Genomic DNA, 70,584 nt, shown 5'->3' with positions numbered 1-70,584 from the left:
TGTAGTTCCTGAGCCCGCTCATGTCTTGCCTGGCTTACCTCAGCGGGACCCTGGGTGATTACTCTGCTTGCTTCCCATCCACCACAGTTTACTGTCTGCAGAGAAGCCAGGCTGATCTTTGAGCACAGAGTCAAAGTTCTTTAACTGTTTCAGACCTTATCTGTACCATCTGTGACTTGAGTTATTGTTCATCCCCACTCCCCAGTTCTCTCCACTCCAGCCACATTGTATCACCGTAGGGTTCTCACCCTGGCGGATCCCTTGGCTCTTTCAGATTGCCCAATACAAGTTCTCATCTTGTTCAACTCTGTCTGAACAGTGTCCTTTTCAGTGTGGTCCTTCATGGTCACCTTGTTAAAGACTGCATCTTCCGCCTATGCTTGCCCTCCTTCCTCTTCACCCCTTTCTTTAATTTGCTCACCATAGGCAGTCTTTGGGGGCATGCTGTCTCACATCCCATCTCATTCACTCGTGATTGCTGGCAATTGATTCACCCTGCGTTGTTTCCCTCCCAGCTCTACAAGGAGGAAGTACAAGAGAGGGATTTTTACCTGCTTTATTCACTAATGTACTTAAACTCTGAAAACAGCCATGGACGGGCTTGGCCAGTAAAGGTGCTTGCTGCACAAGCCGGACGATCTCAGTTCAATCCCCAGAACCCACATCAAGAAGAGAACCAACTCCATGAAACTGTCCCCTAACCTCTACATGTGTGCTGTGGCACATGCACACCCCCACCAAGCACACAGACACCAATACATAATAAATAATACTTATAAAGTAAATAAATAAATGCCAGGCATATAGAGAATACTCAATAAATATTGTTTCTAGGAAAGGAAAGCGATGAGGGTACAGACTGCTTGAGGCAAGAGGAGTTAACCTTTGGTGTCAGCCCCGGAGAGGTGACAAGTTAGGGGGTAAACAGCCTTGTCCAGGATGCAGGGCTTCGTGAAGGCTCTAGAAGGCTCTCTGGGTCCAGACTATTGACTGTGCTGCTTGGAAGGGGAGACAGAGTAGTAGAACATCCCCGCCTAAGACCCTTGGCTCATGCAGTGGAGAGACTTTGTGGCAATGGTTGTGTCTTGTCTACCTGTCTGCCCCTAGTTCCCCACATTAACCTCTTAATTAGCAGGCGTGCTTTGGGGGATGTGCTTAATGTGTGCGACAGGACGGGGATATGAGACCTGATCCTTCCAGGAGCAGCCAGCCTCCTGAGGGAGATGATTAAGTTCATTTGGAAAATTTATAGAACGATGCCTTCAGCTGTTGATTCAGCGAATGGTGAGCTGGGAGACCGGGTGCTGTGAGATCATTTGAGGAAAGGCTTCTGCAAGTAGGAGTGCCCAGGGCTGGGCCTTGAATCACTTGCTCGGAAAGCAAGGTGGATGAAGGATTGCATGTCAGGTTGAGAGGGAGGGAGGAGTGCCGGGATTAAGGGATAGAGCGGTGAATGTGTCAGAATTCTCAGATAGATAAGAGCCTTGCTTGTCTGGAATGGAGGGTGTGAGTGGGTTCCGCTCACGATCGTCACCTTCATTTTAAGGCCCCTGGGTCTGGGGCTGGGGAAGGTTTGTCTGTGCTAGCTGCTGTGCACCTCAGCAGGGGATCCATCCTCTAACCTGGGCCCTTTTATTTCTTTTGCTGCCAACAGTCCTCTGAAGCTGCATTCCACCAGGGTCAAGGGATTCTGCCTTCTTCTGCCTTTTCTCTAAATATCCCCAACCCAGACAGTATAAGGAGACCCTGCTTTAGTGTTTAGAACCCAGCTGACTCAGCCTCCAGGAATGAGACCTAGCTCTGAAAACAGCACCGAGGCCTGGCTGGTGCCAGGGGACAACTCGGAGGCCAGGGGACAACTCGGTAACGGGATGTTTGTGTGGTGAGGGGGTAAGATGTCTGCTGGGATAGTGATGGCTGAGTGGCTGTAGGGTCAAGGCATAGGATGCAATAGATCACAGCCTCCTCCTCCGTCCAGACTTGGGGTAGTCTTGAATCCCTCTCTGTCTTCCCCTTCCCCAGACAACTTATTAGCCCTCAGAAGTGACTTGGGCATCTCTAGACCAGAGTGACTGAGCATCTAGTGACCCTTAACCTTGCTGTGTGCAGCCAGCTGCCAGCCATCAGCAGACAGGCACTGGGCACTAATCAGCAGAGTGCTCCCAACTGCCTTTCAAGAGCGTTTTGCACCCTCTGTTTCCCAGTTTCCGGACAGGCAGCAGTTCTTGATGTCCTCCTCATGAAAGGATACTGCAGTGCCTCTGACCTGGCCTGTGTGACACCTTTGAGGGACAGTCATAGCATGGGGCAACACAGATGCTTTGTAGTAAGTGACGCACCAGCCTTCTGTATCTGACTTAACCTGGCCGTGTCACTACCGTTGCTCGGGAAGGCTTTTCGCAGGGACTCCATCCAGACAGTCTCTGTGTGACCCCAACACTGCAGGAGTCTCTGTGGGTAGGTTGGGGTCACAGGACGTTTCCGCGTAGCTTGCGGGGCAGTTCTAGCACTCTTTATCCTTATGATTTCAGGTCCTGAGTGCTCTTGGCTTTTCTGAAAATTTCAAGGCTGGATCCAGGCCAGGAGAGAGGACACTGTGGGTCTGGATGAGTTTGGGCTGAAGGCTCTTTGGGATCTGCTTTTATCTTAAAAATACCTCATAAACCTCACTTCTCAAGTTCATGTCTGAGGAACCTGGTAGATGTGCAATGTAAAAAGTGTCCGATTATAGTACATCCCTATGATCCTGGGTGGGCGTAGAACCAGAGCGAAGCAGGGATTTTTCTTCCTTAGGCTGACTTATATTGAAATTACTAGGTTGAATTCTGTGAAATCATCTGTATTGCTTGTATCTCTGACAATTTTCATATGATCCAAACCAATATATTTCTCATCCTTTTCATATTTTTTTGTTAGCTCCTGTCCCCTGATAATTAAGGATGAGGGAATTGTTCACTCTGTCCTACGGTGTGCTCAGCTCTTGGTTTTGATGAACGACACCCCCATCTACCCATCATGTCTCCTCAGACCAGGTACCCCTGTGGTGACCTTGGCCTTCCTTCAGTCAAGGACGCAGAGCCATGTCTATTCTAGGTGCGGGGCGCTTATTAGATATATCTGCTCCCCCCACACTGCTCTGTTTCCGTTCGAGGCTGCATCTCTTTCTGCTAGGATCACTGCAGTGGCTTTGTCTTCGGGCTTTTATTTCCCCCTTAGCTCCATTCTTCACACAGGGCCAGTCGGGCCTTTTAAAAATGCGAGTCAGATCATGTCATTTCCTCCCTTAGAGCTCTCCAGTGGCCTCCTTTTACCTTCATAATTAAAATTTAAGTCTGACCGTGTCTTACCAGGCCCTGCCTGACCTGACCTCTGCATAGGCTCTTTTCGAGGCCCCTCTTGCTCATTACCTATTGGCCACAGGGACCTTCCTTTAGAGTCGAAAGTTTAGACATTCACACACATCAAAACCTTTCCAGAAGGCTCGCCATCCTTGCCGGTGTCTGAGCTTGCAGGCCTTCTCTACTCTGCTCTCCCAATTCCCACTCTCTCTGCTGGTTGTGGCTTGAACATCCCTTCCTCAGAGGCATTTTGCGAGCTGCCTTCCTGCCAGCTATATTTTGCTCCCTCAGTTCTTTTTCTTTCTTGGGGTTCTCAGTTATTTCCTTCTGAAGAAACTTGGTGCAATTCTCGTTACCCATTTGTGCCTATTCGTCCCGTGCCTGTCTCCACCTGGCGGACTGCTGCTTCCTGAGCGCAGTGAGAGGCAGAGGCAGGTTTGTCTCCTTGGCAGCTGGTTTCTCAGTGTTGCTTGCTTGTCGTAGGCACCCTTTAAAGGCACGCTGAGAGAATGAATCCTGAAGACAGACAGCTCAGCTGACTGGGACATCAGAGTCTGTTGTGTCAAGTTCAAATCCACAGCCTTCTATTGTGTATCTTTAGGAGTTGTAGGCAAAGACGGAATTTTGCCTATGGTTATGGAGATTGGCTAGGAATTATGACAGGGAAAAAAGCCCAAGGGGAAGGGTCCTCCTGTGTAAACCTACTCTTAACATTTGTAACTATAAATCATCGGAGAAGAGGGAGCAGGAGGATTGTAAGGGTCAGAGGTAGGGGGCATCTGCAGTGAAATAGCGCTTCCTGACAAGGTGGCACCATTGCACATGTGAACTCACATGTGAATTCACACGTGAACTCACAGTGGCTGTACCTGCATGCACGCTCCTTGCACATGACCAAGCAAGCCAAAAATCCCAGCATAGATCAAGGAAGGGCTTGTGAAGTCCTGTCCCTTGCTGAGGAACTATTGGTGGCTTCTTGGGAAGGGTGAGTCATTTTCCTACGAGGATGCGGCCTGTGAGAGAGCACGTATGTTCTAATAGATGGTCTCATACCCACCTGCGCGGCGCTAAGTGGACTCAATGGGCTTTAAAAAAAGGAGTACATGAAATTGGGAGGAAAAGTGGTAGGGAGGATGTGGAAGGATTTGAAGGGAGGGGAATGTGGGCGATTTTAATAAAAACGTATTACACACATATACAAAATTCTTAATCAAAATGTTGTTCCTCAAAATTGTTATTTTTTTCTTTCAAAATGATTGGGGAGTTTGAGAAACTTTGGGGTTTCATATCAAAGCATAGTTATAGTCATCTCTTTTCATTGGGATCGCCAGGCCGCAAATATCTACACAGAGACTCATTATTAATTACGAAAGTTTGACTTTTAGCTTAGGCTTGTTCCCCCTAGCTCTTATAATTTAAATTAATCTGCATCTATTAATCTACATTCTACCACGTGGCTTGGTTACCTCTACTCTGTACTGTATGTCTGACCTCTTCAGTGCCTCCTTGGCATCTTCCTGCTGCTCTTCTTCCCAGAGTCCTCCCTCTCCCCAGAAATCTTGCCTATTCCCTCCTGCGTAGCTATTGGCCCACATCTTCATACAGTGCAAACAAATACTCTACAACTGACAGTGGTAAGGGAAAAGCTAGCTCATTGTCCTGGGCCTGAGGGGGTGGACCCTTTATTTTCTTACCTGTAACTGCATTCTTCACTGTGGAGGATCTTACACACACACACACACACACACACACTCATACACACACACACTCATAAACTGTGAATACTTACATTGCCCTCCCCCACAAAAACTAACGTCAGACATAGGGCTACATATATGGGTGGTTTTACCTGTCTTTGGCAGGGTGAGTCCAGAAAAGAAGTCTCAGAATTCTTGTGTGGGCAGGGACTTCCTGGATCCTGAATTTAGAGAGTATGGTGCAGAGGGAGAGTGAACTCCAGGTAACACCCCTTATCTCCTTGCTGGTGGTGGTGAGCCGGGGAAGGCCCCCAGTAGCCTAGATTAGAGCAACTGCCATCTAGATAAAGGGCAGGGTGATATTATTTCTGAGCACGGCCTCCTAGGAGTAGCTGATAGGGAATGGGTTGGAAGGCATTCCACTTCATTGTCCCTTTAGGACACAGCCTCCAGGGAACAAAACTTGGAGTTAGCCACTCCCTGAACTTGGCTGACACTCTGGGTGTTAACTCTGGCCTTTGATATAGAATTCTCTGGCTGATGAGTACACTGGTCTGTCTTCTCTTGACTGCCCAGGGTTCAGGCATCCAGATAATCTGTGAGCCTCCTTCTGTCCTCTGTACCCCCTTTTCTTTTTCCCTGTAGTTGTCTCGTCTATGGTCAGGTCACATCCTCTTTTGCCTTCTCATGGTGAGGTATTACTGCCTGTGGGATGTGTGCTCAAGGCTTAAGAAGAAGCCAAGGCTGTGGTGTGTGTGTGTGTGTGTGTGTGTGTGTGTGTGTGTGTGTGTATGTGTTTTGTGTGTGTTATGTACATATTTTGCATGTGCATGTGAGTGTGTGTGTGGTGCTGTGTTGTGCCTCTGTGTGTCCGGTGTGCGTGTGAGTGTTGGAGGATGGGACTGTTAGGAATTTTCTGGGTGTTAGGCTATAAGGTTACTATAATCAATAAGAGCCAGGAGGACTCCCCAATATTTGAGGGCTGGATCCCAGGTAGATGGTGGGCTGTAGGACTGGGGATGATGTGTTCCTGGCTCTGATGGGCAGGACTATGGCTCAGTGCCCAGTGTTCTGAGCTCCCGCAGCTATGCTGGCAGCCGGTGGTCAGGTGCTGAGTAGGCTAGCCAATGGTCAGGCAGAGAGCAACAGTTGGGGTGCTGCCCCCCTCACTTTCCGCTTCAGCCTGAGTTTCACTGACTTTACCTGACCATGGAGATCCCAGAGGAGCCCCCGTAAGAGGGTGCAATAGGAAGGCTGTGTGATGGGCTTGAAGGCAAGACAGTGAGACCGTGTCCCAGTCCAACAGTCCCAGGTCCCAGGTCCCCCTACGCTGGAAGTGAGACTCCGGCCCCAGCGCCACTTTCTCTTCTCTGCCCCGCCTGGAGAGGAAGCTGAAGGTCACCGTCAGCCTGTGATTTCTCCGTAATCTGAGAACGCAGCTGAACAGCATCCTTGCTTTGGGAAGACCTGTCCAGGAAGACTTCCATGCCTGTCAGCTGCTCCAGGCAAAGTTGTCATTTGCCATTTCTCTTGGGGACTGGACTGACCCCTTACTGGGGACAGAGGTCAGACAGATAAGGAGACGGCTCTGAACGCACTGCAGGGCTGTATGGCTGTCCTGGCACTGCTGCTGACAAGGAGATCATGAGCCTTTGAGGGCAGGGTGTGAAGTGTTTTACTGATGATGGGTCTCTGCTGCAGTGCAGTGCAGCAGATGTGCAGCAGATGTGCAGCAAGCCTTATCGAATGAACAGATGGGTGCGTTTCCTGTTACACAGGTTCCTGTTCATGTTTCTTCTTAAAACTTTCTTTTGTTAAACCAACTATTGCTTCTGACAAGATGTCACATACCACTCTTCTGTTGTCCCAGAAGGAAAGTCATTGGCTTCAGCTAAGTTGATCTAACTCTACTGATTTTGACTCTTTAGTGAGCAACTGGGAGGCAGAAAGTATAATAAAATAAATAATTCGGCGCTGGAGAGATGGCTCAGTGGTTAAGAGCACTGGCTATTCTTCCAGAGGATCCAGTTCAACTCCCAGCACTCACATGGTAGTCCACAACTGTCTGTAACTCCTGTTCTGGGGACCTGACACCTTCACACCAATGCACATAAAATCAATTTTTTTTTTTAAAAAAAGGATAAATCGTTTCATGGAGACCCCATAGAATTATTTCCACACTGGTTAGTATTTTCTTGGAATCTCTGAGTGAACCACAATTTTAGGACGAATTCCTTATTTGCTTTAGTTAAGGCCAGAGGAGTTGGTTTTTGCTGTTGTTTTTGCTTTTGCATAGACCCAGAGAATCCTGAGTAATGCCAGTGTTTCGCGTTTATTCTTAGACATTCTAAAAACATGACGGTTTCAATGGCTGTGTGTATTATTCACTTGTTTGTATGATTGCTGGTTTGTGTTTCTTGGTAATAGTGTAACTATTTCCCATTACTTTCCCCTTACAGTGCTGATATTTCCCCCAAGCAACATGCTGAGAAAAATGGCAGCAAAAGAGAAGCTAGATAAATCTTCCTTCACAAAGCACGGCTGCTTTCCAGTTCCTTAGCAGAACCCTTTCACTGGCCTCTTTCATCTCATTGCTTATTCATTCATTCTTTCCTTAGATTGTAATGAATTCTCACTATTGGAAGGCCGCTGCAGATTGTTCAGGGCAGGAATAGCATACAGTTTTCATCCCAGCAATCAACTTTGATTGGTAGGGGTAATGTCAACATTGCATCTAGACTCAGTGGGAAAAGTGTGTTAGCATCTATGAGCTGGGACTGACATGGCCCTGGATGACAGAAATTTGTCTGTACACCGATGCATTTCTGACTCCTAGTACAACTTCCTAATATGAACAATCTCTGGCCTATGATCTCGCTCTGAGACAGTTTCTGCTTACTCACATTTGCTGAAGCAGCTCATTTCATAACTGTATTTCATCATAGGTGAGACAGTCCTTTCCTGGTGATGTAGTGCAGTCTGAGGGGCAGAACTGATTTAGAAAACTAATTTTAGAACTAATTCTGATTTCGCATTGACTAATTACATCCTTTTGACTTCAGCTTTCCACCTAAGAAGTTGAACTGAGTAACCACAGACCTGCCTCCTCGCTGTGATGTCCTATTTTTCACATGAGTCAATATCTGCAACTTGGTAACATGCTCCATTGGCTCTGGTTACACAGTCTGGGCTTATGTTAAAGTCCTTCAAATATTTGTATGTCTGCATCCATCTGAGTTTTTGTTGTTGTCGTTTTGTTTCAAACTAAACATAACCAGCTTCTTCAATCATTTCTCATAGGAGAAGGGCTTCTAGACTTCTCACCATTCTGGCCATTCTCTTCTAGGTACTTGAAGTTTATTGTGTCTCCCTAAAAGCACAACTCCTGGGATGGGAGCCAGGCTAGTGTGCAATAGCATATCCCTACCACCCACCCACATGCTCAGTCTGCCACTCCTGGCAATTGGTCATCACCAAAGCATAGCCAAAGGAGAGACAGCCAGCGAACCTTTCACAAACCCAGGGAACTGTATTCTGGAGGTCTACAGATTTCCTTTCAGGCTACATGCAGAATGGATACAGGGAGCCAATGGGTCAAGTCGGGAAGGGACTGTTGAGAGATCAATAAGAGCCGGTCAACATGGCAAGGTACTATGTCATAAACATGGAAGAAAGGCGTGCGGGGGATGCCACTGATGATTGCTGCAGCTTCTTTCACCCCATTTCCCCCCTCTTTAAAACACTGAGTATTTATATCTCCATAAAGAGAATGAAGCTCTCTTCAAACTGACTTCTGCGCTGTACTCTCTCCCATTCTCTCATATTAGTTTTGAGATACAGGGACTCGCTCTGTAGCCCAGGCTGGCTTTGTACTCACTACATATCTTAGGCTAGCCTTTAAAAGTCACAGCAGTTCTGCTTCAGCCTTCAGTGCTAGGATTTCAGTGTAAGCTACCATACTCAGGTATATTCTAGTATTCTGTCATTTGACCTCTTGGTTTCAGCAGATCTTGTGTTTATCTTTTATATAAAAAAAGAATAAGTTCAAATGCTATCACTAAAAATAAAGAAAATGAGAACAAAGAAGAGAAAAGGCAGTCGGGAGACGGTTCTGGTCTGACCGTGTGCATGCTAGAAACATCTGCCAAAGAGACAGACACCTCGATTCACTGTCCCCTCTGCCTCCCAAACTTCATGGCTCTTACTCTTTGATCATGAGGTCCTACATGAGATGGTCCCAGGCCACATCTCTGGGTCTTTCTCTTTTCTCCAAGCTTGTACCACAAAGCCAGCCTGCTTTATCTTTAAAATAGAACCTGCCAGCACCTATCACATACTTTATTTATATGCCATCGAACATGAGACTGAACTCTACTTAGCTTCATCTGAAATTGATTTCCTCAGTGCTTCAAAGAGTTCTCAACATACACTGAGCATCCAGTTCAGACTTGGGATGGTGTAACTTTTGAAGCATCTTTCCCAATGTCTCTTAGAATAAGATTGGTCTCCCACGAGCACTTTGTGTTTTCCAGAGAAAGGATAATAAGTCTTCGAGTTGACAAGTGAGTCACTGGAGATGGGAGCAGTAGCTTGTTTGAGTAGCATGGACCTGTTCCAAGAGTCTCCTCCTGAAGAGAACTATGCTTGGATTTGAGGTGAGGCTGTGGGAATAAAGAGAGGGAAGATGGGGGACAGCATGTATTTTTCTCACCCCAGAATCACCATGTCTCATCACTATATCCTGGACTTTCCTTTTCACATTGTTTTTAGGGACAGGCTGCTTTTCCATGACTTGGTGAGAAAATGCCTACAGGTGGCAGGGGAGGGCATCCCAAGCTGCCAGGTTGAGTGGGCATGTGCCATGTGTGCTCTGCAGGAGGAAGTTGGAGGAAAGGGGATAGAAGAAAAGTGAGTGTGGGAGAGAGAAAGCCAGGGGCCCTGAGAAAAGCCAGCAAGACGGAATCCAGGATAAGTGGAGGGGAGGTGTGTAGTGTGAACACACAGCCAATGGACTGTGCCCATCATTTATCCCAGGCAAAGTGACTCTCTTGGCACTGGGAAGAAGAGGAAAGGTGCCAGGGCAGGAGTAACTTCCTGGGTGGAGAGACTGAAGCCACCTCGGAAACATATTCTAAACTACTTCTGCTTCTTCAGTGCCTCCCTCCCCTCTATTATCAAGGCCTGGATGGGGCCCCAGGATAAAACCCATTCCGTTTGGATGAGAGTAAGCATGAACCTTGGTAGCTCCTACTTCCCGAGGATAAGTTTAACTCATCAAGTGCTTTGTTTTCCCAAGCAGCAATAAAGAGCCAAGACGTTTTCCAGACAGAATCATTCAATGGCAGGATACATTTTCCAAAGATGGCCAGAACAATATCCTCTATGGCGTACGTCAAAGCAACCTTGACAATCTACAATTGAGTGGTAGGGACTTTTTCTCTCCCCTTGTACTTAGGTGGATCTTCAACACTTGCATCTGAAAATGAACGTGGCAGATTCTAAAATGTCCCGGTACCCTTCCCTCCAGTTTTCTTCCCATGTAGCTTTTCATGGTTCTTCATTCTCCCAGTTTCAGAAAGACAGATTTACCCTGAACTTAGCTGCTTCTCTTGCTGTTGCTTTACTGTTGGCTGGGTCAAATTCTCTCTCTCTTTTTTCCTTTCTGGCAACTGTGTGGAATGTATAGACCCTCAAACACCACTCCAGATCATGCAGGAGGCATGAGAGTTAATGGTGATGAAGATGTCTATTAATAGGGTGCTACCAGAAAAATGACTTTTGGCTGGGTGTTGGTGGCTCACACCTTTAATCCCTGCATACAGGAGGCAGAGGTAGATGGATCTCTGTGAGTCTGAAGCCAGCCTAGTCTACAGAGTGAGTTCCTGGACAGCTAGGACTGTTACACAGAGAAATCCTGTCGGGGGAGGGGAGAGGGAAGAAAGAAAGAAAAATGACTTCCATATCAAGATGGCATGTCAGCTATTCTTTGTCATTTTAATAACCTCAAATTACCATTGAGGGGGTCTTGAACTCATATGATATGAAAGCCCTTCAGGCCAGAAAGAAAAAGCCCTGCCTTCCACCTTTCCTTAGTCTGTAACTTTTCTTATGATAACATCTTGAACACAAGGATCTCAGACTCTAGGGGCTGGGGTTAGAGTTGACAGTGGTTAGCTCAATTTCCCTGTTAGTTCAAACATCTGTTATCTTTTAGGGCCCAGTACCTGGCCTAGAGGCAGTCTCTTGGTAGATAATTCCTTCTATATAGTGCTAGAAGCATGAGTGCTTTGGATAGACAATGTCTCTGTGGGTTCTAGAGAACGTCCAGGGCTCTTAAGGAAGAAACTTCTCAGTCCACTTTGCCCAGAGAAGATCCAGCGTGTGCAAAGAGGAGGGAGGGTGGAGGAGGTTGGAACCAGGGTGATGGCTTCCTTGGCGGTTCTCCAGCAGCAGACGGGAGACTTGCGGAAGTGACGAGGATCCTGGAAGTTTCCAGGTGTGGAGCATCATGTGACTAGGCAGAGCCTCACATCAAGATCCAAGCGTCAGTTTATGCTGTCCCTCATGGCGTACCTTGCACGAGGGGATTCTCCGTCTCTGGAACCACTCTGTCAGTGCTAGCATCCTTCTTCTTCCCTGGTGAGAAGATCAGAAGGTTACCCCTCCTGTGTTTGGCCTCTCGGCATACTCATCCTCCATACTCGTCCTCAGGCCCTGAACACTAGATCTCCTGAGCCCAGTCACCCCTCACGGGAAAGGGGATGTTTGTTAAGAACAGGACGTTCTTCTTAATGTCTACATATCGTCTGCACCCATACCATGAGTCAGGGCTGTGCCGCGCTTGGTTACATGACAAGACGTCACGTGGCTGAGCTAGGACCAGTCCCTGGACATATTGTGTGGAGCTTTTACATTACCCAGGTGGCCACAGTTGTTCTTTTATGAACCTTTATGATGTTAGGTTAAGCGAGAGGAGCCTATGACAGAGAACCGCATAGTGGGGTTCGATTCATGTGAACTGCCCAGAATAGATAAAGAAAGTAGACTTGTGGTTGCCTAGGGCTGGGGAAAACACAGGGGAGTTGGCAAGTGTTGACTAAGTGGTTATAATCTTCTTTTGGTGGGGGAGGTGAGAGAAATGTTCTAAAATTGGTTGTGGGTTGGAGGTAAAGCTCTGGATTAACTTAAAGCCATTAAATTGTGCACTTTAACTAGGTGAATTGTACAATGTATGGTTTATAGCTCAATAAAACAGTCTTTAAAAACGGATCTTTTCTTGGCTTCTACCTTCTTACCACAAATCTTGGGGAGCAAAGGGTGTGGGATAGACCCTCTTCCTCACAGACAGGACCCTCAAATGGAGTGCCGTCTAAGCTGTGCACCTCCACCTCAACTTCCCTGCCTCTTGAGAAAAATGTGCAAGTCCCTGTCACTCCTGGACCCAAGCCCTGGTCCCAGAAGACCCTGGTCTTCTAGGGCACTGCTAACATAGTAAGACCACCAAGCTCAGCCTGAAAACAGCCATGAAGCCTGTTCCATCTGAGATGCTCCTTCAGGGTCAAGGCAGAGGGCATCTAGGAGGATGCAGGGATGATTATCTGTGTAGAGAGCCTAAAACCTGAGCTGACCAGGTTTTCCTTACCACTCCTCTGTAGAAGTTGGTGTTATCAGCCACTGGCCGGGGGTGGGTGGTAGGTGGTGGGTGGTGGGTGGGGGTGGGGCTTCTCTTGAGCGTTCCTTTCCTAAGAATGGTTGACAGGGAGCTGGGCAGAGGTGGCTCATGCCTTTAATCCCAGCACTTGGGAGGCAGAGGCAGGTGGATCTCGGTGAGTTTGAGGCCAGCCTCAAAAGCGAGTTCCAGGACAGCCAGGACTGTTACACAGAGAAACCCTGTCCCACAAAACAAAACAACAACAACAACACAAAAAAAACAAAACAACAACAAAAACAAAAGGTTGGCAAGAAGAGAGTAGGATTCATCGATTTCATCAATACTTCCCCTCAATAACCATTCACCACTGCTGTTCCTGTCTCAGGAACCCTGTTGCTCAAGGAACTCCCCACTCCCCAAATGTCTCAGTATGTCTCCTCATGACCCAGCCTTTGCTTTGGTGAGGCTCAAAAGTCAGCAGGAGCAGACAAGTAATTAGTCCTTGGGATGGAGTTAGTAAAGGCGATTAAAGGAAGGATATTAATCAGACTGAAGGTAGGCAGATGGGGGGAGTTAGGGAAGGCTTTCTGGGACACGCTCACCTTGAAGACTCAGCAAGAGAGGGCCAGATGGAAAGGGAAAATCACAGAAAGTGCCTTCTAGGCAGAGAGACTATAGTGTGCACAGGCCTGTGGGGAAGGCGAGAGAGTGGCTCCTTTGAGGAACCACAGAAAGAAAATCAAGTTGTTCTGGTTGGAGACCAAAGTCTGAGGGGAGGGCCAAGACATGAGACCGGAGAAGCAAAGAGGCAGGCCTCTGAATCTAAGTGGGAGGAGGTCCAGCCCCGGCTTTCCCTTCCCCCATGTTTTGCACATATAAGACTCCTACCTGAGCAGAGGCCATGGTGCCATGCCCCAAGGAGACCAGCTAGAATCAGGAAGAGTGAGATGGGCACAATCACCAGCAGCACATCCTTGTAGGAGGCCTTCCCGGAGGCTGCGTCATGGAAGGCAGAGTCAGAAATGAGTCTGATGCACCACAATCCCCAAACTATTGCCTACTGGTCCTTAGCGTACCTGCCTCATGATGGCAGCTCTCCCAGGGAGTGACTGTGGCCGTATCCCAGCTGACGGGGTTGGAGGCAATGCAGGTATAGGCCACATCCTGGTCTCCCAGCCCCAGTGAGACACTTAGCAACTGTCCATTTGAGAAAAAGCTGTGCAGTTCGGCATCACCGTCCGTTGTCCTCTCCTGCCGCCAACTATAGGTTATATCACTGGTGTTGGAGACCCAGCAGGACAAGAAGACTTGGCAGGTATTGGGGGCTTGCGCCTCTTCCGCTGCAGCAGTGAACACTTGCACCATGGGCTTGGGTACTGTGTCTGTGTAAGAATGACAGTGGGTTAGAGGGCTGCTGGGCGGAGTCCACAGCTCCGTGTCTGGGTTCTATGCCTGGTTAGATGCTTCTTTTGTTCTTCAATCTCATTGACCGTCCAGTTACTGATTCTTTAGCTCGGTATCTAAAGCTTTTATGGAATGATTCATGTCAACCTCTTCAGCTACACTCTCTGCTGGTCTTCCTTGCCTATTCCATTGGTTTGCAGTTCTCCCAACCATGAGGTGCTGTTTCGTACATGTCATGCTTTTGTGTGGCTCTTCTGTGCACATAAATGCCCCCGCCTCCTCTAAAGGCAGGCTTAGTCTGTATTCGGGCTTGTCCTCACACTCACAATCCTCCCGCTTCTGCTTTCAGAATGCTGCAGTTGCAGGACTGTGCCACCAAGCCTGGTCCTATTCTTCCCCTTCCGGCCCACCTAGGGACCTCTTAGGCATCCTTTAAGAGCCCTCCCACCCCCGTCAGACACACTGCTTTATGCCTTGACTGGGACACCTTCCCTGATAGCTCAGGTGTGACTCGGAACTCTCTGGGCGTTCTGCTCATGTCTCCTTTCACAGTGTGCCAGTCAGTCAACAAGGGATGACAAGCGTTTATTAGTTCAGGTAAGAACCCACATTCCTGCACTTTAGGTGAAGGAGACAGGCACTGACACGTGCTGATGAACAAGAAAATAATTGGTAGGGCATAAAACGCAGTGAATGAGGAGCCTGGAGGGAGGGGCTCTGTCATCGCTGTAACCTTCGCTCTCTAGTGCTGGCAAATTGGTGTTTGATACCTGGGCTGCTAACTAATAGTGTCCTGGCATCCTAAGCAGCGGCTCCTCATTCCTTTAGAGATTGATGAGTAAACCCCGAGTCTCCAGCAACGGGGCCTGTGGGAGAGCATTACAGTGACAACAGGAGGGCCGAGTCGCTGACAGCATTCCAAAGTCAAGCAGAGTAAAACCTCGTTAATGCCAGCTCAATCTGGTGGGATTTGTGATATGAAAAAAGAAATGATTTGCTGGGCATACTAATAGTATAAACAGAGATTACAGGGGGGATATTTACACCACTTAAGAGGACAAGCTGCCTCCAAACACGATCAGGCACAGTAGAAACACCCATCGACATTTCTGGTAACCGATCCGCTAATTCAAATCATTCTTATCTATTGTCAAAACCGAGCTCCTAAGGACGGCTGCTTGGCAGCTTCCTGCAATTAGTTCTAATCACGCTATGTATTTGGAAGCAATAAAACAGCAATTTCCTTAAAATCTGTAATTCAGATACCGAGAACAAGGCATTTTAGGGCTTAGTGGTGTGGGTGCTGCATGCATTACCACGCTCAATGTCCCTGTTTCACATGTGCGGCAACTGAGACATGGAGGAGGAGAGAGGCTCCAGGGCCTGCGTGGCTGTGGCGGTTATTCCCTGTACAAGGGCACTGGGGTAGGGGGCTGCATAGTGCTGAGATCCAGCCAGCATTTTGCCTGCTGAGTTGCACAATTTGCTTCAGGCCTTTGTGTTTCTGGACATGCAACCTCTAACTGTAAATCAGCATCCTGAATAGCTCAGTCAAGAGCAGGTAAGACAGCTGTCTCCGGGGCTTTGAGCATCTTCCCCAGTTTGCATACAGCATCTCTCTCTCCTACCTCCTCTTTCCAGCTCCTATCCTATCCCCACTTTCCATTCTTGAATTTGGATTCTCAGCAACCTTCCACATTTTTGAGTATTTACTGAACCAGCGGTGTGGGGCCACTCACATTTTTGTCTCAAGTCGTTAGATAGAGGAGATGAATGGGAATTAAAAAAAGGCCTGGAGCAGTGGAAATGAATGGAGATAGTGGAGGAGAGACAGAGGGAGGGAAGAAGATAGGGAGAGAAAGAAAGAGAGAGGGAGAGAGGGAGGGAGGAAGGAAAGAAGAGGGGGGAAGAGAGGGAGGGAGGAAGGAAAGGAGAGAGGGAGAGAGAAAGAGAGGGATGGAGAGAGGGAGGGAGGAAGGAAAGGAGAGAGGGAGAGAGGAAGGGAGGGAGGGAGGGAGAGAGGCTGAGAAAGAGAACTCATTCTATCCTCAGCTAATTCATCCACTCCAGCTGCAGGGACAATTGCAGCTGCACACGATGCGATGTTGGCATTGTGCAGTAAAGCCCAGCCCATGGACCCTAAGAAATAAAAATAGTGACTATTTTTAGCTCTTAAGTAAAGCAGCTCAGGTTGGCTTTGAATCCATAGCAATCCTCCTGCCTCAGACTTCCAAGTGTTAGGATTACGGGCATGTGTTACCTACCACAGCCAATTAAAAGATCTTTTAGGAAAAGTAAAGCTGGGGGTGGGGATGGTCTAGATCCCTGTTAGAATTGGTTTAGTATGTACAAAGCCCTGGGTTGAATCCTTAGTGCTAACTTTAGAACAACAGAAATAAAAAAAGAAAAAGAAAGAAAGAAAGAAAACAACAAAACCTCTACAAAACAACAAAAGCTCTGTAATGGGAGTGTGATGGGGTGGGGTGGGAGAAGGGAGGGTGGAAGGGGAGAGGGAGGGGAGAAGGGAGGGAATGGGATGGTTAAGATGGGGGAAGGACAGAGAGGGAGAGCAAAGAAAGATATTTTGATTGAGGGAGCCATCATGGGGCTAACAAGAAACCTGGCACTAGGGAAATTCCCAGGAATCCACAAGGATGACCCCAGCTAAGACCCTAAGCAACTGTGGAGAGGATGTCTGAACTGGCCTTCCCCTGAAATCAGATTGATGACTACCTTAATTGTCATCATAGAACCTTCATGCAGCAACTGATGGAAGCAGATGCAGAGATCCACAGTTAAGCACTGGGCCGAGCTTCCAGAGACCAGGTCAAGAGAGAGAGAAGCAATAATATAAGCAAAGGGGTCATGACCTCATGACCATAATGGGGATACCCACAGAAAGAGCTGACCTGAGCTAGTGAGAATTCACTGACTCTGGACTGATAGTGGGGGAACCTGCATAGGACCCAAACTAGGCCCACTGAATGTGGGTACAGTTGTGTAGTTTGGTCAGTCTGTGGGGCCACTAGCAGTGAGACCAGGATTTATCCCTGGTGATTGAACTGGTGTTTTGGAACTCATTCGTTTTGGAGGGATGCCTTGCTCAGTCTAGATAAAAGGGGCAGGTCCTTGGTCCTGCCTCAAAGTAATGTGTCAGATTTTGTCAACTCCACTTAGGAAGCCTTACTCTTCTCTCTGAGGAGTGGATTGGGGGCTGGGGTGGGTGGAAGGTAGAGGGAGTGGGAACTTGGATAGGTATGTAAAATGAGAAAAGATTGTTTTTAAAAAATAAATCTAATTGAAAAAACAAAAATATAGAACAAAAATTCTATAATTAATTACAGTTCAAGTTTAATTTAACTTGTAAGTAAAAAACTATTTATGTCCTATGTCACATTTTTCTCTTCCTTTTTAGTGGTAAATAAAATAATATAGTACCACCTGTAGTCTACGATGATACCTTAGAGAGGATCGACAGGCCGCTTTGCCCACACACCACTGTGCTTCATCTTTATGGGCTCAGTGTATAGTACGTGCTATAAGGCTCGCTGTACAAATGAGGGAAAAGGTGACGGTCTGGTGGGTAAACATCATTCCAAGCCTGCTGAGCCAAGGAAAGAACGAACAGTGTCCAGATGAGGTTGGTGGCCTGTGGAGCCGGCTGCTTCGTGAGGTGCTCCCCTGGGAAGTGTAGATGTGACTTCTGGGGAGTAGCTCTTCTCTGACTTAGCATCATGGCCAAAGGCCATGCCTTTCTGGAACCTAGCCCTCCCCAGCTGCCAAGGCTCCAGGTGCTCGGCTGACAGTTTGCAGGAGGAGAGTCGGAACCAGTGTTGGGTACACTTACCGTACACCTTGAGATGCAGGGTCTGGGTCCAGGTTTGACCCCCCGTGTCCACCATCAGCACAGAGAAGTTGCCACTGTCTTCAGTTTTCAGGGGCCCAAGCTCCAGGCTGAGGTTGCCATGCAGCTGGACTCGGCCCAGGAAGTGGGAGCGATACAGAGTCTCCAAGGAACCCCGAAAAAATGTGGCCAGGAGCTCCTCTGATGGCCAGAGAGATCGCCAGATGGCCTCCCGCACTTGGAAGCCGGGAGGGCACTCTGCGTCCAGCAGCACAGAGTCTCCTACCTTGCTTAGCACTTGGACACTGATAACCACAATGGGAAGGAGTGCTGTAAGGACAGAAACCATGGTGAATCAGACTGTGTAGGTGTCTTGTCCTACTCCTGGCAAACAGCAGAGTTTCTTGGAATTGAATTAGCCCCCACCCCCACCCAGCAGCTGTGCTGAGTTGAGGGTGTAGTAGTGTGTGTCATGGATGGGGGAACAAAACAGGAAGAGAATCTAAGTCTCTGTTCATGGAGAAACCAGACCTCAAAACAGCCATTAAAATAAATTAAGGATCATGATGAGAAAAAATGGCTGCATACAAGTAGCTTAATAGGGGTCCTCACCCAGCTTGGAGCAGCCTCGGAGAAGAAACAACCTGAAGGAGGAATAGAACCAGCCAGTCAAGCAGTGGCTACAGGAATAGGGATGGAGAAGGTCTACAGGCTGAGGGAGCAGCACCAGGAGCAATGTAAGGGAGAGAGCATGGGGAAATGAAATTGGTTCTGTGGAGGGGGAGGAAGTAGGCAGTGTCACCAAGAGTTGGTGGGATCACACTATGCCATGAGGCAGTATTGGTTTCTGGGCTAAAAAGCCCAGAACAATTGTGTGTGTGTGTGTGTGTGTGTGTGTGTGTGTGTGTGTGTGTGTGTTTGTGTGTGTTTGTGTGTGTGTCTCACATATCTTTGAAATGAGAAAGTGACCTGATGAAATGCCTAAGACAGTCATGACAGGAGGCATGGAGAATGCATTGGTGGTGGGGGAAGTTCAAGGCTGTTTATATTAATGCAAGAGAGAGGTGATGGCAACTTGAACAAAGGAAGGGAACTGTGGGGAAGGGGAGGATTGAGACAGAGAGATGAATAGTGTAATTAGCAAACGCTGGGATTAGATTAGGTCCGGAGAGTGAAGGAGAGAACTGAAAACCCAGAGCAGCTACCCAGGTCTTTGGGATCCATTGCCCATCATTGCATCTGAAACAAGGACAGAGACAGACAGGAGATGAGATGGCAAGATGCTGGCTTTTCTGAGGAGTGGTTTGAGTGTGGAGTATGAGGAAGACAACCCTTCTTGAGCTGCCCTCTTGACCCTTTTCCTGCCTTGTTTACGCTTACTCTGGAAGATCACCATCACCTCTAACCTCTCCCGTCTCTCACTGCAGGTATACATTCTTTCTGTTTTCCCACAGTGATCAGGGATCAGCACCCCTGTCTTATTATTGTCTGTTTCTGAATCAGCATCTCCCACCAGGCCATGAACTCTTTCAGGTCAAGAGCAAATGTCTTCATCCATGTACTTGTAGTGCCCTGGTTTAATACCAGACCACAGGAGTTCAGTAAATTGCACTGAGTTTGCAGAGAACTGACCTCAAGCCTGGCATAGAAGAAGGCCTTGGGATGCATGGAAAGGTTAGGATGATATGTAATATAACCAAGGCTGGGAGTTGGGCTAAGGACACCTGTTCAGCCTGGCCACTCTGCTGGCCGCAAGTCTAGTCCTTATCCACATCCTTGCCGTTGCTGGGCCCGGCCATCTCCATCCTGATAGGATAAGTGTTAATGGGAGATGTCAGTTGAAACTGAGGTTCTCTCGTGTCCTGGCTCTGCCACAAATCAGCTGTGTGACCTTCAGCTCGTCACCTTCCTACTCTAAATAGGACAGGGAGGCTGTGTGCTGTCCTCTGTTGCCAGAAAGATCCTCTCTAAAGACAATCGAAGGTCTGAAAATGCAGTGAGTTCTTGTCTAGTCCTTATGAGTCTCTGAAGGAAGCAACAGTGTCTTGGGGTCTGTGAACTCCATCCTGGCCCTGCAGGGGCTGGCCTTGTCATGTTGACTACTTGTTGATCAAAGAGGGGGACTCAGGCACAGATGGATGAAGGGGCCACCGAGGGTTTGGAGACTATCCTCAAGCCCACAGGGACCATGTTTAACCTGTTGTCATCTTTCCTCTCTACCCAATGTCTGTCTTCCCTTGTACAGGCTGATAAACATTCCTCAGACCATAGGGAGCCCCGCTCTGCTTCCCCCCTCTTCTCCCTGGGCTGTAGAGTCCCCACGTGCCAGTACTGACAGATCCCCATCATCTCTGCCCCCAACTTTCTCTCAAAACTGCCATCATGTTAAGCTTCTCTGGGTCCTAGAACAGACGGTGTCTCCTGGCTACAGATGCCACTAATGCTGCCACCCCATTTCATCCAAAACCCTGCGTTAGGCTGCTCCAGACTTTGCTTCGTTCTCCATTTCTCCTTAGTTTCTGGGTTCTTACTTGGTTTTGAGAGGCTGCTGCCTAGAGGTCTGATGAGGGCAGCCGGGTAGGGGCTTTCAGCTCCCCAGAGGACAGGCTCCACTTACCTTCGCAGAGAAGAAGACCCCAGAGGCACCACATGGCCGACGTGCTCCTTCGGAAGACTTCCTCAGCAAATCAGGATATCCTCAGCCAAATGAGTGCAGGGCAGGCGCTGTGGTCCCGCCGGAAAGTCCCATGTTCAGAAGGAGGAATCTTGACTCAAAACAAGATGTCTTGAAAGTGAAAGCATCCTGAATAAAGTGGAAGTTGGCTTCGGTCCTGGCTGGGCCTAACTGGGCTTTCAGGAGCGGATTCTTGTAAGTCAGCCCTTTTTCTGGGCATGTGTCTTGCCAAAGCATGGTGACAAGCACACCCACACAGCCCGTGTGCTCCTTGCAGATTGTCACCAGGCCTCTCTGCATCCAACCCTGCCCGTGGTTGTGTCTAATCACCATCATTGCCACAGACAGCCCTCTGAGCTGCAGTTCTGAGCGCCGCTTCCCCTCTGCTTAAAAATCTTTGAACGCCTTCTGCTGCCCACTGGATAAAGACTAAACCCCGAGCTTAGCCTGCGAGGCTCTCCTGCTTCTCCAGGCGGACTGCCCACATCCCCAGTCCTCTCTGGCCATCCTAGCCAGATTGCCTCTACTTAGAAGCACCCATTTGAGATGTGTGCACATTGTATTGACTTCCCCAGCAGGCATGCTCTTCCATCTATCCCAGCAGACCCAGGCTGGTTCTGCACCCCGCCAGGCAACCTTCAAGGCTTCCTGACTACAGCAGAGTGACAAGCCTCTGTACCCGTGTGCACTTACTCTCTCCTTACGCCCCCGACACGTTGCTGTTGTAGCTTCATCGTTTCCGTAGGCTGCTAAGCAGCACCACTTGCATTTGCTTCTGTGCTGGACATGCTCACTATTTAACAAATAGCTGTTAAATGAGTGAATGACTGCTAGACACGGGCACCCCTTTTGCTTTTATGTAAGGCTGAGGACCATTCTCAGAGCTGAGCTTCTTGTAGCCCTGGTGGAAGTATTAGTGGAGAAAGGAATTTAAAGCCAGTGTGAGGTTAGGCAGCTTTCTGGATTTGCAACGGGGCTGAGCACAGGTCTACTCTGTCACAGTTGCCCCTCCTCAATCTTATTCTCTGCCATTAGCTATTTAGCTGATCCTCCTCTTCCTCCTCTCCTCCTCCTCCTCTCTTCTTCTTCTTCTTCTTCTTCTTCTTCTTCTTCTTCTTCTTCTTCTTCTTCTTCTTCTTCTTCTTCCTCCTCCTCCTCCTCCTCCTCCTCCCCTTCCTTCTTCTTCCTCCTCCTCCTTCCTCCTCTTCCTCCTCCTCCTCCTCCTCCTCTTCCTCCTCCTCCTCCTCCTCCTCCTCCTCTTCTTCTTCTTCGTCTTCTTTTTCCGTACTAGGGATGGAATGGAAGGCCTCTGGAATGTTCTATTACTGAACACCTCTATCCCTAGCAGGGAAGTTTTCTTAAGATGTTGCCCTTGAGAAAGATTCCAAAATGTCCTGGGTGTGGATCATTATGTGTTGTCCTGCATAGCCTCTAGCTTCTCAGTCAAATGGGTATCAAGCTTTGGTATCGTTGAATCAGGAGTTAGACATATAGGATGGGAGCTGATGAGCAGGAGGGCTTGGGGCAAGAGTCCCTGCCTGTAGAAAGAGACACGCCAGGAAGAGTGAAGGCCGCTGGCATACAGGCAGTCAGCATTGTGTGAGGGGTCGGGGGAAGGTGTCTGAGGACCTGGCCAGGGATTGTGTCCTGAGCAGGAGACTTTGAGCATGATTTAGATGGGAAGAGGAAAAGGAGGCCAGAGGTTCTGGTGGGCCTTGAACACAAGGAGAGGGTAGAGTGTGTGAAGAGTCTGTAGTGGGAAAGTACCAAGTAGGCTCCAGGAACCGCGAGGGGCAGTCCGGGAGCAGTCTCTGGAAGGTGATGGGGGAAGAGCGGAAGGGGGCTTTGGAGTCTGATTATGCAGGTTGAACCCTGGGTTCGGATATTCTGGACAGCAATGGCTCTCCTTGTTAAATACTCAAGTTCGCAGGATTGCTGGCTTAGTGGGTGGAGGAGGTGAGCCCAGGAATCTTAGTTCTAATAAGCATTGCACCAGGTGAGCGTGCCACTGATGGACTGAAGGAATGCTGTAAGAAACCCTGGTTGGAGGCAGGGGACTGTTTTTGTGCAGAGCAGCTTGGAAGAAGAAGAGGAAGGGAGTCTGAGATACAGGAGGGCCTGAACTAGAAAGGAAATGTCCAGAGAACAGAAGATCTACTGGACAGAAGTCCCAGCAGGGTTTGGGAGTTTCTGGCTGTGGGACAGAGAAGCCAAGGGAGGGGACCCATTTATGGCTCTCTTGTCAATTCTGTCATCTATTCATCAAGCATTTATTGAGCATCTATTTAGCTGCCAGGTGCTGGGGACACAGAGATGAAAGGCTCAGCCCCTGCCCTTAAGGAGTTCGAAGTTTAGAGGAGGAGATGGAGTGTGTAACCCAATAATTACAATCAATGCAATGTGAACAATGCTAGAGGTGTGCACAGGATGCCATGGGCAAAGAAAGGCCTGGCCTGGGTGGCTGGAGGGATGGGGAGGCATTAGTTGAAGGAGGGGTATTTGAGTGAGCCTTAGAGTACAAGCCAGAAGGGGGTAGTGGTTTTGAATGCAATCTCTAGAGTTAGTCTTGGTTCCAAGTTTGACCATGAAGCCATCAGAAAAGTAACTTCTTTTCTTCCGCGTGCTCACCTGAGGGATGGGGGCGGTGTCAATATCTAGATCTCTCTCTTAGTGCTGGTGATGAACACCAGTCAGGGTTTACCAGGGATCTGGTTCACATTGAAGCTCAGGTTTTAACCCTGTCTGCAAGTGGCCAGAGAGAGGAAAGATGGCTGCAGAGGGAGATAGTCTGAAGCTGAGCAGGAGTCCCGATCTCATGAGAGCAGGTCTCTTTCACTTTTCATCTCCTGTGCTGCCAAACACGGGCGTTGTGTAAGGTATGACCTGAAAGCGACAGTCAGATTGTGCAGGATGATTCTATAGTGTATGAGACCAGCATGGTTTGTGGGGTGCAAGAGTGGAGCAAATCGGGCCAGATCCTTAATTTCTTTGGAGGACACGGTCAGCCCTAGTGGTCTTCTAACACTTCCCCCAGCTAGCTGACAGAAAATAGCCCATGTCCCCTTTGGGGACAATCTTTCCTTCTGCTATGTGGCAGTGGAGAAAGGCAGACTCAGAAAGGAGGCTTCGCTGCCTCCCAGGTGCCGGGGAAGGGTTAAGTCCTCAGGCAGGCAGGTTCTCCCAGGAACTGCTGCTAATCACTGGTTCACACCACATTAATTACCCAGCCACAGGGGGGAGTGTGCTAGAGTAAATTAGCAGGTGAGTTCAAAGGGGCCACTCCCCGCATTCCTTAATTAAGAGAGCAGCTGGCAGCCAGGGCTGCGACTCCTGTCTCCCTAGGGCCTTTCTGGGAAGCTGGAGTCAGGAGGAGGATGCGCATACTGAGGATGGAAGGAAGTAACTGCATCTGCTGTGGGGTGCCGTCTCAGCCTCACCATTAGCCCATTTTTACCACTGACCACAGGAAGGGTGAGCAGGTGGCCAAGCAACCTGCCTGAACAGAAGCAATAAACCACGACTGCTTGGTTGCAAAGATTCAGGCTGGGAGGGATGGGATGAGGGTGAGCCACCTTGTGTTTGAAATACCCTGTCTGCACAGGCAACGTGGGGCCATGCTTCTTCTAGAGGGAGAAGTGAGAAGGTTGAGAGAAGACAGGTTGGGGGGGGTGGGGGGCTATGCAATCAGGAGAGAGGAGAGCCAGGCAGGGAAAGGGGCTAAGGCAGTGTGGCTGTGGGGGTGGAGGCATTCAGCAAACTCCCAGGGGACCAAAAGTAAAGGAAAAGGACCCGGGTGTTACTGCGGGATGGGCAGCCTCTAGATGTAGCTCTGAGGGGACATGTACAGTTGACAATAAAGATGGCAGACAGAACTCTACTGCTCCTCCAAACTTTAAGGAGGGCGATGTGGACTGTGATCCTGACCAGACCAAGCCAGATTGGAGGGAGCTCTTCCTAGTAGGCACGTTTCTCAAAACCAAGACATCATTTAATCAGTTAGTAGGAAGGAGTCTAGTTTCTGTAGTCTCCCGTGTTACAGGCTGGCCTCAAACTCACTGATAATAAAGGATGACCTTGAACTTCTGACCCTTCTGTCTCTACCCCCTGAATGCTGAGATGACAGACAATGCCCATTATTTCCAGTTTATGGAGTACTAGGGGATTGAACCATAGGTTTTGTGTAGGCTAAGCAAGCACTCTGCCTAGCTATGGCTCCAGCACAGTTTCAATCCCATGGGGACTATAACTTTTGAAAATGTCTGATTGCCCATTTCTTCCTCATTATCTGTGTTCTCTGGCCCTTCCTGCCTTGGGAGCCCAGCTCTCTCTGTGTTCAGCTCATCAGGCACCTTTACTAATCTTCTGGGTTGGTGGGCTGCTGCTCTATGAATTGTTAATAGATCACCTATCTAGGCATGAAGTTTTCTTTTTCAATACCTTGGAAGCCACACCTGCGAGTTCTGTCAGCAGATGCCAAGCTTCTGGGCCCCAGCGGCCCCTCCCTAGTCAGCCTTCTTGGGCAGCTGTGGTATGGCAGGAAAACTGAGCCTGAGGCAAAACATGCTGGGGAAGCACTACTTCAGCCACTTCCTAGAAACAGCCACCGTCACTGTTCCTGTGTGTGTGTATCGGATATACCCCACTGGTTGCCCCCAAGATGGTGCCAGCATGGTCTCCTTCAAGTCTATCACATACTGCCTCTTCTGCGTCATCCTAGCTTCTTCCGCCTCATCCTGGCTCTAGCTCATTGTAAAGAGGCGGAAGGGACGGTGTCTTTAGTGAGCCAGGGGCATAGTACCCAGGTGGGAGAGAAGGAACCAGTAGGAGAGGACACCTGCAGGAGAGTGGGTGGGTGGGGCATCCATCTTAGGGCCCTTTTACCTTTGAGGTCTTGAGATTCCTTTCTAGAGATGAGAAGGAAGGCTGCATGAAAGGAAACAAAGCCACCATGGAGTTTTATTGAGGTAGAGAGGGAACTGGAAGCTCATTTATACCTTCACCCTTTACCAACCGCTTGTCGGGTTCTCAGCTTGTGCAGACCAATGCATCAAGCAAACACTCACAGAGCATCCAGGATGCATACTCCCTGTGAGGTCAAGGCTTGTACTGGCAAGCAGTCTTGCACTGATGAGGAAAGTGGCCATCACTTTCGATGTGCTTCACGTGAGAAAAGGTTGAAGAAAGAAGTAGACATGGATTGCGTTCTGAGCTGATTGAGGAACTCCACCTGGTCTCTGCTGAGGCCCCGTCAGCAGTGTGTGACGCAGAGGCAGACTTGCTGAGGACTCTAGGTCCTGCAAGCTGCTGTTGCTTCCCGCAGTGCAGAAGGAACTGAGACCACAAAGGACATAGAACTGCACATTAAAAAAAAATGTAGACCTTATTTCATAGCCAAAGCCAAACCAAGCCGGAATTGAAAAGGATCTCAAGGCATGCAACCCTCTTGGCTCTATTTTGTCTTGTAACTAAACTGTATAGCCATGTACAAAACAATGACCAGGTATTGTATTATTCAACTCTCCCCCCCCCCCCTCTCCACACACACACACACACTTTTGAGATGGGGTCCTATACAGCCAGGATTGTTCTGGAACTCTCAGTGTCACTGAAGATGACACTAAGCTTCTGATCCTCCTGGGCTCACCTCACTAGTGCTGAGACCCCAGGCAGTCACCACCACATTGGCTTCTGAGGTGCTGTCTTGACTTTCTGCACACCCCGCAGTACCGACTGAGCTGCACCCCAAGTCTCTGTATTTTAAGATGTCGTTTTCCCATGAATGGGTTGGACTGAGTGTTCATGAGGTGACACATAAACTCTTGAGTGTTGGAGAGGGCCAGCAGAGGGCAGTCACGCGGCTCCCAGCTGTGGGCTTCCTTCTCTCTCCTTTAAGGAACAATTTCAGGCTGCTGCACTTAACCTCCACCCAGACACTGAAGTCTTCCCTGTACCCTTCCCTCTGCCCTTATCCTGTAATGTGAATCTATAGAGCCCACGTTACTAGAAAAAGCACAGGCAACACGTTCATCTAGATACAAAAATGTTTGCATTGAACTCCGGCTTGGAGAGAAGAAGATGTTTCATAGCCCAGAAGGTGCGGAGGCTGCAGGTGAGCACTCCTGTGACGGGTGACATCAGATGTCCCTGGCAGGCGGCAGCCTCCAAGACTCTCCAGTGCCCTTCCTCAGTGCCAGCAGGGCCTGTCCCTTGAGAACTGATGGCATCCCTCCCTTTCCTCCTGTGAGCTACACCCCTGCCCCCAGGATTGGATGTGGGGCTTTGGCCTTGATGCTGACATCCCACAAACCAGGACAGCACAGGCTGAAAACGATGGGCATCCTCAGATAGACCTATTCTCTGCACTTTTGGGTGGAATTTTCATTCTTTCTTCTTAGTAATGGTTCATTTTTTTTTTAAAAATTGCAGCTTATACTTCTCTAAACTAGGGAAAAGGATGTTTTCCGTTTTTCAGTTATGTCTATAAAGACAGGTACCAGGGAATGAGCAAAGTTTCTGAGTAGCCAGAAGTGTGTGTGTGTTTGTAGATTGGCCTCTCATTTGTCTGAGCCAAACAACCTGCTTTTAGTTTTTTTCTTAAATTTTCAATCCATTATGGACTTGTACTTTTGTAGACTATAATAAAAGTAAATTACTAGAAAAACGAAATAAAAAGGGCATACCTACCAAATACAAACTCTAATTTTTTTATGATTGTATTAAACAAACATAAAATTACTGTCAGATTGCTATAAAAGTTTCTAAATATTTGTTGTAATTTTTGCATTTGTCACAGTTTTCTTACAGCGATTCAAAGACTGGACCCAGACTGGGTCACTGGTGTAGGGGAGGTGGGACAGCTCAGGAAGGAGGTGGCCTAGGGTCCCTGAGAACAACTGGAAGGACAGGAGGTTTCCAGGACCTTGGCAACAGTGTTTTCCTTCCTGAGCTGACACGTCTGTGTTTTGCTCTTTTATGAAGGGGACAGCTTTTCTATCAAGGGAGTAGTAATGGTTTGGGGTCCGCAGGCACACTCTGGTGACCCATAGGGGTCCTCTGCCCCTAGAACATCTAACTTGAACTGCTCAGCAGGTTTTCTGGGGAGTAGCAAAGAGAGAGGGGCGTGGTGTTTCCTGGATTGGTGATAGGGAGGAAAGGGGCTGGGGTGGGAGAAGGGAAGGAGGAAAAAGGAATAGAAGTGAAAAAGTAAATGATAGCGTGGGTGGTGTTTCTGGCTTCCCCATCTTCAGGGCAGAACCTATGGAGACAATTACGGGGGATGGATGCGTTTCCATAATGCGTCTTGTAAACAGATCAGCCCGTTTGAAAGCACTTGCAAATTGCCTGGGGATCATATTGAAATTCAGATTCTCATCCAGCAGGTCTGGGGTTGGGTCTGAACAGCTGCCTGTCTATAAGCACCAGGTAGCTGCAATAGCGTTCATGTTGGGGAGCCCAGGGAGCCAATATATATGATGTTAGCGGGTCTGTGATGCCTGGAAGATAACATTGGTATCTCCTTCACAGGCAAGACAGGTGGGGGTCTGATGTAGTCCCTTTCTGTAAGTCAGATTCTGCTGATTGTGATTCTAACACAGGAGCCAGTATATCTGGGCCAGGGCCTAAAAGAGCATGTGTCAGCATCCTTTACTGAGTTTGGATGCCTCAAACCAACTATAAACTGTTAGGTGCTTCAAATGGCCCATAAAAACCACACTCAGCAAATGTATGTATTTCTTTTAACAAAATAGATTTTACAACTTTTTTTTTTTTATCAAGAATGTAATGACAGACTTTTCTGGTGCACTCTTCAATCTGGAGCTCAGGGCAAGCTGAGTTCTGTCTCTGAGCTGAACATGCTCAGAGCTGCAGGTGAAGGCAGAGTCCTTGCTGGCTTCAGGGCTCTGGCCCCATTGTCAAGATTCTGTGAAATTATCTGGGCAACCCATTTTCTGGCTGACCTTGATCTTGCTACTTTTAGACCTTTTAGTCCTACAGTCACAGCTTCATTCCTTCCTTTCAGGATAAAGGTAAACATATTCTCTTTCTGTATAAAATCTATTCATCTGTCTGAATTTATCTACAGACACACGTATCTGACGGTAGTTAGTTATCTAATATCTTATTTATCATCATTATTATTATTTTTGTCAGTTATGTTACTATCACCATATATGTATCATTTATCACCTATCATCTATTTATCTCTATCTATCATCTGTCCATCATCTATCTGTCTGTCTGTCTATCTGGAAGAAAACCCATTTTCCATTTGCATTGAAAGAAGATATCTGTAGCTCTGTGTCCAGTGTTACTTCTGGAACTCTCTCTCTCTCTCTCTCTTTCTCTCTCTCTCTCTCTCTCTCTCTCTCTCTCTCTCTCTGTATGTGAAGGTGGAAATTGTTCGTTCCCACACTATTACCTGATTTCCCACTCAGAAGAGACCCCACAGTTCAGGAGCCCCTGACCAGGAATAGGGCATAGAGGCTCTCTCACTGTGGGCCCAGGAACTGAATGAGTCACAGAAAGATCTGGGAGCAACTGGGGAGCACCATGGAGCTCTTGGGAGCAACTGGGGAGGCTGGAAACTGGGAGCCGAGGCTGGAAATGGACACGTCGGAGGGAGACATTGCACTAATAGGGATAGCACCGTTAGACACTAAGATGGTCTTGATAGGTCATGCTGTTTGGATCCAGATCGCTGGTGGTAATTTCACCAAGCTGTGTTTTTTTTTTCTCCTTTGCATTGATGATATATGATTGTCCTTCAAGAAAATTAGGTCAGTCCAGGGAAGCAGGCACAAGACAAAGGGTGAGGAAGGGCAGGGTTCTTGCTTACTTATTCTTCTGTGGTGAGCTCCTCAGTTCTGACTGTGGAAGGAGAAACACTCAGGTCAGGGCGTCTGCACTCATCTCCCCCCACCTCCTGGCTAGTGCCCTTCCCCAAGAGAGTACAGACCCCTTTACTTCTAAATAGAATCTGGAAACAGGAAGAATTAGGGGTTGGGATCTGACCTGGGAATCTGACCCGACTCTGTCTTTCTCTTACCATGCAGAAATATCTGAAAGCAAATGTTGCTTGAACAGGTTCTAGACTTTAGATGAGAAAGAAGGAGGAGATGATGGGAAGTTGGATGGATAAGGACTGTTATATTGACAAAAGGAGAAGAATCTAAAGACTAGCCCAGACCCTAACTGGGTATCCAGTGAGTGAAGAAATCAGTCCTGAGCTTAGAGAGAACACCATTCAGGCTTCTGGACTAGTCAGAGGGGAACATCTTGGATTCGTGGGGTTGGTCTACCTTGATGACTAAGTAAGCTTCCAGAAAGTTCATCAAAACTTAGCAGAAAGAGCTACAAACTTGAATAAATACATCTTGCTTTAGAAGTCTATTAAATCAATTGCTTTTGCCCTAGACTAAATAGAAAATAAGAATATTGCTCCCATGAAGGGAGAGGTGGGTCGATTTAAATATCTATAGGTAGATTTAAAGACCTAGAAACAAATTGGAACTGAATATCTTTGAAACTGATGGCCAGTCCTTTAAGTGTGGTTTGCTTCAAGGAGGACTAAACACGTCCATGTGCAAAGTGATTATTTTGAAAGTCAGTATTCATGCTTTAAATATCATCACCAAGGTAGGGAGAATGTGAGATATCAAAAGTTACAGAGACGCTCAGGGATCTCAACTATCTGATTTGTTTTTTTACTTCTTCTCTACAGAATTGTCCACATCAGAATTTTCAATAGCCTTTTCAGACGATAAACACGGGAGGAACTTGGTGTGTGATCTGCTTGTCCCAGAGTGGGAACTTCACAGCCAGCCACTTATGGACCACTTGAACCCATTACTTGTAACTGTATTTTATCTCATTAATTTGAAGCCTCACAACGTCCCTGAGAGGGAGATAATTTGATGACCCTTAGAGAGCTCTGGATTAAGCTACAGAGTGGCAGGGTTGGGCGTTGGCCATCGATCTGCCCTCTCTATCACATTTCCTGTCTGATGTGTTAGCATCCAGTGAAGACTCACCCTGGGTACCACACTGTTCAGGGCGGGTGTGAGTATGGACCTGTGCATCCCAGCTCTTGTTTACTGTCCAGAGGATAGACATTTCAGTTGGGGTCTGTGGTCCATGTTAAGCAGAGCCTGCCACAAGCCATTGTTGTGCTAGGTGTGGTGGGAGGTGACAGAAAAGTGAGCTCTGATTACTGGCAGTCCCTGCGGCTCGGAGATGGCGTGGGACCAAACAAACCAGCCAAGGGGAACTTCTCTGGCTCACTCCTCTCTCTGGAGACCTTGTTTTTAGCTTCACAGGAACAGTTCTGAGCACTCCACTCTGACTTCACCGAGATGAGGAGCGAGGCCACTCTGTCAGCAGAAGCCAGGAACTCCCCTAGGACTTCTCCATCAAGGTAGAATGAGTGCGAGATTGGAAGGTAGAACCTCTGGGTCTCACGGAGAAACTCCACTGTGTATCCTACAGCAGGGTTAGTGGCTTCGTGTTGCAGAGTAACCACCGAGTTGGATACAAGCACTGGACGGCATATGGGATGGGAGAATCAGGCGGACTGTCCTGGCTCCAGAATCCCTTCTCCCCTGGAGCCGCTTACCTACTCCCATGGAGGCCTGTTGCCTGACGTCTGGACCCCTCAGGAGTGCCTCTCTCTCCTCATTTACTTATACTATACTTAGATCTCCAGCTATTGACTTTGTTTCTGGATTAGGTCATCCTTAGTGGCCACCATACAATGGTAAGGCCCAGAGTCTTCCTCCTTGACTTCTGAGATGTGGCGGATTGGTCTGTGATCCCTGTTTTGAATGACATGACTGTCCTTGTGAAAAGAGTAAAAGGACCACAAGGTTGATTTCTGGGGATGCACCTCTGACAACAACTCTGGGGAGACACAAGCCCAAGGCTCAGGAAGAAAGTCCCAGACAGTGTAGCCCTAGAGGCTGAGAACTGATTTCCACATCACTCCGGCTATAACTATGAGATCCAGAAGAGAGCTTAATTCTCAGAATGTGTCCATTGTCCTCATGCAGTGAGTCTGAAATGATTCCTACAAAGTCAGATCCTGTTAGAACCCCAGAAAGTCAGAGCCAGAAGACCCCTTAGTGGTTGTGGTCCTCAGAGGGGAAAAATGAGTAGATGTGCTGGTCCAGGACTCTTCCAAATTCCTTGCATCCTCTAGCTACATGTTGGACAACACTGTGACTACCTCAGGGCCCGACGAACTGGCTCAGCATCATCTAGAGTGAGGGGTCCTAGAGCCACTGACCTCCAGGATCCCCGAACAGTACCTTACCGTTCCACCAGACCCCTCCAACTGGCTACTCACCTTGGACTTCGATCATGGCTGGCTCTGAAGCTTATTCAAATGCACCATTTGCCAGCTGCAGCTGTAATTCCCACTGTTTCTCACTGTTGCTGTCTTTATGGACAGAAGGCTGTTGTTCACAGAGAAATTAGGGAATTTTCCATCTTTGTAGAACTTCACCTGGGACGGTGTGTGGCTCATTGCCTAGCACCATAGAGTCAGTGTGTGTCCTTCAAACACAGGGTATGACCAGGCTTGGAGGTAGATGTACCCTAGGTGTGAAACATGGGGACAGAACCAGGAATGACAGGTTCCGTTGCTTTTACTGTTCTCTCTCTGTTCCAGATGGAGACCTCGCACTAGGGCCAGAGACTCCAGGACAGTGGTGCCTTTGTCTCTGCTTCTTCGTGTTAGGCCAGGGGGGGGCAGGAGTTCGACTTCCTTTTCTTCTGCTGGCCTGCTCCTTGCCACTCTCTCTTCACTCTTCTGCTTCCCCGACCCGTCCCGTCCTGTGCCTTCCCTCTGGCTTTCTTCCCTCCTGTCTTCCTCTTCCCGTTCTCTTTCCCCCACCACACTGTCAAGTTTTCCGAGCAGGCTTCATTGTCTGACCTCATTCTTCTTGATTCTGTTCTTACTTTCCTCTGTTGGTTCAAATCCCCCAGTGTGGCATTTTCTTCAGTCGTGACCCCTAATGAGAGCTACATAAATGCCCACCAGGAAAACAACAACAACAAACAACGTTTGGTCTTGGCTTCCCCAGACCTAGCTTTTATCTCTACCCTGAGAAGGGAGTTTCATCTTCCGTCAGTCTAGGAGAGATGGGTTTTCTCTGTCTGTCCTCCTCAAAGGCACTCTGTGCTCTGATGTGGACAAGAGAAGTTAGGGATTCTGACGACAGGACCTAGCCTGGGTATTCTTTGCAAGTGAGGGCCCCAGGGGTATTATTATATCCCTTCTCATTAAAATGTTGGTCCAGGAGAAAACTTGGAATCAGGAGAGACGTGGATAAGACTTACAATTTGTCCCCACACAGGTAACTACAAGAGAACAAAGTGATAAAATTAAATTAAGTTGCAGAAAAACTTCTCCATTAACAGGTGGTATTTACGTCATTTTGCGCTACCAACCACCAGCTCCCAAAACACCCAGCACCTACCACTCATCTACTTAATCACTAAGCCACTCAGTAACTTCCCCCAACTGTTTAACCAGCAAACATTTATAATGGACACACTCCCTGCTACCTGCACCTCGTCAAATTTTGCCCTCCCAGACAGGCCTTCCCTCGGACTACAATCAAAAGAATTCTCACGTTCATAGAATCCTATCGCATCATGATTGCTCACTCAGAATATTTTAATTAATTAGTGAGACAAGGTCTTACTTTGTAGCCCAAGGTGCCCTGGAACTCGTTATGTATCCCTGGCTGGCCTCTGACTTGTGGAAATGCCCCCATTTCAACATCCTGGGTGTTGAGATGACAAATCTTAGCCACCACATCTGGTTTGAATTTGTCTTATTAAGTTGCCAGCACACTATTGCTGATTCTCCTCTGCTTAGAATGTAATCTGACTGCATGTTTTAATGGCTAAGTTCCTTATACTCAGGGCCCGTGCCTGGAACACTGAATTGGCAGTAAGTATGATGGCTAGTTTTATCAACTTGGTTGGATTAAGGACTGCCCAGGAGATTAGCAGAACACACCTCTAGGTGTGTCTATGAGGCCATTTCCAGGGATAATTAGGTCATGAGGGCTCTGTTATAATGAATGGATTCATCCTTTGATGATTTAAAATATGACAGTATTATCGGGAGGAGTCGAAAGTAGGAGATAGGACGTATGGACAAAGTAGTTCCCTGGAGATGTGCCCTGGAAGGGGCTGTCTTGTTCTCTGTCCCTTCCTTGTTTACTTCCTGGTCACCACGAGGCAAGCGGCATTCCTCCATTATGTTCCCCAACCATGGTGAGCCTCCTTTACCACCTAAAAGCAATGGATCCAATTAATCATACACTGAATCCCTTGAAGCCATAAGCAAAAGTAAAACAATCTTTCCTGCCTTAAGTCAAGTTTCTCAAGTATTTTGATCCCGTAACTAAAGGAGAACTACCATAGGGTGGTGGGTGAACAGCCGCACACTCCTATACCACCTGTTGTCACCTGGCTCTTCATGCCACTTTGGATACAGATGGAGAATTTCAAGTAAATTTTGCATTCGGCTCAGGGTCAGCACATTTATAGGTTTTCAAGTTTTTGCAGACCTATAAAAGTCTCTTTCCTTCCATCTCCCCAACCCTTCTCACCTATGAGCTTGAAGCTGTAAAAATGTAGGCAGGATTTGGAAGCAGACGGCCTTGACTGGACTTACAAATCTGCCTGTTTCCGTGTGAGCTTGGACAAACTGCCCAGATTCCAAGAGCTTTCAATTCCTCATTTTGTCACATCATATAATGTGGGAATGGGAATGATAATAGTAATTTTTTTTTAGAATAGTAATTTTTTTTAATAGGTGGTTGTAAAGGTTATATGGACCTACTGCTGGGAAACTGGTTATCACAATCACTGAAAGTGGAAAGATGGTTTGGCCTCAGAGTCGATGAGAGCCTGCTCTGTAGGTAGGCTTTCCTTACCATTCTTTCTCACTGGAAAATGACCTTGTTGTTACAAAATGCTGAGCAAGCAAGATTGAGAGTCCTGAAGCTTATAACAAAAGAGAAGTCATCTAGGCAGCAGAGACACTTAAGTGACCTCATGTCTCCAAGTCCCAATGACTTGTTGCTCCATTGGACAACAGGACCTTGGAATTATGAGTGTGATTACAGAGGCCTCTGTAAACAAGATGGTAGCCAACTGGGACCATACGGAGTGACACTTGCATACATCAGTTCCTATGAAGAGGGTCCAGGGGCCTTAGAGGTAGGCTGAAGCTGAGGTGACAATGTGACAAGATATCTAAGAGCTATTGTCAGACTAAGTTGTATTATGGAGCCCCGAACCATGGAAGCAGCTGAGAGTTTCTTGCTTTGCAGTGGGAGGGAAAAAAAAAAAGCTGAGCTCCCAGCACATCAAGCAAGGCAAGGCAGATGAGGGCAAGGGGCAGGGTCTGGAAACCATCTGCATTCATCGGAATGCTGAAGGATTTGGAAGATATTTATCTATAAGGATACAATAGAGCACAGACACAACAGTGGCTTTCAGTCATTCTTCCGAAGAGAGAGGAAAGATTTATTGTGGCTTACTTTATGGGCAGAAAAGAGAGGAATTATTGAAAATTAGAGGAATCAGGGAGGCAGATTTAGGTCAACATGAAGAACTCTCCCACAATGGGTCTCTTCTATGGAGGAGCAGGCTGCTTTGTCAAGCCATGGCTGCCATCATGCCGAGGCGTGTGTGGAGGTCCCATGACATCTGCCGTGGAAGCTGTATGAGTACATGGCAGGTGGGCTCCATGAGGAGAGGGAACCTGTGTAATTATTGGCTTAGACGAAAGCTAAGGACCATTCCCCAAGTTTTTCCATATTTAATGTTGAGGCAAAGCCAATCATGCTGGATGCCTGGACCTCTAGCTTTCTAGACGTCTGATAACTGATAATTGCTAATTGTTGCACATTATCGTGACTACACCCCACATGTCATTTAAAATGAATTTCTATTTTCTAGCTTTTTATTTTATTTTATTTTTAAAAACTTTTATTTATTACGTATGCAGTGGTCTTTCTGCATATATGCCTGCACATCAGAAGAGGATACCAGATCTCATTACAGATAGCTGGGAATTGAACTCAGGACCTCTGGAAGAGCATCCAGTGCTCTTAACCTCTGGGTCATCTCTCCAGTCCCCCTATTTTCTAGTTTGCTGATTAGAAGCCACCTATGTCTGAGCAGGAAGGAGGAATGGGGAAAACACAGGACTCAGCCACTAATGGGTAGTTGGCATTCCTGTTTTGCTCTTGTTAATGCCAGGAAGATTTCTGAGAGCCTTAGTTTCTCCCATTGCTCTAGAAAATTCTAATGGCTAGCAGACATTCAGTGGTTTTGCTCTGGTTTTCTTCTCTGTCTCTGTCCACGTCTGAGAGGAAACAGCAGCTGTTACCACATGCCCACCCCTGGGGGTGTGTGTCTTAGGATGTTTTCCTGAAATCCCTAGGCAACAAGTGCGGGCTGCTTATGTCTAGTTCTCCACTAGAACAGAGTGGTACGATGGCGTAGAAGAGAAAACACAAAATAGAGCAGACGGTTTCCTCTCAGGCTTACCTTTTCACAAACTCTGCCCAGGAAGAGGCCACAGTTAGGAATAATCTTGCTTTTCTGTTCCATGAAATAAATCAGACAAACAAAAAAGAAATAAACAAACAAATAGACCATTAGAAACAAGTTCATTTTCTTTCTCTCCCCACCCCCAAAAGGTCAACTAAAAAAAAACTGTCTATGGAAATAAAATACATACACAAGTTATGACTTGGGGTACAGCAGGATGAATCTAGCTGAAACTCAGCTGAGTCTAGGGGGACCAGAGACATTCTGCATGGTGGTCTTTCACTTTTGAATCAGTCACAACACGGCTGGCTAATGTGGCTAGAAAAGTGGAGAGGAGAGGGACGGGGACTGATGACTTCACACCATCCCCGAGGACCAGTAACGACCCCAAAGCTCACCATACTCCCTACAGAGAGACAAGGTGGGCAGAAGAGAAAGGCGAGCCCGAGAAGAGCTCTGGATAGCCAGTGTGCAGGACTTTTGGCCAAGTGAGAAGTCTGGTTTTCAGCAAGCGGTTCTTGGAGAATGCTATGGCGTCATAAAAGATGTTGCCTTCTAAGTCTTGCCTCCTTTGGCTGTACAAAAGGTGTGGAACTTACACCCCTGTCTCTGATCTTCCCCCCAATACTCCCAGGGGTCTCCTTTCCTTCAGTAACTGTTTCTTTTTGGGATAGCCCCCCAAATCATTTCACAGGGTAAAAGAGACTTTGGGAAACACCGGAATCTCAGAGTCTGTTTCTCTGGTTTATTTCTGATGATGGGCCTGCTTTGCCAAGAACCTTGGCAAAGGAGCTAGGAAACACTGCAGAAAATTCCACCCCGTACCGCTTCCCTCCGCTTGCCAGTGTGCACACACTTTTCTCAAGTTCCAGGCATTAACTGTGAGTCTGGAAAAGGAACGGTTAGGAACCATGTCCCAGTGACCACTTGCAGGGAGCAGCAGAACCACTCAGCACTGACTGCATGGTGTCTTTCCCGAGGCAGAGCAGGCCAGACAGCAGGCAGACCTGAAAGTGGGGTAGAGCAATTAGCCCCCTTGACCTGGAGTGAGTGGGTGACCCTTCTGATCTAAGAAGTGTTATAGCTTAAAAGCGTGGGGAAGAAATTTGATAAGCTCAAATGGCGTTTCCTCTCTGGTTACACAAAATATGAAGAAGTTAGGCAAATCATTAATTCAACACAAAATATGAAGAAGTTAGGCAAATCATTAATAAGCGCTTCTTGTGTTCTCACAAAGCTCATGCCTGGGAACCAGGATGGGTTATAGCTGTGAATTATTCCTATTGGGAAGCTTGAGAGACCGTGTAACATTGGAACCACTAATCATTCAACTTCCATCCTTTAGAGATAAAGTCCTTCCTTGCTATAGTCTGGCTCTAGAAAATTCTCCAAAAAACTCCTGGATTAAAGGCTTGATCCCTGGTTTGTTTTATAAGAGGTGGGGTCAATGTGAAAGGCAACAGTTATCGAGGGCATGTCCTCAAAGAGCCGCTGTGGGACTAGGGCTCTTCCTCTTTCGCTGCCTCCCATCAGCCTTGAGGTAACACGCACCACCATGTGTTCCCTGCCATTATTTGTTGTTGAACCATGGGCTCAGAAACAGATCCAACCACGTTGGGAATAGGCCTGATAGGATTTACTAAGAGTAAAATGTGGATATGCGATGACCCGGCATCTCCCTGAGAACGTATATGTATGGGCATCAAAAGACACACAGAGTGTGTTCACACAAGCTTTATTTAAGAACTCAAAGGTCTCTCACGGAGATCTCCATCGACTCTGAGGACAGAACTGAGCACATGGCTCTGAGGTGGAAGATGGAGGAATCTGGTAAAGCAGCAGGTGCGATTTTCTGGCAGTAAGGCTTTCTGAGGAAGTCTAAACGAGAAGTTCTCTGTGGTTGGGAAATGTCTCCATGTGCTTATTGCTGAAGGCAAGAGCAGAGAGAGTGAACTTCCTGTATTCTCACCACAGATTCTCTGACTCAGGGGGAATGGGGAACCCACTAGACACCGACAAGCAGTGACCTGGTCTCCAGCTGCTCCGGTATTCAAGGAGTAAGGAGGTGGGAGAGAGTACAGTGTCTTGCCCATTCACCCAGAGGGTACCTATGTTTTCCTTCATCATTCTTTGCCTAGAGACTCCCGATTAGGGCTTTCTTCAACTTTGTTCAGTAATGGGTAAGTGGGTGGGGCATGTCAGTACAGGGGAAGGAGACAGGGTGATGGGTAACCACAAACGGCCTCACACACAAGGTGTCTGTGATGTTGTGACCACAGAATGGCCAAAGCATCTCTCTGGCTTCATTCACTGTCATTGCAGTCCAGCAGCTGAGAGTGTGACGTGAACCCCAACTTATCATGCCACCCCTGCAGGGGACATGGTGTTGTACCGTCAGAGGTGAATGAATCGGCTCTCTGAGCTCAGCTGGCTGCCCAGCATTCCCTTACGGATGGAGGTGACTCGAGAGAGTGGCAGTAAGGTTGCACACCTGCCTAGGTCATTTATCTTCTAGGACCCAGGCTACCCTGAATGGAGATGGAGCTGGAGACGGCTACGAGTTAGTGAAAGACCCCAAAGCCGTCACACCTTCTGTTTCTCAACATGACATCACTACTAACAAAGTCCACCAAAGAACCATGCAATTGAGTTACAAAAAGAAAATTGCAAATGTTTTGGGTAGGTTTATAATTTTGTGTTGGGCTATATTCATGTCCTTGGCTGCAGGTAAGATGCAACTGCAGGGGACTGGACAGAAAGGTGGGAGGACTCTCTTCCAAAAGAGGTTGGAAGCCCAGGCACATCACTGTGTAGGTCATTTTCAGAACAAGAGCTGTGAGGGTCAAGGGTTGTTGGGGATGGAGAAATGTCAGTTTAACTCCCAGGAGGTCAGAGGGTGAATTCAGGAGAGTGGTCACTAGGGACAGCTCTGGACATGGGGGCAGCAGGCTAGCTGGGGAGTCAGCCTTCCAAACCTCTGAATCCTTGCTTTGATTCTTCTTTCATTTTATGTGTCCCTGTGTGCCTGAGTGTGTGTCTGTGTACCACATTCAGTCAAGCACCTTTGAAGGCTAGAAGAGGGCATTAGATTCCTGGCACTGGAGTTACAGTTGGTTATGAGCCACCGTGTAGTTGTTGGGAATTGAACCCAGATCCTTTGGAAGAGTAGCCAATGTTCTTAATCACGGAGCCGTCTCTCCAGCCTCCTTGCTTTGATTCCTAATCTGCTGAGAGATCTTGGCTAAGTTGTGCAACAGGTTGGGTCTCAGGGTCCTTATCTCTAAGGTGAATAAGTGATTATATTTCACACTAAAAGTGTAAAGAAAAAAGTGTACCTGAGATAAAAACCACGAGGTGCTTAGACAGTGCTGTCTCATAGAGTGCTCCGAGATGCTGAAAATGTCCCCTGTTGCTTCCTGTAGTAGTACTTGATGGCATCGTAGCTATCAAGTATTTGAAATTGGCTGGCAAGGCTGAGGAACGACAATTGTATTTGCTTTTGTTTCAGTTAATTCAATATTCAGTGTTCCACGTGGCTGCTGGCTGCCGTCTTGATTACCACAGGATGAGCGCCATGCCACACGAGGAAGAAGAACGCGATGAAGGCTGTCCTTGTTAAAGGAAGAGTGAGCCAGGCAGTCTGGAACTACTAGACTTCCTCCCAAACCGCACTTCTTGGGAGGTCCAAAAAGATGAAGCAATTTGAGTGGAGGTATTCAGTTTTTCAGTTTGTGATTGAAACCACATGGCTTGCTGGAAGCATAGCTCCAAGACCTCCGCCCCTTTGAACATTTCTGAGTTAGCTCCTAAAGACAGGACGAGTTGGAGACGTGTATTAAATGCTTAGAACTTAGGGTAGAAGCAGAGAGATGAAGAGTAAGGTTAAAGAAGGAGCCAGATTAGAACCTGGCCAACTCCCTCTGTTTCCTCCACCTGTCTCCTTCCTTTGAGGCAGTGAGGCAGAACCTGGAAGGGCCAATGGAAAACTGTGTTTGAGTCAGGTCTGCAGCGACCTCTTGTGGCTACCTGAAGAACAGTTGCCCTAAGGAGGATTTTTTTTTTAAAAATTAACAACCAAATGCCATGGCTTTCTTCACCCATCCATCCATTCAACCACTCACCTACCCTTCCTTCCACCTGTCTTTTCAACAATCCTTCCAGCCAACAAACTTTTTCAAAGATCTTCTCTTATTCCCAGTTCATCTTTGCCTCCATGAGCTCAGAAAAAGACAGGCATATATTAGAATACAGTCTTTGTGCTTCTTAAGGCATTTCCCCATTATTCTGTTTATCATATGGTATTGAATCTGTTTTTATCATTTTCCTCTACTTAATGTTCGGTCTCTTCAAAGTCAAATGTGGGATCCAATTCATCTTTGTGTCTCTAGTCCTAGCGCAGCGTGTGACGTTCAAGATATATCAAAGCGTAGTTCCTAGGAGTGCTGGAGACAGAGAAATATGTACTAAAGTCTTGGCCAAGCTGCTTAGAGGGTGGAGCACCTGGGACGGTGGCTTAACCTTACTGAAGGTCAGATTTAAAATTTTTATCATGGTAATACTGACACCCAGCTTTTAACATTGTGCAGAGAACTCACTTTACATACGGAATATCTTGTATTTTCACTACCCCTGTCCCCTTCTGCAATTGGACTCTCGTATACCTCCTTAGGAGCCGTACACACCCAAGGACACTCTACTCTTTGCCTTCCCTGAACTCAGTCATGCCGTCTCAACTGGAGCTTTTCACTAGATGCTTTTGAAAGATGCTCATGTTTTCTTCACCCGAAGGGCACTGCATACAAGCCGGCTGCCCTTCCTTTGTTGTCATATTTGTGACACTCCAGACATAGCCGTTCTGCGTCAGGATGCCACAAATGGCTGTAGGTGTTATAAGATCCTGGTCCTCTCAGTCCTCAGAGCATTTAGGTAAGGCCGTGTTTCTAGCTGTGGTCAACTTTACTCAGTTACTAAACCTTATATTTAAAGATAATTTATTTGTGATATTTTATATATTTTACATTTTTATATTTACTAGTGATATTTTATTTGTATTTTAATAAATAAAGTTTGCCTGAATATCAGAGTGCAAAGCTAAGCTACTATAGGCCAGGGAGTGGTGGCACACACATTTAACCCCCCAGGACTTGGGAGACAGAGGCAGATGGATCTCTGTGAGTTCAAGGCTACCCTGGGTTACCCAAGATCCAGATGGTGGTGACTCACACCTTTAATCCCAGTGTTTGGGAGTCACACACCTTTAATCCCAGATCTAGCGAGGTGGAGACAGAAGTGATATGGAGAGGAATATAAAGGGGAAGAGACAGGAACTCAGTGGAGTGTGGAGTCTGAGGATTCATGAAGACAGGATCTCACCCCTTTGATCTAAAGATTTGGTAGAGGTAAAAGGTCTCTCTAGTGGCTGACTGCTTTGCTTTTCTGATCTTCAATTTGAATCCCAATATCTGTCTCTGGGTTTTTATTATTCGTGCTACAGATAACCTTGAGGCTAGAGAGATGGCTCAGCGGCGATGAGCACTGGCTAGTCTTCCAGAACTTTGATTCTATTCCTATAACCATTTGTAACTCCAGTTTCAGGGGATCCGATGCCCTTTAATGGCTTCCATGGGTGCTGCATGCATATAGTGCATAGTCAAACATGCAGGCAAAACACTCCCACCCCACACGCACAGTGTGGGAGGTCCTTCTGTCTATGTGTTGATTTTATTGGTTAATGAATAAAGAAAAACTGGCTTGACCTATAGCATGGGAGGAGGAAGGCAGAGTTAGAAGCTATGGATTCGCTGTCTGAGACAGACACTGGGAACTTTAGCTGGTAAGCCACTGCCACGTGGCGATACACAGATTAATAGAGATGGGTGAGTTTAGGATGTGAGTTTAGTCAGAAATACGCTTAAGCTATTGGCCAAACAGTATTGCAAATAATATGTTTTCTGAGTGGTTATTTCATGGCTGGACAGCTGGGACGAACAAGCGACCCTTCCTCCAACACACACACACACACACGCACACACTAAATAAAGGGGAAAAAAAACTTTAAAAAGATAGTCTAATGTGCCACAGAGCAAAAATGCTTGGGAAACCCTTAGGTGTCTTTACTGCCTTCCTGTCAACTGAGCCCAGCCTGTCTGTCTCTGGCCTCCATCACACACATCACCAGTGTATTAAGTCATCAGCCTTGATCTCATGTCATTTGAGAGAACATCAACATTGTTCCTGTTCATTGTTGCTCCCTTCTTTAAAACTAGGACACAATTGTTTCCTCACTTGTCTCCCATCTCTGTAGGGAACTTTCCCAGCATCCCCTGCAGGCACAGCCTCCCTCCTCTAGAGGTTTGGAAAGAGCTGTGCAGACTATGGTCACAGGTCCATTTTCCTTCCATTTTGTGCTCTCTAAGTCATCTCACCTACGCCACAGATTAAATTACTATCTGTGGTCCAGGGACTCCCCACCATGTCTTTCTAGTCACAGGTCTAACCAAATGTCAGATATGAGTGCCCAGCTACTTCTGTACAGCTGCATGCAGGCATTTGACTCAGCCTACAGAGACTGAATCCTTTCTTCCTGGTTAGTCTTCACGGTCAACTGAGCTGGATTTAGAATCACCATGGAAATATATCTGCATACGGGTGTGTCTCTGAGGATGTTCCCCCAAACATTAGCCGAAGAAGGATATCCACACTGAAAGTTGGCAGCACCATCCCAGGGTCTTGGGTCCAGCCTGAGGAAGTGCGTGGAAACATCTGTGGTTCTGATGGCAGACAAGTGTCATCGGCGGCCTCAGACTTTCGCAGCCATGTTTTCCTTCTTGCCATGATGGATTGTATCCTCAAACCATGAGCTCAAACAGACCTCCCCTTCACTAAGTTCCTTTTGTGATGTATGTCGTCACCACAATGAGAAAAACAATATACCTACTAACCTGGTTCACTCCTAGAATTTTCTGTGTGAGCGAACAGGGCCACTTATCCCAATTCGAAAGTCAGAATCCAGTGCCTTGATTGTGGCTATAATAAAAGAGCAAATGAGCCAGCAAAAATGCTGTCATGAACACACCAGACACTATAATCTAATAAATCCCCTTTGTACTGTACATTCATTGTATTTGTTCTGTCTCTCTAGAGACCTCTTCCTGTCCTGACCACTGCCTGTGCTGGGCGCATGTATAACCACCTTAGTGGTTGGCACCTTTGTCTGTTGGTACAACCAACTGCCTCTTGCATTCCTTCTCTCTCAGGGCTGTGCGTTTCCGAAGGGCACACACTAGGTGTGTCTTGTTCCCTGCTGTACCTCAACGTCTGGCGGAATTTGTGCTCACCAAAACAAAACAATGGCTAACGTAGAGTCCCCCTCTTTGTGCTCCTGCTTCTGCATAGGGACAATGTGGATGGTTAAGTTGTCGGGGTTTGGGGGGTGAGGCTGCCGCCCCTAAAGTAGGGGAGCGCCTGTTTGGAGTGGACTTCAACCTCACCTGTGCAGTTCCTTGGACTCACAGCTCCGTGTTCCTCCCTTTTCCTTTGTGCACCCTTTCCACCCCTCCTCATGTGCACCTCTGCAGGTAGCATGCTAAGCATCGCCTGTGTGCTTCAGATAGGACACCTGTCACGAAGAGCACGCGGTTACTAAGAGCAGCATTAATAATTTGGGACTGGCTTCATAGAAGGGGCTGAATACTGCTGGAGGCTTATTCTTCTCTGGAGATCGAGGAAGAAAAGCATATATAATTAAAGTGATAAATTGGATTTTTTTGGCTTCTCTGTTTACCGCTGTCAAACATAATCTATTTCATGCATTTATACAGAATGTATAAAATAGTCCAGAATTAATTTTCTTCAGTTTGCTTATTTTCCACTCCAGGTCCCCGGGTAGATGCACAACCTAGATAGGGCGAGGAAGACCATAAGACTTGTGTATTCAGAGGAGATGGCAGTGGAAGATTTAGCACACTGAACCCCGGGAGCTGGTGACACCCATGAGCAGGCAAACAATAGGAGAGGTAATGACTGTCTGGGGAACAGCTTGAGACCTGGAGCAGATGGAACAGAGTGAGCATCCCAGCTCCGTCTAGTGAGCTGTGGGGCTTGGACTCCAATCTCCTTCTTTTTTCCCAAGTCCCTCTTGCATCCGCTCATCCACTGCTCCCTTTTCTCTCCCTACTGTGTTCTTTCCCTCTGCACATGGATGCAGATAAACATGCTAAATAATCTTCTCCTTTATGTCCTTGTCCCTAGTGTGCACCTCATTGTCCTCCTTTCCTCAGAGTTAAGCTTCTCAAGAGACCCACCCTTCAGTCCTCTCTCTTGTCAATCACAGGCCCCCCTGACCTCCGTGCTCCTGAAGAGACCCCACTCCACTGAATTGCTTAATCAAAGCCACAAAGACTCCCGTACAGTCAGCTCCAAGGGGAGGGGGAGATTCTCTGCCTGGGCTCTGTTTATTTGGCTATGCAGCAGCATTTTCAACAGTTGAACACGGCTTCCAACTTGAAACACATTCTTGGCTTGGCATCTCTCATGGCCCCCAACAGCCCCATTCGTTCTTCTGCCTCGTTAAGTCTATTCGCTGGGTTCTCTTTTCCCTACTCTTAAATGGTGGGGTGCTTGGAGTTTGGTCCCAGCCTTCTTTTTTTATTTACGCCGTCTCTCTGATGGCGTGGCTTTGAAGAATACACCAGTGACACCTAAATTTATACCTCTTGACCCTACTCGACCTTTCCCACGGACTTCTGAACTGAACACACAATTGCCAGCTCTGTCCCTCCACTTTTGTGGTCGACAAACAATGAAATGAAATTCCTCATCCTTCTCTCCTTGCTAGGAAGCACCCACCGACCCACCCTTCTTCCTGCCCTTCTTCAACTACCTTTTCTCATCCCAGGGCCTCTCTGCCTACTGCTTAAATAAAACCTCAGACATGCTTCACATCAAATTTCCGGCCAAGTTCCATCGGCTCCTCTTCAGAGGATGCCACAGACACACGTCCAGGCACCACGACTGGGGTTCCAGCCTTTTGCACCCATTACCGTAAAGACATCTTTGTGTGTCCTCTTACCCTGCTCTTAGTCTGCTTCCCCCACTTCACACACAGAAGAGTGACCCACCCACAGTGCTAACAGACCAATATAAGGGCTCCTCGGCCTAAAGCCCCAAGGTCTCTCCATTACACTAACAACAGTGCCTCCACCCCACTCCTGCACCCCCCTTTACAGTATCCTGCAGCACTGCTTCCCTCCTCCCTGAGACCACAACCCCTTCTCCATGGGTCTTGTCTCTTAAGCCAAGCGGCTTTGAACACTCCTTGTAGCTTTCATTTGCAGGGTCTCACCCCCACCCCATCTACCATCTCTTCTTCCACACATAAATCAAATACAGCAAGCAATAAATGAAAATATTAGATAATAAAACAGTAGAAGACTACAAGGAGTGTCTAGGCCTCCACCACCCAGCTATTTAATTATAAATTTTGGTCACATTTACTTTGGGTAATTCTTTCTTCCTTGTTATTTACTTGCCTCCTGTCTTTCTTGACCATTTTTACAAGGTAGCCCAGGCTGGTCTCAGTTTCCCAGTGGTCCACTCTGCCTCCTGAGTTCTGGGGTTATAGTAGTGAACCCTGTTTTTTTCTTTCTTTTAAGGAAATAAAGTCCCATGATTCAGCCAAGGGCCCATGTGGTTCTCCATTCCTGTATCTGGTATTTATTCTTCTCACATCTGTTTTTGCAGTCATGACATGTGTGTGTGTGTGTGTGTGTGTGTGTGTGTGTGTGTGTGTGTGTCCACCCACAATGGTGTTTGGCCTACCTTCAATTTTCCGTAATTGGTGCTTGAGAGAGGGAAGACTCCAAGGCTCCCCCTTTTCCTCAGCATAGGTTGTTGTGGGGTCTCCTTTTTCTTCATGGCCACTTGGCCACCAGACCTGGAGGACAAAGGGACCGGAGGCAGCATGCAGGGCTATGTACAGCCTGTGAGTACCGCAGAGACAGCTTTCCAGGAGACGGCTTCGGTGAGACATCTCAGCTTCATTTCAGAGCGAGGAGATACGGAGGATGTGAACGGTGGCTGGGGCATCACCTAATTTCATTAAACAGCAGGCTCCTATCACAACAGCCAGAGCACAAGCCTGATTACAGCAGCAGAGGGGAGTGCATGCAGGGAACGGTGTCAAGGGTCACGCCAGAGATAACTCTGGTATCCAGGCTCAGGATCAGTCTCCATATAGGGTCAGGCAGAGAGTAGGAAGCCCATCCTGGGGGAAGGCCTAGCTCAGAGAGAGCTGTACCACCATGGCCGGCTGCAACCTTGGTCCAGCAGGGCTCCCCCTCGGGTTGTGATATGTAACGGACACATGTGGTTTTCTGTCGTCATTTGCCGTGGTAGAGGATTTCACTGGGTGCGGATGTCCAACTTACTTGTTCTCCTAATTGTGGATAATGGCGCCGTTTTCAGTTCTGGCCATTGTAGACAAAGCTGCAAAGACATTTGCACACATTTCCTTGCTTTCGTGCTTGAGTTTCTCTAGGGTAAACCTTTAAAAACAGCATTCCTGAATAATAAATAGGACATACCTCCCCAACTGTGCAAGATAATGACACATTGGTCTTTAAAGTGGTTGAACAAATTCAACCTTAACTAGATCAGCATTTCCAGAGCTCCACGTGCACCCCTACGAGCTGCGGGTCTGGTCTGTGCCGCCAGGGGGCGTCAGACACCTTGCCTGGGCAGCCTCTTGCTCTCCTGTTAGAAAGATCCCGGCAGTGCACAGGATAGACTTCAGTTTGTAGATGGCCCAGAGATGGGGGCCTAACCAAACACAAAAACAAAACAACAATAATGATAAAAGCAAAAACGTACCCATCTTGAAGGAAAACGGACCCACATTGATAAACATGCATGTGCTTAACATGCGATATAAGTACATACAGGGCTAATTTCACATGTCTATTTGTTGTAGATGTTTAAGAAATAAAGTAACTTCGCTGATCTTTTCCCTCCTCCCTTTCTGGGTTCAGCTATGATTCCGAGTTTGGTGGGCCTCCAAATGACTTATTTTTATATGTGTGTCTCCCTAAAGAATCTACAGCACTGTTTTTATTCTTTATCTAATAGTGCACAAGTTTCTTTCCTGCACACCCAGCATAGATCCCAGAACACATGTTCGCTGCTGTTGCAGTATGGCAGGACACGGCTCTCCCACTCTCCTCAGAGTGTCTTTTAGGTTGTTTGAAGTTTGGGACCATTTAAACAATGGTGGGTATACATTTTGCCAAGGTGGATATTCTTGGGAGTTTGTGCATGCTCAGTTTTTAAGTTCCTGGAATCATGTCTGGCATATAACTGTCCAGTAAGTATATATTGAGTAAATACATAAATGGACAGCCTCCAATGTGTTTCTAAGTTGCTCAAATGCAGTTTGTCCATAAATAAATATGTAGTGGTTGGATATGTGTGTGCATATATGTCTATATGTTAGGTTCTGGGGTGAACTCACCCTCCAAGGAGGCTGTATTAAATCATACATTATCAGCACCTCTAGAGTTTGAATTTTCCCCAGCTTTGTCAGATTTAGTTTGAGATTGGGTATATGTCCAGCACTGCTGTATATAAAATCATATAACTGTTGTTGTAATTTATATTACACTGAGTCCTTTCTGATGGCCTCATCTGGTATTCCCCTTGACATCTTCTGTGGCTTCCAGTCTATCAAATCAACAGAAGAGGGTTGAAGTGGGGTGAGGGTGACTGCCAAGGCTGGGACCTGACTCCTCAGTGGAATTGCAGGCCCTCGTTCATCCCTGACCTCCCCTTTTCTCTACAGGCTCTTGAACACATGTGCCAGGAGAGACCTGGGGTCTCACAGGACAGGAGAGCTCAGCAGTGGGACCCGGGCCACCCTATTGTCTAGTTGTACCTTGATCTCTGAAGGTACTCATGAGGACTGGGACGGGGCTCTACAGGTGCCTACGCTGCCATTTCTAGACTCCCAGCTGAAGAGGGCCAGGTACAGGCACGAGGGTCCTAGAGTCAGGTGTTCTGGCATTTGCAGCTACGTGGATTCCTCTAGGGACCCTGCGTATTCCCAAGAAGGGAAACTGTCTTTTGGAGTCTTCAGGATGCCTCATCTGCCTACGGAAAAATATACAGAAAAATGTCTGACTGGCTCCCTGACCTGACAAATTGGCCACTATTTGAAGGAGAAAACAGGCTTGAATTAAGGGTCAGACGTAACAGCATGTGGGGCTGATGAGTGAGGGGGACAACTGAAGCAGAAGGCTGGAACGTTCAGGATTCTTCTTGGCCTTGGGGCCACAGGGAGAAATACCGGAATGTTGGACAGAGTGAAGCACCGGGACCAGCTGCTCCTGAGGATATGTGAGACTTATCCACTGGAATATGACAATAGTTTGATTTAAAGCGTGACCCCAGAGAACCCAGCAAAACAGCGGGTATGCAGAAGCCCGAGCCAGCCACCACGAGAAAGGCATACAGGGATGACACTCACTTGAGATCTTTTCCCATTCAAAAGCATTAAAAAATCATAACCTGCGAGCCCAGAGGGTGAGCTCTCCGACTTAACAACCCTTCCACTTCCTTCGGCGAAGCATTACCGTCATTAACTTCCAGCAAGAGGAGAAAGAGGGTTCTTACTCAACTCTCATTCTCTGAGAAGTCTCAGAAACCAGTGGTGTGCAGCCTTGTCTCCCTTTGACAAAGTTAAATCAGAAGCACTGCACAGCTACTCAGTCAAGGGGCTATTCTGTCAGAATGGAACTTAAGAAAAGTGGAGCCCAGTGATGTGTCCTCTACTTAGAATCCAGTGGTGAGTCCACACTGTGGAGCAGATGGGGACCTTTCCTGTGGCAAGATTTTCTGCTGTTCTTTTACTAGCTTAACCTAACCATAGATCCTCTACTTCCCACTGGATGGGGATTTTACTTCTTCCATGCCCTTTGATGTCTTTTTTATCTTTCCTTCCCCGCAGGATACACAACGTCCTGCTCTTCCTCTTCATCCAAGCCTCCCTGAATGGACTTTGCACTCAGCACATAACCTTAGTATGTTTAATGACATTCAACACTTGTCTGTCTCTCCAGGTTATACAACCACATCTCTTCGAAAGATTCAATCAAACATATTTTTTTTTAGCAGACTTACTCTTCTTATGTTTTTAATAGCTATAGCATTGCTTCAGTATTAGTGCACTGCATATTTCTATTTTTGTGTTTATACGTAAGAGTACTTTGGCCATGCAATCCTTTACTATATTCTCTATCCCTTAGATTAATTCTATTCTATCTTTCATTAACATGGAAGCATATTGGTTAATCAGTTAACTGTACAGCTATGTGATGGGCATCGTGCCAAGTGTTAGAAGTATGGGCAAAGAAGTCCTTAGTCTCTGATAGAGAGGGAGAGAGAGAGAGAGAGAGAGAGAGAGAGAGAGAGAGAGAGAGAGAGAGATTGCGTGAGAGAGATGAAGCTATTGAATGACTACCATGGGTAAATATGGGCAGATGCTTTGGGAGTATGGACATGGGTGTTGGACAGCCTGTGTATGGACATCCTGAGGGGTTATGGGTAAACACAGACTGCTGGGGGTTGGTTAGAGCCAAGGAAAGTACAGCAACAGCTGCCCGGATTATCAAAAGGAGAGAAACACTGAATGTGGGGGTTTGACTGAAGAATGTCCCCACAGGCTCACATACTTGAGCAGCTGATCCCCAGCTGGTGGTACTGCTTGGGGCGGTTACGGGACCTCCAGCCTTGCTGGAGGAACATCGCTGGTGTTGGGCTTTGAGGGTTTGGAGCCTTGCTTCACTTCCTGTTCTCTGTTTCCATGTGTGGATGATTGTGATCAGCCATCTTTGTGTTGCCAAACCTTCTGCATCATGATGGACTCCATACCTCTGGGACTGTAAGCCAAGATAAAACTGTCCCTCCGTTAAATAGCTTTTGGTCATGGTATTTTATACAGTAACAGCAGTAATTAATACACTAAGTCTCTGATAGCGTGCAGTTAAGGTTAACCCAGCAGGCCGGGATTGCCTGGTCCACACATCCCCAGAAATCTTCAGTCCCTCCCTAGCTTAGCTTCTGTGAGATGGACATCGAATCTTTGGAATACTCTGAATGATAAGAGTATTTCTGTATACCTGAGACCACAGGCTGGCCAGATGGTTCATGCCAACGGTGTGACTTACGGTGAACACTTGTTTTGTTTTTAATTTTAAATATATCTAAGATGCGTTGGGACATTCTGCTTCAGTTTGACCTCTGCTGGGGCTGGAGACCGAGTGACTAAGGTCAGTCATGTACATGTTGCATGCCTGCGTGACTGACCCCAATAAAACTCTGCTCACCAACACTCAAGGGAACATCTGAGGTTGGCAATACTTGGTATGTTTTTCTACACATTGTTGCTAGGAGAAGTGTGCCCATGTGACTCCCCTGGGAGAGGACAACTGGAAGTGTGTGTCTGGTCTCTCCCGGACTCTGTCCCATGACTTTCAGATTTTAATCTGCATTCTTGAACTTCCATAAAATCGTTGGAGGTTTTAGATCTCTACGAATTATGATCAGCAATGGCAGGGTTCTGTCTGTGGGTTGGGTCCCAGTGTGGCTTTACGGAGAATGTAGTCCTATCTAGAAATCATGGAAGGTGTGATACCCCGTCACAGAAAACATGCAAATCAATGAATTTTCTTGGGATGGGGGTAAGGGAGACCAGGGGCATACACAACACACCCGAAGAGATCAGCAGTGTCACCTGAGGGATGTCTGCAGCCATTGCCATTTCCCATGGGCCCCTGCGGATTCCCAACAGTCACTACTCAGTGTATATTAGTAATGAGGATGAGTGTGGTCGTTAGACAAGCTGGAGGGGGACACACCCCAGAGCTGTTTGTCATACTCGGTGCCACACATTGGAAATTCAGAGGTGGTATCACTAATTTGTTCCATGATCAGATATCCATGGTGGCAGAATAAGTCAAGGGAGAAATAGGGTTAGAGGGTGGTGGCAGCAATTTAAGCAATTTATTGGCACAAAGGACTCAGCTATCAAGGCGGCAAATAAGGCATCAGTTTCAGGCATGGGTGTGCACCAAAGTGTTTTTCAAATTTCTGTTTGCTTGGACAAGCATGCCGCCTTTTTAGAAGTGTGCCTTGAATCTTTGATGGCTAGAAAAACGTAGGCTACCATGGGGGATGTGCTTATGTAAATAAGCTTTCAATCAACAGGGGACTCCAGTTTTGATACTTGAGGCAGAAGGCTGTTAGAGATGATGGGCGGGTGGCAGTGCGGACATTAGCTGGACAGCAGTGTCCTTGAAACCCTGTGATCAGAGGGCACCACAGATGGCCCTGGGAGACCAAATGCCTCAATTCTGCACAAGGTACTTCTGTTTTCTCATTACAGTTGTCTCCCTTCTTGCTTTATGGGAGGGAAGGTGGTTGACGGCTAACTCCAGGTTTCAGTCTTGTTCTAGGGGTCACCTAGACTTGGGGTACAATATGAAACTCTCAGGGTGTCAGTGTGCTCACTGTGTATTGGTTACTGGGGCAGTGCTTTTTGCATGGGGTTTTATACGATTTCCCTTCGAAGAGTGAATGAGATAATGTCTGCAAAGCGCTTGGCACAGTGCCTGGCATACATTAAGGGGTCAAACAACAAAACCATAAAGAGTAGCAGGATTTTTCAATAAATCATCAAACATAAAAAGGCATTTTTTGGGGGCTCCATGCCAGCCACACAAGCCTCAGGACTGTCGCCCTGGGTGAGGACATCTATATGCCCTGAGTCAGAGAATAATAGATGTGACAACAGTTTTCTGCTACTTGGTCCAATGCTCAGGCTGCATTTGATCCTTAGTTTGTAGTTACAGTTAAAATTAGTGTGTGTGTGTAGGCCAGAGGACAACATGTGGGGGCAGGTTCTCTCCTTTCACTCTGTGGGCCCAGGGAATCGAACTCAGGTTGTCAGCCTCGGCAGCAGGTGTCTACACCCACGGAGAAATCCTGCTGGCCCCAGGCCACACTGTGAAGCATAACACATAATTCAGGTGCAATTGACTTCAGGTTTAGGTGCAGGATTATTCTCCGGCTGCTGAGGAGGAAGAAATGGGTCCTTGGGGGCCTGTGGATCAGACAATCAGCAGGGCTGCTGAGCTCTGAAATACAGATAGACTCTATTGTGTCCCTAGAGTCATGGTAAGTCTTGTCAGGAGGGTATTTGATGAAAGAAACATGACCCCTGGACTTTGGAGGGACAGATGATTTGGATTTACATCCCAGCTTCTTTGGTATAAATGGTTTGAATGTGAAATGCCTCTCTCCCATTCCGTATCCATCCGTAAGCTCACGGGTTTGAACACTTGGCCCCCAGTTGGTAGAGCTGTTTTGGAAGGCCATCGAACTGTTAGGGGGTGGAGCCTAACTGGAGAAGGTGAGGCCATCGGGGTGGAGCTTGAAGTTCAGTAGCCGAGCCCCACTCATGTCCTCTCTCATTGTCCAGCCACTTGACACTCCTGCTGTCATGCTTGCTGTCACCGTGACTGACAGACTGTATCCCTTTGAACTGAAGTCAAAGCAAACCCTTCCTCTTTTAAGTTGCTTCTGGTCAGGTCAGCAGTCTCAATAATGGGACAAGTAACTCTAGCGCAAGTGTGATATTTTTTGGGTACATTATTCACCTTTCTCTATCTCGGCTCCTTCTATAGAAAGAAGAAATCGCTTGACTTGCCGAGTTGCAGTGATAAAATTACATAAAGCAAAGTATGTAAACCACCAGCTACGTGGTAAGTGCTTCATAAATGACGGCAATTATGCATATACAAGCAAGCAAAGTTCGGGTGTGACAAACTGTGAAATGCATTAGTGGTAGCTGTCATTGTTGTGTGACAGAAATTCCTGTGAGACCAAATTGGTTTCCCTCTCGGAAAGAATGATAAGCCATAGATAGCAGGAGCTTGAACTTGAAGGCTGGCAAACGGGTGTAGTTCACGCAGAGAAAGGATTTATGGTTTAGATCCACTCTCTGGCCCAGGGAACGTGCCCATCATTTCTCTGAGGAAAACCCACTTTGGGGATAATGTTGGGCAGGTGGGAGGGTGTACAGGGGAGCAGACCTCTTCAGCAGGGGAGGTCAACAGTGAATTGTCCTTTGTAAGGTATTGCTCTATAATAGGGCAGGCTGAGAGGGGCAGACTGGGTAGGAAAGGGGACTGAGCTTAACTCCACAGGAGGTGTGAACAGGCTCAGGGGCCTGCAGGTGTGGGCCTATGACCTCACTGTAGTTCCTTCTGCAGTATGAAACAGATACACACAGCCTTTCATGCAGCCTTGGGACTCAGAACTCAGAAAGCACAAGGGGTACGTATGAGCACATCAAAACCAGGGCTTCGCATTCTTAGCACCTTCAGACATTTTGATCTAGGCCTGGATGATGTAGTTGAGGGGCAGGTGTAGGTTTGTCTTGTGCACTGTCTTGGGCATCCTGCAAGGGCAATGATGGCAGGAGAACCAGGCTAGGGAGAAATCTTCTCAAACAAGCTTTGGTTGGTTTCCTTCTGTCTCAGTGCAAGCCGTTCCTGGATCTGAACATTTTTCCCAGGGAAGGTTGCAGGTGGTCAGAGCAGAGCCAGGATAGCAAGGAACAAAGGTTTCCAAGCAGGAAATCCTCTATTCAGCAGAGTCCTGTCATGTACTGGGGAATAAACACGAATGAACTTTAAAAACACAGGGGTTACCTTTTGTCAGCCTGAAGAGAATGGACCTCAATCGAGGAACGGCCTCAGTCAGGTTGGCCTGTGGGCATGTCTGTGGGGCATTTTCTTCACTGCTGATTGATGTGGGAGAGCTCAGCTCAGTGTGGGTAGTGCCATCCTGGGCAGGTGGTCCTGGGTTGTCTAAGAAAACAGGCTCACCCCTCCTCTCCTCCCCGCGGCAGGTGGGAGAGTGGGCCTGAGGTAGGGCATGAGAGCAGAAGAGCTCACCCTACCCCTCACCAATTGCAGCACTGGGGAGCGTGGGCCCTGCACCTCACCTGGGTAAATCAGTAGAGCTGGGTCTGGTGGTGTGGGGCATAGGAGCTGGCCCTGAGGGCATGAGGGCTGGAGAACTGGCCCTGCTCCTTGATGCTTGTGCACTGGGTGAGCTAGCCAGGGCAGTGCTGGAGAGCTCACCCTGGTGGTGATGATGAGGGAGAGCTGGCGGGCTGACCAGCCTAGGCCCAGAACCAAGGCTCTGTGTTAGTTCACCCCAGCATCCACCTTATCTATCTGGAACGTGTGAAGGGGCCGGACCTGCAGATCCAAAGCTGGATCTCCATAACACAAGGCAACAACAGGACTTCCAAGACAAGTCCCAGTGAGGGTCTAGTGTAGATAGTGTAGCAGAAGGCAGAGGTCTCGAAGCAGACTGAATGCACACTTGCAAGTGAAGATGCGTGGTCTAAAGCATGGCACTCATGTTGCACTACAGCTTCCGTGCCGAAACTTTTTTCTTTTGCTTTTTATTTATCTTTTAAAACTTATTTTTTTTTTGGAGGGGGAGGAGATTGCAAGGGCAGAGGGCAGATACGAAGAGACGGGGAGATGAATAGGTTCAGTATGCATGATGTGAAATCCACAAAGAGCCAATAGAAAGGTTAAAGAATAAATAAATAAACAAAGGAAGGAAGGAAGGAAGGAAGGAAGGAAGGAAGGAAGGAAGGAAGGAAGGGAGAAAGGAAGGAAGAAAGGAAGCAGGCTGAGAAAGTCCTAGAAGGCAAGTCCATAAGCAGTTCTCCTTCATGATCCCTGCTTCAGTTCCTGCTCTCAATTCCGGCCTTGGCTTCCCTCGTACTGGCTGATGTTGTGTGCCAACCTGACACAAGCTAGAGTCAACAGAGAGGAAGGAGCCTCAGGTGAGAAAAGGCCTCCATGAGATCCCGCTGTAAGGCATTTTCTCAATTAGGGATCAATGGGGGTGGGTCCAGTCCATAGTGGGTGGTGCCATCCTTGGGCTGGAGGTTCTGGGTTCTATAAGAAAGCAGGCTGAGCAAGCCAGGGGAAGCAATCCAGTAAGCAGCACCCCTCCAAGGCCTTTGCATTAGCTCCTGCCTCCAGGTTCTTGCCCCGTTTGAGTTCCTGTCCTGACTGCCTTCAATACTGAACAGCATGTGGAAGTATAAGCCAAATAAACCCTTTCCTTCCCAACCTGCTTTTTGGTCATGGTGTTTCATCACAGCAGCAGAAACCCTAACAAAGACAATGATGGACCGTCACTTGTATAGGATGAAACAAGCCCTTTCCTTCCCAAGCTGTGTTTGGTTATTGTGTGTTTTGAATGAAAATAGCCCCCAGAGGCCTACAGGGAGTGGTGCTATTAGGGAGTGTGGCCTTGCTGAAGGAAGTGTGTCACTGGGGGTGGGCTTTGAGGTTTCAGAAGCTCAGGTCAGACCCAGTGTCTGCTCTCTCTCCTGCTGCCTTCAGATCCAGATGCAGAACTCTCAGCTACCTCTCCTGCATCATGTCTGCCTGCATGCTGCCATGCTTTCTGCTGTGACAACAATGAACTAAACCTCTGAACTGTAAGCCAGCCCCGATTAAATGCTTTCCTTCATAAGAGTTGCTGTGGTATGGTGTCTCTTCTTGGCATTAGAAACCGTGACTAAGTCAGTCATATTTATCCCAGGAACAGAGACCAAACCAGAACAGGGGGGAAACTGTTTCAGTTACATTCCTCAGCAGCCCATTGGGGACATAATCCTTCTGGACATAGAGTGTCAGTGGCACTTATGATCTGGCTGGAAAACAAGCCTGTAGAGAGCTGAGAATCCAGGAATAACTTGACTTCCAGATGTTGGTTGGGAAGGTGGCAGTATGAGTTGGTCTCTGTTCCCCTATTATGATGTGTACATATACATAAGACCCAGTCTGTTCTTCTGCTCTAGAGAGAACGAGACCTGCATGTTGGTCTGTTGCCATGATTCTCACTGAGGCAGGTTTTGTTCTCATGGGGAAAATGTGGCAATGTTGAGGGGTATCTTTGGTTTTCATAGCCAGAGAGGGGTGGGTGGCTGCTGTGAGACAATTGTCTGTATTTTGTCAATTATATTTAAAATAAATGCTGATTGGTCAGTAGCCAGGCAGGAAGTATAGGTAGGACAACCAGATAGGAAGTAGAGGCGGGTAAAGGAGAACAGGAGAATTCTGGGAAGAGGAAGCGGTCCTGGCACAGCCACAGAAGAAGCAAGATGTGACTGCCCCGCTGAATAAGGTACTGAGCCACATGGCTAACATAGACAAGAATAACGGGCTAATGTAAGTTATAAGAGTTAATAAGAAGCCTGAGCTAATGGGCCAATCAGTTTATAACTAATGTAGACCTCTGTGTAATTTCTTTGGGACTTAACGATTGTGGGAACTGGGCAGGACAGGAAACCCTGACAATATGTGACTGTCGTCTAGTGAAAGCAAACCAGCGACACTGTTAAACATCCTATGGTATAGATTCCCCACCTTCAATTATCCAGTTTCAGTTACAAAATGTTAGGAGTGTTGAGCATGAGGAACCCTGGCCTGGTGAAAACGCAGATGTGTTGTTCCTGGCACCAGTGCAGGATGTACAAGGGAGGGGCCACGGCTAATGTGTGCCCTTTCATTGGTGACAAGTACAGGAGAAAAGGTGGGGGAAGGTAAAAGTTCTGGGAGCACAAATGAGCAGGAACAAATACAGGAGAAAGGGTGGTAGAAAGCTAAAACTTCTTGGGGGCCTAAATGAGCACAAATGGAGTTCCTGGCTAACCCCTCAAGGTAGACAGAAGGAGAAGGGCAGAGTTTTTCATTTGAAGTCAACTCTTACTTATTTAAAAGCGATTTCCTTAAGCACATAATTATATGTTTATTTCCCTAAGGAACTCTTGAGGCAGAGGAGACTTGCTTAAATTATGGGGAGGGAACTGCACACAGGGCTTTAATGGGGTTAGGAAAATTTTCTGTCTCCTTCCAAGGAGCCTTGGGAGGAAGGTAAGAGCAGAATCTGCTCTGGGAGTGTAGAGGATATGGGGAGGAGCAGACCTCAGAAAGGATGAGGGGGGGCAGCTGATCAGGGCTGGTGAGGAGAGGCAACTCTGGGTGCAGCTGCAGCCTCCCATTTCCTCCCCATATGGGTAAGCTCTGCAGTGAATGGCAAGGGCGGAGGAAATGCGCCTTTCGTTCTCTTCCTGGGCCATGCCCTCCCCAGGAAAACGTTACATAGACATGCACACTCCCTGTGTGTGGTGGGTGTTCTGGCTTGCATCATGGGCAGGTGTGGGAGTGGCAGAGTGGATGGTGGGAGGAAGGCCAGGATATACTTCCTTTTTCCTCCATCACAGGCTAAACGCCTGGAACTTTTGAGTTTCTTCTCTTTGGCTGATCTGTTTCCTCTGGGAGGGCTAGATAGGATCCAAGGCAATAGTTAAGGAGTGGATAGTCCACATCAGACACAGAAAGGATTCTGGGTGACTGCAGCTTATGTTTCTTGCTTAACCACGCCTTTTGTGTAAGGGTGAGCTGGGTAATGTTCAGTTAGGGGCAGCAGAGGATGGAGAAAGAAGTCCTGGGAGGGGATGGCATAGGCACAGCCCTGGTCTTCGATGCAAGAGATGGAGGCTATAGGGGAATCCTTGACCACTCTGTCCTGTGCTTGGAATAGCAGAGACGGCCTTTAGTATCCATTGTGTGGGAATGGACTGTCATTACCCCTCATCTCCAGAAAGGCCGGGCCCCTGAGAATAGGAACATGTCTTACTTTGCTGAGTCACGTCCCCCTCTAACAGACACACTGAATTCACACAGGCACTCCATGTGTATCTCAGGGTGAATTTCCCTCATTCAGCTCAGCCTATATGGCAGAAGACAGGGCAAGAATTCAGGCTGACATTATAAATGAGTACACTGGGCTCATGTATGACGTTCACCGCATCTCTCAGAAAGTCCAAAGTGTGGCGCTAATGGCAGGATGGAATCCAACAGGGGAGAAGTGAAGAAGAAGACAACATCTGGGAAAGACAGCCAAAAGTCATAGCCCCGGAGTTATTTATTTGATTACTTAATATCCACTTTGTTTAACCACCAAGATGCAGTTCCGGCATTCCTGGGCCTGAGGTTGGGGATGACATAGGGGCTGGATTTAACAGATGAGCTAAGTGTATCTAAGGCTGATAAGAGTGGCCAGCTTTCGGGGGGGGGGGAGAGGGAAGGAGGGAGAGGAGAAGAAGATCTGTGACATCCAAGCCTTCTGTACCCTGAGAGGAACAACACTGACATCAACAAGGGCCCTCCTGGTGTGGGAGTGTAGAGCCGCGGTGGCCAAGGACTGGGAGCTCCTTCATTGACCGGTTCTCCAGAAACCATAAGACCAGGGGCCAGCACCTAGAATTTCAGCATCTTCAAGGAGACAAAGGTGTGTGTTGCAGTCCTGGCCCATACTTCTGTTTTCCAGAATTGTGACCATAAGCCTTTCTGAGCTCTCGTCACCTATCCAAAGAGCAGAAATGGTTTTTATATTTTCTATGACCCAGGGCTACATGGAGTTGATGTATTGGGAGTGCTATGTAAATTCTATGCCGCGTAAATGAGTTCTTATTAGATATTAACTCATATTCATGGGGTCTCAGCCACTCTGTCACTCAGGTTGTGGCTTCAGGGAAAGACTACTTCTGTCCAGCAGGAGGCAAAGGGAGCTGAAGGATGCAGGTACTTGAGTGCACTTCCCTTCCATCTGCAGCAGGAGAGTGGGCGAGTCCCTTATTTTGTTCGCTGGTAGAACTGAAAAACGGCTTTCTCCTGTTCATAGGTCTCAATGGATCCTGGCCGCAGGCGGCGAATCTCAGCGATAGCATCTCCTGCAGCCAAGCCCTGTTCCTTCACCAGGTAGCAGGCCAGCATGGTGCCAGTGCGGCCAAAGCCCAGGGCGCAGTGAACTCCAACAGCCTGTCAAGGGAAACTCATGGAGTCAAGTGCCCTCCTGCACTGCCTCCTGTCCCCACTGAAACATATCATTCTTCCCACAAATCGCAGGCCCTCAGAGGATAAGTGACATCAAAGCTGTTGAGGACTGTCCTTGCGTCTGGGTGACTAGGAGGCCTCTGAAGTGGCTGGCTCCCAAGTTGGGCTCTCAGCCTGCATCTCTCACCCCTTCTACCTGTGCTGTCCGGTACAGAACATCCAGCCACCTGTGGTGGTATTTTTACCTGAAATGTGTCAGTCCAAACTGAGACTGGGTGTAAAATATTTACCAGGCTCTGAAGATGGCATGTAAAGAAGACTGGAAATGCCTTATTAATTAATAATTGAGTTCATATCGAGTCTATGTTGAAATAATATTTTTGACTTATTGGATTAGTAGCAAAAATTAACTCCATCTGCTTCTTTTCATTTTTTTTTTAAAACGTAGCTGCTGATAAAATTTAAAATTATAAGTGTGTCTCCATGACATGTGGCCCTCTAGAAAACGACCAGAATCCTGGCATCATCTTCCCTCTCTTCTAGCAGCATAGTTGACTCTGGTCAGTGGGTGGGTTCCATCTAACTCCAGCCCAGCCCGGCCCCACCTGGCCCCGCCCCACCCCTCCTCGCCCCGCCCCACAGCCTCTTCTTCCCCCTTTCTGACTCCACCCTCCATCCAGGCCCCGCCCACTCAGTTCCTTCCAGGTCCGCCCTCTCGCTTTGGCTCACGGGCTGACCTCTCCCCGGGCGTTGGCCTCGTCCACGATCTTCACAAATTGGTCGATCTGTTCCGGGGCCGGCGGGCAGAAGTCAGGGATGCGCAGCCGGTGCAGCGTGAGGCCCGGACAGCTGTCGCTGTGAGGGGGTCCACGCTCCGTCAGGGACACCAGGTGCCGCACGCCCAGGTCCAGCAGGAACTGGTAGTGCGCGGGTAGCCGCGGGAGCGCCAGCCCGGCTAGCCGGCCCGGGAGCACCCAGGAGAAGTTGGGGGGCTGCACGCCCATCTCGTGGGGGAGGGTACTCAGGGTGAGGCTGGCCTTTGCTATTCCGCCTCTGCGACCTGGTCACCCCTGGGGGCTGGCTTCTGGTCCCCGCTCTGCACTTGCATTAGCTGGCCACGTGGTCCCTTGGGCCCGCCCCTGTGACGCTCCCCTCCGTCCGGGATTGGCTGAGCAGTGGGGGCGGGGCTAAGACGGCTCCTAGTCTAGCAGCGAAGCTCTGCTGTCGGGAGCCGGACCCGTGTGGATAGGTTGGATAATCAACAACAAGCTCGATCTTTGCATCTGGGAGCGAATACACGAAGGAAACCTGGGACAAATTAATTGCTCCTGGAGTTAAAACAGCCTACGGCTGGACTCTGCTGCTCCCTGGTGGTGTGCTGTAGTTACTGCACCGTGGGCCAGCTGCCCCTGTCTCTCTTCAGGGCATAATCGCCACTGTTTATGCACAAGGGTTTAAATAGGTGACAAAACTACTTCTGCCTGGGCACGCAGGTGTGGGTGGGTAATCACTTATAATTGACTAAGCAGTCATTGTTGGTGTCCTCTTGAGTTCTTGTAGTAAGAGGGAATTACTATGTCCAGGGCTATTGTTTTCATTTTCCTATTGCTGGGACTGTTAAAAAAGGGCGTGGCGATAGGGGGGAGGGCTGTTTTGTGGCAACTTGAAATGGCATATGGTAATTACAGTCAACATCATAAGAGCTAACAATAACTGAGCAGTTGATTCGTGGTATGTGTTTGTGCAAGCACTTTTAATATGTTAATGAATTGTCACAAGATAGGTGGTCAAAGCAACCCCATTTCAGAGATGAGAAAACTGAGTTACCAAGGAGGATAAGGTTCTCTAGAATCTTCAACAGCACAATGCTTTCCTACAATCAAACAGGAAATGCCATCCTGGTCACACAACTGCCCCCCCCCCTTCCAAACACCGCCTTGTTTAAAACCCCGGGTATTTTCTTAATTTTATTCTCAGTTCAGACACCTCCTTATTTAAGGTCCTGCTCCCTCAGCCACTCTAGCCTGGGTCAGACAGGGTTTATCAGTATTGTTCTTGCGGTGTGTGTGCAGACCTCTGTCCTGAGCTGTGTCTCCCCTAGGCTCACAGCAGTGCGTGTTGGTCTTTTGAACGAGGTACCGGCGAATCTGACTGCAGGTAATTGTGGGAATTATTGTGTTAACCTTGTATCGGGCCCTGTCCATATTGTGTGCTTTCTCCAGTAACCAAATGTGGATGCTATTTTTGTATCCCTTTCGTCCTCCAGGGACCCGAGGCCTAGAGAGGTTGGTCAGCTTGGCCAAGGACACATTGACCTCAGCGCACAGCACCTGGCCGTGAAGATGCTCTTCCCTCCTTTGCTTCTAGAGTCATTAGGGTGAGACCCTGGGCCTTGGCAGCCATGACAAGCCAACCGTGACTGCTTGTCCTCAAATAAATAATTAAATTAAATAGACAGAGCGACAGCGAGAGCAGGCGGAGGCTTATTCAGTGCTGCATTAGTTAGAGGGAAAAAGGGGTCCGGCCCCTCCCCCAATCTACCTCTGGGGTCCTGGCACGAGGTTTAGGTTTAAGTTCAGAGTAAGAGTCGTGCATACCCAAGCTTTCCTGGGCAAGGTGTGGTCCTGCCCATCGCCATAGCCTCTGCTTTTGTCTCTCATACCAGGAGATAAGTTGTCAGAACTTGGCAAGAAATCTTGCTGGGAGACAAGTTCCCCATCAAGCAGACATTAGGTTCCCAGCCTTTCCCTACTCCAGCATGAGACTCCTGGGGAAATTCCAATATGTTGGAGTCCTTGTTTCAGCATTAGAGGGACACAAGTGTCTCTAGAATGCCTTCATTCCTGCCTATGGCACCTCTGTCCCTATGGCTTCAGCAAAATGTGAGGATTTCTCCTTCCCCAAAGTGGACAGCCTATGCAGACAATTGGTCTCCCAGGCGTTAGGGGCCGCCAGATCTCTCACTCCATTAGAGTTCCGAGGAAAGATTTCCTGGCTGGTACTGCCCCCAGAGTTCTCCACCCCTAGCTGCCCAGTTTTCCTCCTGACTGTGTGGCCTGTGAGCCACCCGGTCACCCCACTTCTCTCCGTTGACGTTCTTCATGGTATCGGGCTGTGCTGCCTCTGGAAGGGACACTTCCAGAAACTGCCTCCGTGAGGGCATCACTTCTGGGGTCCTTTGCCTTCTCTCTTCTTCTGTTCCTTTCACTGGTCAGGGAAGAACTTCCCACATATCTCCGTGCCCATCCCTCATCTCTTTGCATTCTGTGCCCATCCCTTATCACCTTGCGATTGAGCTCCAAGCCTGTCTTCTCCAGTGGGAAGAGTTCTTGGGGAGACTGTTTCTTCTCTCCAGCCCCTGAACTGCTGGCAGTGTGCTCTCCTGTGAGTCTCTGCAAGGCTAATGGTGGTGTGCTCTCCTCTCTGAGTCTCTGCAAGGCTAATGGCGGTGTGCTCTCCCCTCTGAGTCTCTGCAAGGCTAAAAACACCTTTGTCATTCCCACCCAGGTTTCCCAATGGAAAGGCCAGTTGGCTCCCTAAACGTTCCTCTCCTTGCCTGCTCCTTCCAGGGAGGGCAGGGCTCAGGGTCCCTGTGTCAGCTGTGTCCCAATGCCAGGGGCCTCATTTAATTTTCTGTTTTGGCTGAGTGTTTCTGTAAGAAAAGCCTCTCCCAGGGTTCTGACTAGGTCCTCTGCAACTAACTAACCAAGTCAGCTCTTGACATAACACCGACAGAATCCTTCACTCTGATTAGAGTGATGTTATCTGGACCTCAGGAGGACTTAGGCTCTGCGTGTTCTCATCTCCCACTGTGGAGTTACTTTGTTGAACCGGGTTTCCTGGTTTCATTGGTACCAGGACTGATTTGCTGAATGTTTTCATTTTAATTGGAGCCTGATTATGGTGTTCAAAATGTTAAGTAAATGGATGGAAAAAAAAGTAAGCAGAATGCATCAGCAAGATATACTCCAAGACGCTGAGTCTCCAGGGTGTTCGTGGGTTCTTTAATTGCGGGAGGACTGTGCTGGATTTTATGTACAACTTCTTTTAAAACTTCATCTTTTTATTGCAATGTAATTCACACACTAAAACATGCCACGTATACGCACTTCAGAGAATTTTTACACATGTATATATTCACACAACCACCAATTAAAGTAGATAAAGAACATTTTTCCTTATTAATTTGACTATTTCTTGAGTTTATGCTTTTGTTTTCCTAAGAGGCTTAAAGCAATTTCTTTTAGAACTTTTCTTTTTGGCAGTTTCATACAGAGCACTGTGGCCACACCCATCCCCCATCCCCCTCTCACCTTGCTCTGGCCACACCCATCCCCCATCCCCCTCTCACCTTGCTCTGGCCACACCCATCCCCCATCCCCCTCTCACCTTGCTCTGGCCACACCCATCCCCCATCCCCCTCTCACCTTGCTCTGGCCACACCCATCCCCCATCCCCCTCTCACCTTGCTCTGGCCACACCCATCCCCCATCCCCCTCTCACCTTGCTCTTTTGCAGGGGGGGTCTCTATGTTGCAGATGTCCTTTTCCTGTCTCTCCCTTAAGAATGAGATTCTCCATTTAATTACTATTTTTGAAAAGGGCCATATTTCTTGGTCGTTATGGGCACGGTCCCTGTCATATGTGTATTGGTAGTACATGGGTATATGTGTGCTGAGGGATGTGTTTTTGGGGAGCAATAAGCTTTAGTAATTTTCCTACTTCAAGGAATTTATGACTTACTTGGGGGGATTTAGACACAGATATAATTATTCCCAGAATATATAATAAGTACTAAGCTGCTCACCAAAGCAATTGTCATTATCTGACAATCAGATAATATATAGTCAAAGCTAATTGCGTAATAAAAATAACAAGCATGAAAGAAGTCGGCGGTGGTAGTGGGAGGAGCTTGGATTGGAACCACTAGACGTTTCTAAAGACATGCTCTCCATTTTACATTTTGTTCTCTGCCCTTTCATAAGCTCAATGGAATGACTTTAGCATGTCCTAACTACCCCTCCTCTGGTTGATAATGATGTTTTGACTTAATTCTTGTGTGTGTGTGTGTATGCCTGTCTTAGTTGCTTTTCTTTTGCTATGCTAAGATAGCATGACAAGGATAACTTATAAAATAAGAAGTTTAATTTGGGGCTTACAGTGGTCCCAGAGGGTCAGAGTTCATTACTGTTATGTTGGAGAGCCTGCCAACAGGCAGGTGGACATGCAGGCATAACCCTGGAGTGTAGCTGAGAGCTCACATCTCGTTCTCCATTTATGAGGTGGAGGAAAGGATGGAGGGAGAGACTGGGAATGGCATGGGAATGTGTATGTATGTATGTATATAATGTGTATGTACTTACTCTATGTATCTTTTATGGTGCGGGAGAATTATCTGTAATCTGTCCATCATGTTTTAAATAAACACCGATTGGCCAGGCAGGAAGTATAGGTGGGACAACCAGACAGAAAGTAGAAGTGATGCAATGAGAACAGGAGAATTCTGGGAAGGAGGAAGTTGATTCCTCCCAGTCCAGCCCAGACTACTGAGGAAGCAGGATGTGACCTGCCAGCTGTAAAAGGTACTGAGCCAGGTGTCTAAAATAGATAAGAATAATGGGTTAATATAAGCTACAAGAGCTAATAAGTAGCCTGACCTAATGGGCCAATCAGCTTTATAACTTATGGAGTCCTCTGTGTGATTTTCTTTGTGGCTAAACAGCTGTGGGAACCAGGCAGGACAGAAAACCCCAACAAACAAGCAGGCCCCTCATGTTACACTTTTACATCATGTATCTTGATCCCATTCATTTCCCTGTCCCTTTGACTCTGCCCTCTGCCCTTTGTCTTATTACCCCTCAAATAAGACAAAATGTAAGAGAAAAAAGGAAAGAAAAAAATAAAAGAAAATGAAATAAAAAAGGGAAAAACTTAAAAATCTCATCATGGAAACTACAGTGTGACACAGTGAGTCGCCGTGAACCCCTTTGTCCATTGCAGAGTCATTGGTCTGGTTTCTACTACCCTATTGATGCTGAGCCCTCATTAGGGCTCCTCCTGGATATCTATTGTTGTCCTGTGTTGTGGAGATCCTGCAGCTTTGGGTCTGCGGGTCAGGTCCCTTCACATGCTTTAGCAGATCATAGATGGGATGGATGATGTGGCAGGCCAAGTCATACCCTTGGGTCCAGGCCTGGGCAGCTCTAGGGTTGGTCTGCCAGATATGAAGTGGGAACAACTCTCTCATGCTTACAACTTCAGAGCTGGCTTCCCCACACCTGCAGTAGCAGGGTTGGCTCTACTGTGTTGCTCTGGTGAGATGCAGGGCCTGCTTTCCTGAGTGTTGTAGCTGGTGGAGGTTGGGAATGGGTCTCAGTGTGGGCCTTTGAAACCTCATAGCTTTCCCTCAGTGATACACCTCCTCCAACAACGTCACATATCCTAAATCCTTTCCAAACACTTCCACCTACTACTTGGGACCAAGTGTTCAAACATAGGAGCATATTGAACCCTTCTCACTGAAACCACCATAAGGCTCTAGATCCTGACAGGAGGTGAAGGAGACTCAGACACTTGCTTCCTCCAGTTGGGTCCCTGTGTCCTATCAAGGCAGAGGATCATTAAACCACAAATAGCCTGTGTCTGAAATGTTCTGAGTTTCCTTTGTGTTAGCAAACTTTATACTGGGACCCAAAGATCTGGAAATTGGACCTGTGAAGAAGAGGCTGTATGGAAGATGACCTTCAAGAATCCCTCAGTGGGCATCTCATGTCTTGGGTAATTCTTGTCTATAGTATTAGGGCTGGCTATTGTTGGATGGTAGTATATAGCTTCCTGGGTCTGCCCACAAAAAACTTGTCTTTTTTCTTTATTCTTCTTTGGGAAGGAGATGTGTCATGAGAAATCTTGTGGAGAAGTGAGCTACCGTGTTGTAAGGAAGTAGGGTGATCTCTGTGAGGAGGACTGGAAGCCTCTGACTGGAGGTCAAACTGGTGAGTTAACTATTCAAGAAGTGGATCCTCCCCAGCCCCAGTCAGGAGTTAGGTGGCTTGTACAACATCTTGATTGTAATCTCATGCCCTTCCTGGCTCTGAACCATCTAGCCATCCTTGTCCTGAGTTCCTTACACAGAGAAACTGAGTTAATTAATACTTACTGTTTAATCAAAAATTGGGGGAATTTGAAAAGTATTTGAAGGAAAGAGGAAAATGAATTTCCAATTGTAACATGAGGGCCTGCTTGTTGTCAGGGTTCTGTCCTGCCCAGTTCCCACAGTTGTTATGCCCCAAAGAAAATAACACAGAGGTCTCCATAAGTTATAAACTGATTGGCCCATTAGCTCAGGCTTTGTATTAGCTCTTATAACTTATATTAACCCATTATTCTTATCTATGTAGCCACATGGCTCCGTACCTTTTTCAGCAGGGCAGGTCACATCCTGCTTCTTTGGTGTCTGGAGAGGACTGTGGAGAGAGCTTCCTTTTTTCCCAGAATACTCCTGTTCTTGCCTCACCTCTACTTCCTGTCTGGTTGTCCCACCTATACTTCCTGCCTGGCTACTGGTCAATCAGTGGTTATTTAAAACAATACAGAATTGTCCTGCACCATTTCCTTCTCTTTTTTTTTTAAACAAAGGAAAATATCCATAGTCCATTTTTTGGGAATGTGGGCATAGTATTCCAGGCTACTTCCTGCTGGTTGGGGGCACTGATAATCTTATGGGAACCTAAAGAAAATTTAGAATTATGATCAAGTCCTGACTGGAGTATCCCGTGAGTCTTGATCATCTCAGGCAGCAGTCTTGAATTTGTTCTGGATGTAGAACTTAGATATCTGGGTCATCTGTTCCTAGCGGAGATTTCTCAGGTGGTCTTCCTTGATCAAACCTGATTTTTCTTACCTCAAAATGAATCCACAGCCTCTCATTTTCTGTAGAAACAAAAGCAAAATCTCTTCTCCAAAGTAACATACCTTTGACTTCAATTTTGAAGTCAAGGTAATTCCCAAAATACCTATCTTGGATTAATTCAGCAGCATTTATAAGCAAATATCTTTTAACAGCTGTTGCCCCTTCCTCAGCATTCAAACAATTCAACGAGAGCGTAACAACATACAGTATCCAGATTCTCCGTGTGTTTTCCATCTTTATAAGGTTTTATCTTAAACTCTATTTCTTTTATTTTTAATTTTTGACTTTTTGAGACAGGGTTTCTGTGTATCTTATCCTGGAACTCACTCTGTAGACCAGGCTGTCCTTGAACTCACAGAGGCCCATTCACCTGTCTCTGCCTCCCAAGTGCTGGGATTAAAGGTGTGTACCACCACACCCAACTACTCTCTTTTATATTTTAAGGACTTTAACCTTTAGCCTGCGTGTATTTTTAACACGCTGTAAACCTTTTAGAGATTTTCTTCATCTTTGACTCTCTCTTTATTGTATAGTTCTCTCTTTTTTTTTCCTGACCACACAAGTCTTTAATTTGCTAAGCAATACAGAGAGGATTAAAACTGTGGCTTTCATGGCTGGATCCATCTCATTTCTTAGCTTTCTGAGATTCTAGCCTCATGGTGGAGGTACTGGCTGGAGCCACGTTTATTGCCGCAACTCTATGGCATTGCCAGGTACTTGCCAGCAATCAAACTGCAACAGTGTGTCCACAAACAATACTCAAATTCTTTCTCTGTAGCCAGACCTCCTGCCTCAAAGAGTCAGAGTTTGCCCTGGCAGGACGGCCCAGAAAGCTGGCATTTTAAAATGGTACAGCTTTTTCCCTGCTATCACTGAAAACCAAAAAGCATGTGGTCAGCTTTTATCAACTCTATTTAAGTGTTTCGTGGCAGAACCTCTTAAAGAGCTGCAAGGTTTTATAGCTAAAGCTGAGTCAGGAAGCCTCTCTTAAATGAGAGTGCTTACCTCTAGCAAGCGGAACGGATCCATGAAATTGCTGCTACCAAGAAGCCACACTTTATTCTTTTCTGTCTAGAATTACTTCCCAAGCTTTCTCAGGTTTAATGTGGATGCAGTTGTCCACACGTTGGGGCCATTTTGTAACATGAGGGCCTGCTTGTTGGGATTTCTGTCTTCCCACCAGGTCCCACAGCCTTTTGGCCCCAAAGAAAATCACACAGAGAGTCTCCATAAGCTATAAACTGATTGGCCCATTAGCTCAGGCTTCATATTAGCTCTGATAACTTATATTAACCCATTATTCTTATCTATGTTAGCCACATGGCTCGGTACCTTTTTCAGCAGGGCAGGTCACATCCTGCTTCCAATAAATACAAGAATGAAAATAAAAGCAAGGGAAAGGTACCACTAGTAGCAATTGTGTTATGAGTGGATTTTGTGAGAGGTTAATGCAAAATTTTTATATTTGGGGAACTACATGTAAAGTAACCTACGAGAGTAGTTTGGGTAAAGATAGTGTGTGTGTGTGTGTGTATGTGTGTGTGTGTGTGTGTGTGTGTGTATGTGTGTGTGTATGTGTGTGTGTGTGTGTGTGTGTGTGTGGTGTGTGTGATGTGTGTGGTGTTGGAGGTAAAGCTTATACAGTATTTGGACAGCTAGGGATGACATATAAATTACCACTGGCTGTATACAGGATGTGAACAGTTAGAACACAGTTGCTCCTAACCAGACACTTTCCCTATAAACTATTGCTGATGCTGCCCTGGAGTCTACAGGCTGTGTGTCGTCAGAGGATGTAGAGGTCTGAAATGGTCCGGGTGTGGTCAGATCACCTTGGACATTTTAATATAGGTCTTTCCACCAGATGGCACTGATAGCTTTTTCTTCTTTCTCTCTCTCTCTTTCTCTGTCTTGTTGAAAATATGTGATTTGTGTACTGATTCAAAGCGTTCCCTTGCTGAAAGCTCACAATTTGCTAGTTGATTTCTTGTATTTTTGCATTTAAGATCTTTATAAGTTGGGATGTTGGAGGATACTGCCTTCTGTTGGATGTTATTGTGGGAGCTGGAGATAGGGAAGTAGATGGGAGGGGCAGGCTTTAATGTCTTTAAAACTGCTCAGCAAAGGCAGGGGAGGGCAGGATCAAGAGGGAATACTCGGGCAACAGTCACTTCTGCTGTGAAAGCCATCTTGGTGGGGGTCTCCTATTTCTACCTTCATGGTGCTTGAAGCTCAGATGAATTAATAGCCTAGTGGGCACTTTGATGTCAGCCTGTTGAGATTCCACGTGGAGGATATAGCTAACTTGTAACTGGACTTCTAATCTGCAGAACTGTGACATAATCAATATTTCTTTAGCCACCAAGTTTGTAGCAGTTGGTTCTGCAGCCACAGCAAACTAACAGACACTCTTACTTATTTTCCAATCTTTAATATGTTGGCTACAGTAGTGCTAGTAGATCCTAAATAGATGTACTGTTTCTTGTCTCTCCACTTTATTTCAAGCCTTCTGATTTTCAAAGCTGTTGACCACACTGGTTCATTTTCCATTGAAAATTCACCAAATACAGTCAATCTGTGGAGTTCAGCAGGCGACATCTGTTTTACCTGGTGCCTCCCAAAGCCCTGCTCTGCATCAGGCTCCTTCCTGTTATTGCTTCTCCTTCTCAGTAGTGCTTCTCCTTTCCAGTTGTGCTTCTCCTTCCCAGTTGTGCTTCTCCTTCCCATTAGTGCTTCTACAGTTTTGCCCCACAACTGATATTACATGGTACTTGTGAGAAATTTGGACTCTCAGACTCCACCCCTGATCTGTGGGAGCCCCTTGGACTCCATATTCACCTCTGTCCTAGAACCCTGTTGTTCCATGCTTTAGCCTGGAACCTTTGGTATCACAAAACCCGGAACCTGGACACAAAGGCGGTAATGCAGATCATGAGGCATTGTCTCTCTAGACCTGAGAAACCAGGCAGGTCTTTGGGCAGAGGAGGTGAGAGCAGCAGCAGCAGAGATGGGGTGGGGGGTGCGGGGGAGGGAGGGGTCTTAGAGGCAGCTAACTGGCCTGGATGGAAGCCCAGCGTCAATTAGAAACACCTATCAGCCCGAGTTAGAACAATCCATTGGCAGTAGGTACAAGTTAGAAAGAGATCCAAGAAAAATATGCTTAAATGTACATGTGTTTTTTCCTGTTTTTGTTCCAAGGAAGGGCTTGGTTCCTAGATTTCCTTTCTGGGGGAATTCTTGAAGCATCAACCCTTGCCCTCTTCACTTTTTAATAACATCCCGGGCACGGCAGAAATGCCACTAGTTGTAATCCAATTTATGAGCTCCCCATTTCCCCACAATTTGAAGGAAAGAGAGGGAACCATGACAACTTAGCACACCACACCCTCTTCCTTGTTTCCGGGCAGATCTTCTCACCAGATTGCATCTTTCCAGAACCTCTTTAACTCTTCATGTCTATGGGTCTCTGGACTGACCTCCTCTAGTGTGGTTCTACAAATTTCC

At 47.4% G+C, this 70,584-nt stretch overlaps 3 protein-coding genes across 3 annotated transcripts; all 3 read right to left on the bottom strand.

Annotated features, from left to right (window-relative positions):
* Nucleotides 1-10,352: 10,352 nt before the first annotated feature.
* Nucleotides 10,353-20,739, bottom strand: Slamf8 (SLAM family member 8). Its single transcript, XM_087906123.1, has 5 exons — nucleotides 20,552-20,739; nucleotides 17,938-18,264; nucleotides 13,763-14,068; nucleotides 13,575-13,682; nucleotides 10,353-11,671 (listed from the first exon to the last, which is right to left on the bottom strand). The coding sequence occupies exons 1-5, from the start codon at nucleotides 20,583-20,585 to the stop codon at nucleotides 11,598-11,600; spliced, it is 849 nt and encodes a 282-aa protein (XP_087762249.1). The 5' UTR covers nucleotides 20,586-20,739; the 3' UTR covers nucleotides 10,353-11,597.
* Nucleotides 20,740-30,703: 9,964 nt separating this feature from the next.
* On the bottom strand, nucleotides 30,704-31,965 carry Fcrl6 (Fc receptor like 6). The gene is given in 3 exon segments (XM_087906003.1): nucleotides 30,704-31,178; nucleotides 31,299-31,504; nucleotides 31,950-31,965. Coding segments are annotated over 3 exon segments (585 nt in total). The 3' UTR covers nucleotides 30,704-30,815.
* Nucleotides 31,966-58,243: 26,278 nt separating this feature from the next.
* On the bottom strand, nucleotides 58,244-60,300 carry Dusp23 (dual specificity phosphatase 23). Its single transcript, XM_048448859.3, has 2 exons — nucleotides 59,910-60,300; nucleotides 58,244-59,157 (listed from the first exon to the last, which is right to left on the bottom strand). The coding sequence occupies exons 1-2, from the start codon at nucleotides 60,174-60,176 to the stop codon at nucleotides 58,972-58,974; spliced, it is 453 nt and encodes a 150-aa protein (XP_048304816.1). The 5' UTR covers nucleotides 60,177-60,300; the 3' UTR covers nucleotides 58,244-58,971.
* Nucleotides 60,301-70,584: the final 10,284 nt, after the last annotated feature.

This window comes from Myodes glareolus, chromosome 5, assembly GCF_982192425.1.
Source record: "Myodes glareolus chromosome 5, mMyoGla1.1, whole genome shotgun sequence".
In the NCBI taxonomy this organism is placed as follows: domain Eukaryota; kingdom Metazoa; phylum Chordata; class Mammalia; order Rodentia; family Cricetidae; genus Myodes; species Myodes glareolus.
This window is presented reverse-complemented; position numbering and strand designations above follow the sequence as displayed.

Excerpts from the sequence above, each read along its gene's own strand:
- Slamf8 (XM_087906123.1), bottom strand. The coding sequence starts at position 20,585 with ATGTGGTGCCTCTGGGGTCTTCTTCTCTGCGAAG. Across the intron at positions 14,069-17,937 it reads CCTGCATCTCAAGGTGTACG|ACACAGTACCCAAGCCCATG; the intron begins GTAAGTGTACCC and ends ATTCTTACACAG. Across the intron at positions 11,672-13,574 it reads GCACCATGGCCTCTGCTCAG|GGAAGAAGAAGGATGCTAGC; the intron begins GTAGGAGTCTTA and ends TCTTCTCACCAG.
- Dusp23 (XM_048448859.3), bottom strand. The coding sequence starts at position 60,176 with ATGGGCGTGCAGCCCCCCAACTTCTCCTGGGTGCTCCCGGGCCGGCTA. Across the intron at positions 59,158-59,909 it reads AGGCCAACGCCCGGGGAGAG|GCTGTTGGAGTTCACTGCGC; the intron begins GTCAGCCCGTGA and ends TTCCCTTGACAG.